The sequence below is a fragment of the Notechis scutatus genome, chromosome 1 (assembly GCF_049901735.1).
Source record: "Notechis scutatus isolate UNSWTSFEM ecotype Mainland chromosome 1, rNotScu1.2, whole genome shotgun sequence".
Taxonomy (NCBI): Eukaryota; Metazoa; Chordata; class Lepidosauria; order Squamata; family Elapidae; genus Notechis; species Notechis scutatus.
Genome location: NC_142009.1, coordinates 227,612,043 through 227,684,131, shown reverse-complemented (window position 1 = coordinate 227,684,131; position 72,089 = coordinate 227,612,043). Strand labels below are relative to the sequence as shown.

The following is a 72,089-nucleotide window of genomic DNA, read 5'->3' as shown; positions in this document are numbered from 1 at the left end:
AAATGTAAATCTACAAGCAGATAAAATACAAACATTAAATTTCACATGAAAGCATTGTGGTGTTACAATGTTTTTCTTCCATGGAAAGTGAGAAAGGCTATAACATCATAATGTACAGTAAGAGTGGTTTTAGAAGCCTTTTTATTTATCATCTTTGTGGCAATGAAATAGACATTTCATTTCTGTTTTTTAAATAATAATATGACAACCTCAAGCATTTGAAACAAATTCTCGGGAAAAATATTTCAGCAATAAATCAAGGATTGATTAAAAAAAACAAAAACAAAAATTAAGTCATAAAAGAACATTGACCACAAAAGATATAATAGGGGTATATCTATCATGATCTTGCCCAGTCACCCACTCAGTACTGGGGTCAGAACTGTACTGGATATACAGTATGCATAGTTAGACTGTGGAAAGCCAGTTGCTTCTGGATGACAACAAAAAAGCAATGCCTGATCCATGCTTGGAATCATCTGTCTGGAAGACTTGCTGAAGCCTGGTTCCAAATCGTGAGTCCACTTCTGATGTAAATAATAGCTTGATAGGTCACTTATATAGTCAGATTTATTCCTGATTTGCTCCACCTGCAAAATTAATCAGGAAATTAAGTGGTAAAATGGATCCTTTCCAAATATTTTGACTACAAGTTATTTCCCTGTACAATCAAGCTGTGTGATAAAATAATGACTTCATTTTCTGCACAATTTTCTCCAGAGAGATCTGGAAGTAATTTAAAGTCAGAACTCCTTCCTCGTCTTCCTTTTTGAGGAAAAAAAACAACCACCCTGCTTTCTGGTTCTAGTGGGTCACACACCCCAGATTATGCCTGGAAATCCTAAAGTTGCTTTCCATTTATTCATTTCTCTACTTGTTCCCATATTTCAGGATAAAATGTGATGCCTTACAAATTGGCAACCACAAGTCAACCCATGCTGATCTTCTAAATGAAAATTAAGATTTTTCAGCACTGAAAAAAGAATTTCAGCCACTGATTTCTTGTCTCATCAACAACTATCCTAAAATTTGCTTCCTGGGTAAGGAAGACCAACCAATTTCCTGGCTAGCAACCCACTTAGTTGCATGGCATGGTTATTTATCTTCCTCCATCCTGAGACTATGGCTATGCATAACTATACTGTTACAAAAGCTAGTTGAAAAACTACATTCTCTTGGTTGCCAAGGAACTCTACCAGTCAGACCAGTAATCATAGGTCAGAGAGAATATCAGGCATCACTGTAGAAAAAGCAAAGCATGGACTGAAATCCAGAAAGAGACTTCTCAAGCAGGCTTTGTGAGGAGGAGGAGGGGAGGAGGAGGAGGAGGAGGAGGAGGAGGAGGAGGAGGAGGAGGAGGAGGAGGAGGAGGAGGAGGAGGAGGAGGAGGAGGAGGAAGAAGAATAGAAGAAGGAATGGTCTTTTATGGCAGGTAGCCCGGGATGTTGGTGGCTGGGAGTTGAAGCCACACTTCTTAAAATTGCCAAGGTTGAGAAACACTGGGGTAGTGTGAGCATTGGTAGGCAGTTTTTTTCCATGTCATAAATAAAGGTAACACATAAAGGTGCCCTCAACTCAAGTTTGTCTCTTGAAGACTACCTACCCACATCCATGAGACTTGCTTGGTAGCAACATGAAAATGACTTGCTATTTCCTTCTTACATTTTTAAGTGTTTTATTTTCTGCTTTAGCTTATAGCCCTGTGGTTTCTTAGTAGTCACCTAAGTATTAGTACTTGCCTAGCTTTTTTTCAAGGTCAGCCAAGGTGAACTAGATGCTGTCACATCTGGTAGTGTGCAAAGCCAAATCTTTATGATTAGAAAAATAGCACACATTCAGAATTAAGCAGGCTCATCCTGTTCTTTTCTTTTTTGTATGACTAAACCTCAAGAGGAACTATTATTGCTGTTGATAACCTAGGAGCATATTTTAAATGTGAATGTTCCCACTATCCTCGGAAGTAACACAGTCCTAGCCTCTACAACTTAATTCTTCTGCATTTGTAGAGCAGACCTCTTTTTCCAGAAATCTGCTTTCTCTGGGTTTGTTTCCACTTGCTTTGTTCCTTGATAAACTGTAGCACTTGGACCATTGAAAAAATCTTACTCATTCTGTTTCCTGCAAACCAAGAGTGACAGATCACTTCTACAAAAAGGTATTAGTGAAGAGATTTCATCGTTAGAGCACAGCAATTCCCACTGCATGAAAAGAACCATGAAAACATTTTTTTAAAAACAGGAAGAATGTTCTTTTAAATGGATTAGGTTTCTATTTGGGTTAATGTGTTGATTTTTCAATTGCACAACTCTTCATGACACAATGTTCAATATCTATTGTTCCCAGGTAAGGGTGACCCTTTGGTTTTGTATGGATGGCTTCTTTTTCGGAGCATAGCGTCAACAACTGCCAGTCCAAGCTTGAAATTTCATTTTAAAACTCCAAAAATTAGTCAATATTACCATATTATTTGTAGGAAGTTAGCACCCACCCCTCTTCTGGAAAAATGAAATATCCTGGGAAATATTAAAAAGGCAGCATATTTCCCCTAAAAAGAGTAGAAACTCAGAAGCAGAAACTCACCTCAGAAGCAGAAGCTCACCCCCACCTTTGTTAATGGGTGGGCACTCTCAGCACCTCAGCCTTATTTTTCTTGATCTCTTCCTTCACCTTGAAGCATGTGATCATCCTTTGGAGCTCCAGGCCATGTGGTCCTGTCCACCATTAAACCTTCCAAACAGCCTCCATGTTTCCAGTGTCTTTTCCCCCCACTTGGAACTGAACCCACAAGGAGTTTTCTTCCAACATATTAATACAAACTTAATTATAAACAAAAACCTCTAAGCCCATAACAGGAAGAGTATCAATCCAGTAACAAGACAAATAGGGTAAATTTACTAGAGGCTGAAAAATCCTTTAAAAGCTTTATTTGGGTAGAGAAATTGGTCAAGAGAACTTTTTAAGGGATGTCAAAATCAGCATAAGAGGAATATTTTTGTTCACAGGATATCAGTCCTACTGCCTCTCACCACCAGATGTCACATTTACTCCCATGAAAACTAAGTGACTGGCTTTATTGAAGAAATTCTGAAAATTATAAAAGTTAGAAGTTAACCCTCATTTGTCTGCCTCAACATACTCATGGAAACAGTTCATAAAATCACTGCAAATTATTTATAATTGCTGCAGTTTAATAACTTCTTCTTGTTGGAGATAAAGAAATACAGACATACCAATGCTTTCATTGAAATAAGTCTTACTGAATTCTGTACTCTAAGTGGACGTAAGATTCAGAGGTGATATTCAGTAGCTTCTGACCAGTTCTGGAGAACCAGTAATAGAAATTTTGAGTAATTCAGAGAACCAGCAAATATCACCTCTGACTGGCCCCGCCCCCATCTATTCTCTGCCTCTTGAGTCCCAGCTGATTGGCTGGGTCTTCTTTTGTTGCCCTGCACAGGAGAACGGAGCTGGAAAGCAGGTTAGTGGGGTGGGGATTTTGCAGTAACCTTCCCCCAGGAGTGGAAAGGGAATTGAGATTTTACAGCATCCTTGCCACACCCACCAAACCATGCCCACCAAGCCACACCCACAGAACCGGCAGTAAAACTTTTTGAGTCCCACCACTGATAAGATTGTATTGATACCCTCATCTTTACAGTTTTTTTTCTTTGATTGATTGTTTGATTGACTGACTGAATTATTCATTATATATGCCACATGCAAAGCCATAGATTATAGTATTTTCATCTGAATGACTTCACTTATCTGCAATAGTTGCTGGGCTGGGTCCAAATAAAAACAGAAAGTAGAAGTGGGTGATGGTGACAAATAGTCAAAAGGAGGAAAGGCAACTCATGAAGTCATATTGTTAAGCTGCCCATAGTCACTGTAACAGTGAGATGGGTGGAATATAAATTAAATAAATAAATGAAGTCAGGTTTTGCAGTGCAAAGTTGTCCTGAGTATATATGAACCACGGGAAGTGTTTGGCTTGAATTGAAAGCAAGGAGGCATTTGCAAAAGACTCAGGCAGACAGCTTCTCATTTAAGTAAGGGCAGGGGGTTAGGGAGTGATGTAAAGACTTGCAAAATTCTGTTATTATAGCCAGAATTAATAACATTAGTTTTAACCATGTGGAGTTAATTTCTTGGTATGGTCTACATGGTGGGGCTGACTCACATGAAGCATAACCAGGGGTATTCCAGAAGAGGTGGTCAAAACCAGAAAGATGGCAAATGGGATATTACAAGGCCAGTCCTGCTTTTTTATATATAGTATGTGTTGGTGTTGCACAGATGTAGTTCTCAACTTATGATCACAACTGGGACTGGAACAAGGCAGTCAATAACTGAGTTGTACAACCTCTTTGCCACAGCTGCTAAGCAAATCACTGCAGTTGTTAAATAAATCACATGGTCGGTAAGCAAATCTAGCTTTTCCCATTGACTTTGCTTAGGAAGTCAACTGGGAAGGTCACGAATGGTGTGCACATGACCCTGGACACTCCAGCTGTTGAAAATACAGGGGTACTTGATGCTCTCTGACCTTGGTTGTTTTCTTGCAGACATTTCATTACCCAAACTAGGTAACATCATCAGTGTGAAAGTAAGGTGTGCTGTTTACTGTCAGTTTATATTCTGGTGACTTGCTGTCAGTGTTGTTGGGGCTGGTCTTAGAGATCCTCTGGTTGGGTTGTTTGCTGTTGCCTTCTTTGGCAGTTTCTTGATGGGGATATTGTTTATTATATTGTTGATCTGATGTTACCCTTGAAGTTAATCTATGCTTATCTGGGTACTGATTGCTGGGGGAGAAGTGCTTGGGTCTCTTTGTTCCTTTTTTGGCTTGTTGATTGTCTCTTTTCCATAGTCTATAGATATGTTTGTGTCAATGTGGCTATCGATTTGTCTCTCAGACATCTTTTGGTTGATTTCGGATTTAGAAGTCATAAAGTGCAGACCCTCTGTAAATAATTTTGTTACAAAAATTCAGAAAGCCACTAAGAAATGACTCCAAACTAGAAAATGTCAGCTCTTTTTGCAGTGAATACAAAATCCAGTCTTTGCATCTTTCTCCCATAGGCCCATATATTCAAGGTGTCCCACTTGTATGTGGGAAGAAAGATTTTGACCTCTTCCTTATTACTGAAGTGGTCCAGTCCAGTGGGACTGCTGACTTTTGACCTTGTCAGTTTTAATTCTCACACAATGTGCATATTTTTTAATCCTTTCAAGGACAGCGTAATATGATTTGAAGCAATAATCTATGAACTCATGCAACTTTAAAATGACAAATTTACTTGATTCCAGTTGGGATCATGACACTACAAGGATGTATGCCAAAGCTTCTCCCCAAACCATATTTCTGATTCTAGGGCAGGATGCACAATCTTTCCGGACCAAAGCGGTGGATGGATAATTCCAGGAGGACATAAACTACATTTTATTCATTCTTTTAAAAATGTAATTAAAATTAAATGCAATGATATGATTAACTTTCCAGGCATGTTTCTGGCACTTTACTCCTTCTGTGCCATCAAACACTGCAATTTGATGAGGCATTTTGGAATGCCTTGTTCAAGGTTATCAAGGGTCATGTGTACCTCCTCAGATTGTTCACCTTTATTCTAAGCCAAAGGGAAGGTGGGTGATTTCTCAGATCACACCATTTAATAAGATCAGACATTTTTCTTTTTCTTTAGGCTTCGAAAATGAAAGGTTGAGAGTGAAATGCAGAAATCTGAGAGATTCCCTTCCTACAGACGCGCTCATACAGAAAGTGTCTCATTAGATCTGCTGTGAAAATTTCCCTCTGAATGGCCATGGTTTGGCATTGCTGTGTGCCAGCCTGTGAACAATAAGAGGGCAGATGGCGGAGGATGAAGGGTGGTGATGAAACAATAATGGTTAATTCAAGGTTGTTTCCTGGCCTGCTTTATGCTCTCCTCCCATTCTTGGCCATGGCCCCATCCTAGGTCTTGTCCCCTGCTGGGAATCAGAACCAAGTCAGCTGGCTTCCAGGACAAGAGAGCCCATGAGACAAAGGCAGATGGCAGGAGGCGCCAGCCTCAGACCCTGCCGCAGACTGAACTTTGCGATCCGGAATCCAATGCAACATGAGTCACCAGCCCCTCATTCTCTTCCCCCCCACAACCCACAAAGAGCAAGCAGGGCTCAAGAGAAAGGAGCATGGAGCAAATTGGACAACATTCAATATATCTTCTGCATCCCAGCCTTACTGCCCTCTCAACCCCTATTTCACCCTCAGTTTCTCCCGTCTGCCCGTAACAGTGACTAATGTGTTTTATGAGACTGAGCTTCAGCCTTGTTTTATGGAGCAGCCGTGTGGGTCTGAGCCACTTTACTAAGCCAAGTCCACATCCTTAGCTCTTGACTCAGAAAAACAGAACTGCAATTACTGTTTCTAATATCTGTTCACATTCTTCAGTTTTTTGAACCAGTCCACTTCTTAGTCGAAGTCATGACTCTTCTAACAGGCAATTCATGTCCAAGAAAGAGGGCACAATAATTCCTTATTTATGGTCTCTTTGTACTGCTTGCCGTAATGTTTTAGGTCTATATTTCATATAGAAGAGCAGTTTCTGGCTTTAGCTGATAGAAATTAGCCTTCTTCTCTTGATAATAGTAGATGGACAAAGTTTGTATTACAGATCAATAACAGGATCACTTTAGATGAGAACCTCTTCTTCTTCTTCTTCCTCCTCCTCCTCCTTTCCCAATGACTCTGATTGATTCAAAATTAAAAAAACATTTAAAAATACAACATGATGATGATGATAGATATCAATATAGCAAAACTATCCAGGAGTAAAAACCAGCCCACACAACTTAAAAAGGGGTTTCACTCACCCTCACCTTGGGAAGAGCTAGGTCTTCGCTGCCATTCTAAACGATGACAGAATAGGAGCCATCAGGCACTCAGGGGAAACTTCTGGAGGGCGGATGCTGCTGCAGAGTATTCCAAGGACTCAATAGGTGGCATTGTTTAATTGAAGAAGCCCAGAGCCTCCATATTGAATCAACGGGGGCAGATGCTATGAGAGATAGATGGTCCCTCAAATAACCAGGGCCTACATCATGTAGAGCTTTATAGGTGATGACCAGTGCCTTGAATCTGGCAACCAGTGAATCTCATGAAGCAGAAATGTTTACATGGACATAGCAAACCAGGTCCATCACTACCCATGCCAGTGCATTTTTTACCAAGTGGAAGTTCCAGATGATTTTTAAGGGCGGCCTCATGAAGAGTGTGTTACAGTAGTCAAGCTGTGAGGAGATCAGAACACATGTGACTGTCTGAAGGGCCTAATGATTTAGCAAGGGGTACAACAGAATAATTTATATAAAGACATCCCTGGCCATACTTGCTACCTGCTTACTGAGCAGAAATAGTGAGTCCAGGGGAAAAAAAACCCAAATTATACATTTGAATGGGGAAATGTTATCCCATCCAAAATTAAAGATGAAATATCCCAGATCTAGGTGGCCCTAACAACCACAGCCATTTAATGTTGGTAGGATTAAATCAGAGACAATTCTTTACCATTCAAACCCATACAACTATGGTAAATGTGAACATCACTGATTTGCATGCATAGCTGTTTTTTTTTTTTTTTTTTTTGTTATCTGATTATAATATCTTCTCATTGATAAGGAAAAGTAAATTTGGGTTCCTTTTAAATCCCTTATTGCAGGGGTCTCCCACCTTGGCAACTTTAAGCCTGCGGACTTCAAAAAGCTGGCTGGGGAATTCTGGGAGTTGAAGTTTGCCAGGCTTAAAGTTGTCAAGGTTGGAGACCCCTGCTTTATTGCATACTAAACACCAGATCCCATGAGTCATTCCAACATGAGTAGTTCTGGAGGCCCTCGTGAGACGGTTGGTAATTGAAAACAAAGTGGAGCAAAACTCCCAGATTTGGGTGACAATTTGATAAATTCACACCACATTGGAGCAAATAAATAGAGCTCATCTTTTGATTACCAGAACAACTTATCCAATGTGATTTCATTTATCAATAGCACAGCTGATGAAAACTAGACAGGATCTCAACTAAGTCATTCCGAAAGTAGATTTAGTCATAAATAATTCCTGATTTGCGCTCTAGACCCAGGATACCAGGGATCAGTCATGATTCATAACTGGGAAAAGTAATAGTCTCTCTCTTCCCGAAGAAGGTGACTTTCAATTATCCCTATCATTTTTTTTTAGAACTTAAAACTGAGAATCTTCTCTAAAATAGCATTAGACCCAGCATGGTGGGTTTGTTTGTCAACATTCAGGCATAATTCTCTCTTACTATCTTCTCTGCAATGTTTTGCAAACATATTCTGAAATTCAACATCTCAGGTACAGTGAGGTACAGTGCCAGAGAGTTATTCAGCAGTGTTCTAACCAGTTCTGGAGAACCAGTATCAAAAACTTTGAGTACTTCGGAGAACCTTCCCCCAGGAGTGGGGAGGGAATGGAGATTTTGCAGTATCCTTCCCCTGCCACGCCCATCAAACCACACCCACCAAGCCACACCCATAGAACTGATAGTAAATTTTTTTGAATCCCACCACTGTACACTGCATTGGTTTTATTTAGAATTGTCTGTCTGTGGTTGCTGCTTTTCCTCCTTTCCACGCCCTCCCAATCCATATTTCTAATTTCCCTTTAAACATTTTTTTTTACATTTAAACATTTAGAAAGGAATTTTAATGATATACAATACAGGTAGTCCTCGACCTACAACAGTTCTTTTAGTGACCATTCAAAGTTGCAACGGCACTGAAAAAGGTGGTTTATAACCGTTTTTCACACTTAGGACCAGAGGTGGGCTGCACTTATATTACCAACCGGTTTGCCAGTTGTGAGAATGTGCACACCTTTGGGGCTGAAAGGGAGCTTCAAACATGCAGCTAATCTACTTTAGCAGCTCCGGTGAGTACAGCAGGGGCGGAACTCAGCTGGGCAGCATGGGTGGGGGGGAATGAGCCAGAAAGTTAGTTATATATGGAAAGGATAGCGCAGGGATGGGTGGGCAGGCGCAACCAGCGATCACAATTGCGGGTTCACCCGAACCCGTGCGACCAGGCAGCAGCGCCCCACTGCTTATCATCATTGAAGCAACACACACCCCCCCCATGATTATGTGATCAAAATTCAGATGTTTGGCAACTGGTTCATAGTTATGACCGTTGCTCTGTCCGAAGGTCATGTGACCCTCTTTTGTGATCTTCTGACAAGCCAAGTCAATGGGGAAGCCAGATTCACTTAACAACTGGGTTACTAACTTATCAGCTGCAGGGATCACTTAACAACTGTGGCAAGAAAGGTCACAAAAATGGAGCAAAATTCAATTTAAAATGTCTCACTTAACAGAAATTTTGGGCTCAATTGTAGTCATAAATCAAGGCCTACCTGTACTATATAACCACCTGCTGAGTGTCCAGAATGACATGAAGTTTGTTAAGTCTTGTTTCTGGGCCTTTGGGTTGCCAGAACTACAGGACCTTTCTTCCTAGTTTCCTTAGAGCTCAGCCAAAGGATGAAACATTTGGTAAAACCAGTGTATCCACACCTACCGCAGGCTACTATTGGGAGGCTTAATCTAATTGGCAGCCTATCCCAAATAGCCATTATCTTCTTGAAAGGGATCTGCCAACCAATTTCTAAATTATCCCCACTTCCAGTTTGTAAAAGAAGTCGTCTTCATTCTGAAATAAACTTCCAGAAATGTTACTTCTCTTCAGGAGTTGTCAAAATATAATTAACCCTCCCCCTCCACACACACACACACACACACACTTCTAGGTTTCCAATTATTTTTCTCCTTGCTGGCTTTTTAATTTTATTGATTATTTTTACATTTATAATTATTTTTAAAAACCACCTTTTTTTTTTTAATGACAGAAGCAGCCTAGAAAAGGTGATGATTTGCATTTCATCGAATAAAAATAAAGGGAAATAAATATGAATATTTTCATTCCATTTATCAGGAGAATCCCTAGTGTATCTAGCAGTAATTTCTCTTTAATGATGCTGTTACACCGAAATGCAACATTTTACTTTAACTTTATATTTCAAGATTTTCAACTTTTGGTAATGAATATCACATTCACGAAAAGGCAAAGATCAAGCGTTCAGGTATGGGACCTGTGAAATGTATCTTTGTTTCAGGATATGTCTATGTCATAATATTAAGGCAATTTCATACGAATATTCAGTATGGTTCTTAATATTAGGATTTATCAACCAATGAAACCTTGATTTTCTATGCAACAGGCTTGGCACGGACAAATGCACACAACTTTCTGCCTTTTAAAAAATGTCAATTACATTTCTGTAATTTAGCTAAAGAGGACTGGCACAATGGGCACATTTGCATAACCAACCATCCCTGTGACATACTTTCTAATTCAATGGCCATTGATTAATAATGGATCTCCCTCCCTCCCAATTAGTCTGTTGAAACAAGGTCTTAGTGTATAAGTGATTCATGATGTTTCCTTGAAAGAAGCAATAGAAATACTGTAGATTAGCTCTGAAAAAGCAGAAGGTTGTATATTTACTCTGTTGAATAATACTCCCATTAAAATAAAGGCATGTTCTCTCCTTTATTTGTCCTTCTTGAGGTTTTCATTGTCTGAAACTTGGGCAAATACACATTGTCCCAGCACAGAGCAGAAAAGGCATGATTAAAAAAATACATCTTCTTCCTCTTAATGCAGCATGTTCAGTAGAAAAAGGATTACACAGGAAAGCCCAAATCTTGTTTATAAGAACTGTCACTTCTTTACAGAACAAGTTAAATGAGGAGTTTTTGAAACTCCCCCACTTCTTTTCAAAATCTTAGGTTCCTATAGAATCCTGGAGGAAATGCAGACCATGTAACTTGATGCTGTATGGGTCAAGGACAAATGTCCTTAGAAATTATCTCTCCTATTACATGTTGCTGGAGAAGATGCACTTGAGGCTTAGAGAAATTTTCAATCTACAAATCGTGAAAAGTTTTATATGATTTATGTTGACATTTTAAAAAAAGAAAATAAAAAGTGATACAATTTACTACCGGTATAACCGTAAGAAAAAAAGAAAAAATTCAAAGAAAAAGCTAAAAGTGCAAGCAAGTGGGGGGGGGAGGGGGAAAAATAGAAAAAAGATCCAAAAATGTGTCTTCCGATATTCTTCACAGCATTTCTAAGTTACATTACTGAATTATAATTATATATTACAATTATATTTTAATCTCTGACTCTAAAATTACATAATAGTGCTCTTCTCTCTATTATCCTGTCCAATCATCAAAGCCATAACTGACAAGTTCAATGAAATATTAATATTTCATGAATGCTGTGATGACAACACTTGAAAAGTCCTTCTTAGTAGGAAACAATGAGACATTTGGAAATCCAGGCATAGTAAAAGAGAGTGAAATTGTTGGGCACAATGGGATTCTTACATCATAGAATCACATACTGTAATGCTTAACAGTTTTTTCCTACAAAGATAATCTGAGACTTGAACTTCCATATCCTTGGAAGTAAGAATTTTATTTAATTCAGCACTGATCAATTCCCATCTTGAGTAGTGTGCCTTAATTCTGCACCAACAGGAAGGATTCAGCCATGCTCAGCAGTGGTGGGATTCATTTTTTTTTACTACCGGTTCTGTGGGCATGGCTTGGTGGGCGTGGCAGGAGAAGGATACTGTAAAGTCTCCAGCCAGAGGTGGTATTTGCAGGTTCTCTGAACTACTCCAAATTTCTGCTACCGGTTCTCCAGAACTGGTCAGAACCTGCTGAATACCACCTCTGATGCTCAGAGAGGGATGACAAGCTTGATCAGGGAACCCAGAATGAAATCTCATGAAAACAGATTGAAGGAATTGAGAATACTTTGCCTTGAGAAGGAGAGTGGTGTGATCAGACTGTCCAAAACTTCCTAATGATAAGAGAAGTTTTGATTGTGGAACCAGTTACTAAGACAGCTGATGTTAAACTAAACTAAAGAGAGCTGATGGGCTCCCATTTGGAAGGGTGTGTTCAAGAAAGAGCTGGGAAGCCATCTCTCAAGGAAGCTTTAATTTGGATTCCTGTACTGAACAAGAGGTTGGATTTGGTGATCTAAAACAGGGGTCTCCAAACTTGGCAACTTTAAGACTTGTGGACTTCAACTTCCATAATTCCTCAGCCAGAAGTCCACAAGTCTTAAAAGTTGCCAAGTTTGGAGACCTCTGATATAAAATAACCTCTTCAAACCCTAATATTCCAATATTGATAATATATTCAGTATGATTAAAATATCATCCAGGCCAGAAGCTTGTGTCCTTATAGTCTCACTCAGTTCCTTGACAGCATATAAGGAAATTGGCAGCAATGTTTTAGCTGGGATTCCAATATATCCCTAATAGTTATAGTTTACTATATATAATATTGCAACATTTTGTATCCTGAATGTTTCTTTTATAATACATTAAGGGTTTTTGCCTTGAAAGAGAATTTTCAGATCATGAAGTTCCTTTAGATGTTATTAGTGATATTTAGAATGTTTCTAAATATTCTACACTGAAGCTATTAGTAATAAACCTTTTCAGTTTTCTTCCTTGGAATTCATCTAACTTATTTTAAAAAAATGGGTTTTTATCATCTGCATCTACATCTGATCATCATTCCCCTTAAGCTAGTGGCCTTGCAGAAAAGGCAATCTGCACAATAAAAATACCACTTATGGATGAACAAAAAGATGGTAGTGGAAAATTGAAACAGCACAACTGTCTTATCATACTTACCTATACTGTCTTACCATAGTGTACCTTGAGATAATATTTTGTTCCCCAGTGCAATTGTGCATATTCTTATTCATAAATATTAACAGTAGGGATTGGATATAAACATACAAAGGAAATGAACAAAAACAAGATTGTCCACAAACTAGCAAAGCTTAATTTAACATCTCAAGGAGCAGGTAGCCTCACTATGGCTAGGAGGGGTCTTTGCAGAAATTTACCATGTGTACTGTTGGGAATGTAAGTCACCTAACAGCTATTTGGGTTGGAAATATATAAACCAGGATAGACATTTTAATACTGTATCTTTAAGAAAATGCAAAACTGTAATTGGGTGTGGTTTCTCAAATGGCCATAAGATGGAGCCAGAAACCTGGGTTGTCTTCGTCTTAGTCTCAGAAGAGAGTGTGTCTCAGTGAGTCTCTTTTTTCCTTCTGTTGGAGAGTTTTGCTGTTCCTCCATTTTTCCTAATTGACTGATATTCATGGATTTGATGAAGTCTGATACTGAACTGTTTTTGACACTGGACTTTGTTATTGGATTATCCCTGGATTGAAAACTGACTGATTTTACCTGTGAATGACTTTGGACTGCTTGTTTTTGAACTTTGCTTAAACCTTTCTGGAAGTAAAAACCTACATTTACTGTACAGTGTATCTGTGTACTGTGTGTGTATTATTCAAACACTACTCTCAATACGTCTCCCTGTATGCGCTCATTCTCCTAACGGGGAATGTTACCAATTGCGCCATTTCTGGCTCAGGATGCCTTACTCACAGCAATCTATGCTGTAGTTACCTCCAGATTGGATTACTATAACACACACTACATGCCTTGAAGAACATGTGGAAGATGTGGCTTGTCCAGAATATGGTATTAAGGGCAGTTTGGGATAACCCACGACTGTGTAACCTTCGGTCTGCAAGCTGTACCACTTCCTACTAGGTTTCTAGATGCAATTTAAGGGCTATCACCTATATAATTCTACATGGCACAGGGCCAGGTATTTTTGCTCATCCTACCAGAACCAGCAAAGTTTGCATGCTTCAGATCCATCTTTTAAGACAATGCCATCTTGTGAGATCTAGGAGTTGTGTCACTGTGCCTGCTTTGTGAGACAACATTCCCTCTCAGATTTGGCATCAAACCTATTGGTCTTTCGTAAGCCATGAAAGACCTGGATGTTCTCACAAGCATTTTGGCTGGGTCAGTTGTTGTCTCAGTGACTGAAGTGAAACAATTTTTCTTTCAGCTCCAGGCATGTAGGATATTAAGATTTCTCTATATACAGTTTATACTTTGTTCTTTTGGTTTTAATTTTTTTGTAAGCCAACTAGAGTCACTGTGGTGAGAGATGGACAGCTATATAAATTGTTGAATGAAGGAATGAACATCACGGATACCAGATAATTAGATCAGAAGCTCATTACCACTGGATCCTCAGAAATAATTAAAAGAGATAACAAATATGGCTATGAAAGAAACCCCATTGGCACAATACACACAATTGTGGCAAAATTAACTACAAGCATCTGGAAGCATCTGGCTGTAATTCTAGCTTTAAATCAACTTTCTAGCACTCAATGAAACAAATGGTAAACTTGTACAAAAGAGCTAGCGTACAAATCTAACAAGGGTTTTGGAAAGTGCTGATGAGATGTCTCTGTAAAGGCCAGTTGTTCAGCCCTTCCTATAGTCCAACTCCAAATGGCCACAGAGGGACATTTGCAGTGACTGGAGGGAATGGGGTAAGCCCCAAGTGGTCTAAAATGGCTAATAGGAATTGGTCAGGGGCAGTCTCTGCCATGTCAGTCACCAAATGAAAACTCAAAGCTGTGGAAAAAAAGAAATTCTTTGCTGGGATTATTGGAAAGGGGATTGACAATGGTCAATGCTGTCATGCCTACATTAAAAAAAAATCTATGGTATGTCCACAACTGGACTACTGCATTCAGTTCTTATCATAACATTGGAGTAAAGATACAAGGCAAGGGCAACCAAGGAGATGGGGAAAGGGCTAAAGTGCTAGAACAGAAAAAAGGAGAGGGAGGGAGGGAGAGAGAGAGAGAGAACTGAGGTATAGCAAATAAGGCATTATATGGAGAAAATAGTCATGGGAACATTATTCTCCCTCTGTCAAAACCTTGGGAACATGGGTCATCTAATAAAGCTGAATGAAAAGAAGTTATAGACAAAACCAAGCACTTCTTCACACTGTTCATGAACTAAGGAATTCATTACTATAGAGTACGATGAGGGCTCTCAGCTTGGAGAACTTTAAAAAAGGAGTTGGAAAAAATCATGGCAGTCAGCTCTATCGACAGTGAGATTGAACTTGAGATTCTTGGCTATCTTCAGATTGGAGGCAGATTGCTTCAAGTACCAGTTACAGAAACCATGATAAGAAAGGGATGTAACAGAATAACAGAGTTGGAAGGGATTGCCCCCTGCAGTTGTGTGAGGAACAAAATGCTGGATTAAGGTGGAGCTTGGCCTGATTTATGCTGTTATGGGTTTTAATTCTAGAGTTACCGCTCTAAAATATTTTGAAAACATCAGGATGGATATGGCAGGTTTAGGATCTAGTTAATAAAAACTTAAATCATTATAAAAAAGATTGTAAGTCTAGTGCAAGAAAACAACATAATTACACCGTTTTCATGCAGCACCCACATACACAGAAATTATAGGTTTGAGCCTAAATGTGATAGCGACTAGAGTAGAGCATGCTGGGTTGAGAGAAAATAAAACCAATGTCGCTCCTGGAGAAAGCATTTTATTTATTAATACAAGAATATAAATTCTGCAATAAATACAATCTAATAAATAACATCTGAAAATAAATAAATATTAATATAAACAAACTTAGAATAACAACCTGACAGGAGGAGGGAGTGGTGGGCAAAGATGGAGAGAACGAATGGTGGACGGGTCCACACGTGGGAAATTTCTCCTTTGCTGGTGACAGTGTAAACCACAGAGCTTCACCCATCCTGTTTTATGAACGGTGTAGACAAGCGGTGGCCACTACAGCTGGCTTAAACAATTATCCTACTAAGGTTAGGTCTGCACATGTGATGAATGAATGAAGAACGATCATTTATTCATTCACTGCAACTGTGAATGAATGAATGATCTTACCTAACCAGGGAGGGGAAAGAAAGCTGAAAACCTATACGTGTTTGTGCTAAACCAAGTCTCTCATCTCTGGTTCGGTTTGGACCTATTTTACAACCTGACTGGAGAGATGCTTCCCATGTAAGTGCCCGATCACTGAATGTCCTTGGTAAGCTTCTAATTGGCACAGCCCCCTTAAACAGAATGGGGAGAATACAGAGAAATCCGGCTACGGGGAGAGTGAAGTTTAAGGCAACTGGAGCATCAGCAGTGGAGGCTGCAGCTATTGGCTGCCCTGCAGCCAGGGCTTAATTGTTCATCCTGGAGGTGGGAAGGGAAACGCTCTTCCTCTCCTTCTGGAAATTGAATGGCCCCTCTAGAAGAAGAGAGAAAGAGAGAGAAAGAGAAAGGGAGAAGGAGGAGGAGGAAATATTAATTTTACACAAGATGGAGAAGGAAGAGATGTGAAGAAACAGGCTGTATAGAGTGTATCTGCTCACCCAGAGGCACAGCTTAGTAGCAGAGAGCAGTGCAGCACCAAAAAAAAAAGCACGGGAGGAGGGAGAGGAGGAGGGCAATTTTGAGGAGGAACTGGGAGAAGGCAGTGGGTTTAGAGTCTTTCAGAAGTGCTAGTCCTTGAATGGCAGGTCTGAATGATGTCAGTGAATGAGGTGAAGGCAGGAATCAAAAGCCTCTGGTTTCCAGATGCAGCATAACAGCGGAAGGAGGCACCCTTTTGCGCAGTCGGTTGAAGTCTTTGGCTGAGCGCCACAGCCAGGTCTGTAGCTCTTTGAGCAGCCAGAAGTCATCCATCTTGCGCAGGAAGTGGCTGGGTGGGGTAATCTCTACAGGGGGCCCTGGAGTTGGGAGTGAATAACCCAGGGAAGCCATGATGCCTGCAATCGAGCCCAGCAGCCCTTGCAAGCTAGCCCGAAAGTGGGTGAGGCTGTGGCGCAGACTCGGCACTGCAGTTGGAGCTGTGCCATCCATGGTCCTCAGGTAGCAGAGCAGGTGGCTGTAGGCCTGGTAATTAGCCGCTAGCCGGGCATTGTCATTCAAGCTGTGCCATTCCTGAATGTCTACGGTGGCACTTGGCACAGCTTCTACCCCAATTATCCGGGGAGGGTCAAAGTCCGGCTCATTGAAAGGTGGCCCCAGGTAGTTGAGCTGAGGAGAAAAGACAAGAAAGTGTTAAACTCACTTGAACAGGAATACCTACTTTCCTAGTACTTTCCACCCACTGCCTCTTATGAATGCTTCCTCTCTCTCTTACAGGCAAGACAAGGAAATGTAAATCTATGGCAGTGGTCTTCAAACTTGACAGCTTTAAGACTTGTGGACTTCAACTCCCAGAATTCCTCCTCCAGTCATGTTAGCTCCAGAATTCTTGGGTTGAAGCCCACAAGTCTTAAACTTGCCAAGTCTGAAGACCCTTGGTCTATATGGGATCACAGGACATGTGTCCACTTGCACTTAACCATAAAACAAGCAATATCTTTTTTCTGTTGTGACCCACCCTCCTAATGTTGCTTCATTTGATCTCCAGTCCACTAGTGGGAAAGCTGCTATTTTTTAAGCTGTTCTCATGTCCTGCTTATTCTAACAGTCTCAAGCTGTGCAAAAGCTGTCACGCCTTCCATGAGCTGGAAGGAAAACAAGTGACTTGGTAGTGCCCAGGCATACAGATAAGAGAAACTGAATATAGATCAGTGGTGCGAGAAACTGGTAAGAGTTTCTGCTAATGGAAGGATGGATAAGACCTTAGCTTGGTTGTAGGAAAGAACATTTGCAGTACACGTAGTCCTGATAACTACAATCGGGACCAGAATTTCAGTGCCTAAGCCAGGCAATTGTTAAGTGAGTTATGCCCAGTTTTATAATCTTTTTGCTACAGTTTATGATCATAAGTCAAGGACTACCTGTACACAGTGCTACATGCAAGAGGACATATTTCTGTACACTGCTGTTGCCCAACTCTGCCTGCTGACCAACCCATCCCTGGGCATGGGCAAAGTGTCCCTGGATCCACTGATTTGCAAAGACCTCGCACTTCTTGCACTTCCATGCTGCCACTGCAGTTCATAAGTTTCTATCATTGAAGGATCCTTGCTTCCCGGCTGATCATCCTGCTACAAACACAGGCACATGCTGGCTTTATTCACACCTGCCTGCCTGTCCTGCTGGGCTGCGTTCCTGGGATTCCCCACCCCACCCCACCCCGCTGCCAACAGTGGTGTCCCGCAGGCAGCAGGATTGCCCAGGCAGTGGGGTAGATGAAGCACCAAGCGGAAGGGAGGTGTGTCAAACCCTGCGGGTGTGTGAAGAACCTGACAAGCTCAGGAGACAAATTAATTTCCTCTCCGTTGCCTGAGGGCAAGTAGAGGCTCCCCAAACAATTTTATAGCAGTAGCGGAGATCAGCTAACAGGCAGGCTGGGACGTGGCCATCACCATGAGACCAACAGGAGAAAAGGGGGAAAGGAGAAAGACGAATTCTGCTATACAGTATTTAAGAATAGGGGTTTCATAGAGGGAAAGAATAGGGAAGGGAACTTGGTGCACTTGGAAGGTTTTTGAAAGGTACAATGTTTAAGGAATGAAGTGATATGAGCCTGCATCTGTCAGGGGCTTTCCTTCTCCTAATAATTTCAGCTTTCACACATGGACAATGACCCAACTCTTATTAACCTCATTCACTGATCTCGGCTGTTGTCTCATTCCCTGCAAGATTGTGGGCTTAAGACAGAAGGAGTGTCTGATCAACAAAAATGCTGATTTAAAATGTGTATGAATCTTAAAACATTAAAATTCTGCTTTACATTTCATCATTTATTTGGGATTTATTTAATTGCCAGGATCAAAACGCTATCTAGAACACTACAGAAAACATTTTGTGCATAGATGCAATTAGGCCTAATTTTGTGTAGAAGGGATCTAGGTAGGTTTTGGAGGATCAGCCAATCAGTGGCCACTAGTTTTGATAGCTATTCAGGCAATCCTCATTTAGTGTTTAGTGTTTAGAGGGATGTTGCAAAGAGAACTGGCTAGACAACAGCTTTCTTCAGCATGTCTCAGGAAAAGGCAAGTACCTTTTAACACTTAATGAAGCCCTTGGTTACCACGGATTCCATTCCTTGCGTGTCCCACAAGCCCAGAAGACCAAGGAAAGGCCACGGTAGAGATCTGGTGCACTTAAACCTCACATTCACAGCCTCTAAAAGGCTTGTGTGGGAAGACCTTCTTGTGTTACCAGTCAATGTCCTTTCATTTCTCCTGGCTGCCTGAGCTGCTTTCTCTATCCATACCAGAGGTGGTGTATTCAGCAGGTTCTGACCAGTTCTGGAGAACCGGTAGCGGAAATGTTGAGTAGTTCGGAGAACCGGCAAATACCACCTCTGATTGGAGATTTTACAGTATCCTTCCCCTGCCACTCCCACCAAGCCACGCCCACAGAACCGGTAGTAAAAAAAATTGAATCCCACCACTGATCCATACCTTCTATGTCAGCCTTTGGAAGTAGTTTTGCTTCTACGGAAATCACTTAGAGAAAGGTTTCTAACATCCCTTCAAAAGCTGCCAGCAGGATGGCCTGCCCAATTGTTTTCCTTCCCTGACAGATTCAGAGCAAAGATCTGGTGACTATGGGGCACTTTGCCTAGCTATCTTTGTGTTGTTTTGCTTTGTTTTCCCCTTCTCTTTGGTTGCCAACCATAAAGCAGTTGTGAATGCTGACCTACTTAAGATAGCCTGTGGGCGGTTCCCCTGACCCTTCACCCCAAGGTATCAACCCAACTTCCTTGACCATTAGACTCATCTCTTTGCCACTCTCTGAATTCCTCGCTTGTATTAATCTCCTGAATTTGCTCTCTCAGTTAGTTGATTTCTTTCTTCCACAATGAGAGGAATGGTAGTACTAACACGAGTCAACTTCAGGTGATTTCAGTAGATGGGCTGCCATTTCCACAGGAAAGCGCGGGGAAAAATAGTGCTTGGTTTTTCTTGGCAGGTAAGACAATGAACGTATAGCCCTTCTATAGGATCTAATTTCCCAATTGCTGCACTTATTGGCCTCAGAAATCTCCTTCATATTGCTACAGTGCCGTTCCTTATCTTCATTTCATTTACCCTTACCTCTTCTGTTTCATTTTCAGATTGGTTTCTTATTAAGCATTCTTTCCCAACCTGATAGTCTCCAAATGGTTTGAATAGAAGTCCCATTAGACCCTAGCTGAGTTATGAGGGGATATTTATTTATTATTACGTTTATATTGCCACCAATTCACTAAAGAGTCTGATGCTTAGAATCACAGTCCCAAAGGTTTGGAAACTATTAGGTTGCAGGAAACAATTTTTACTTTGCTTTACTAAAATCTTAATCTGTTTGGCCTAGGTTATTTCTAAAGGCCTGGATCATGCTCTGATTTCTTGACAATTGCAATAGATGGAAGATAGTCTATTATGGTGTTGACCTTTAATGCTCTAATGGCATGAGACTGGCTTATTTGAGGGAACACCTTTCTCCAATTTACCAGTCCCACCAGATCTCATAAAATAAGCATGTTACAGGTTCTAAATGTCTTGAGACCTACATTTGGCAGGTTCTAGATCATGCATCATGTGCTGGCCATGCTCACGCCCTGCCTTTATATATCATTAATCAATTTAGCCCTTGCAGGTGTGATAGGCCCTTCCCACCGCCTTCCATCTGTAATTAACTCTGTTGTTTTTGCTTCCGTCATGTTGGTCAAAGGAGGCTTATCTCTTGTTTTTTTTTTTTCCTCCCTTGCCAGACCCAACCCGGAATGCTTATCTCTAGGAGGTGATGTTAAACTGCCAGCTATTGCAATTTGTTTTGTGGTCGGCCTGGCTTGTTCTTCATTATTCCTGCCTGTTATAACTTGAGGCAGCTCTGCTGGACTCCTCTGTATTTGGACAGGCCTGGCTGTGCCTTCATAGGATGAATCCACATGCCCAGGGATTGGTGGGGGTGCCATCGGTCCCTGCTCCCCAATGGGAAATGGTCTCTGCTTCTCCTGCAGGGTCTTTCCTGGTGTCTCAATGCTTGGTAGGTCGGTGGTAGTTCAATATGCCTATTGATGGAATTGCTGTTGGAAAATCAGGCTTCTTTTAGAAGGCATCCTCTTTTAATTATATCACGCATGCAAGGGCTAAATTGATTAATGATATATAAAGGCAGAGATCTCTGTAATGATAGCTTAATACTCTGACGATGTCAGCAGAGGCTGATGAACGCTTAGTAAGTACAATAAATGTAATTTTAAGTTCCGGAGATTGCAGGATGTCTGTTTCTTCTCATATGTACTGTATATATATATATTCCATATATATATATATGGAAACCAGCACAAGCCAAATATGTGCAAAGTGAGAGAATTGGCTTTAGATTAAATTTGTTTCTGTTGATCAGCTTCTTTCATCTTATTATTACTAAAATCTGTTTTATTTCAGGGACAGAAGTTCTCATCAAATGAGCACATCAAGTAAACTCAGTGAATGGACACTAGTTGCTGTATAATGGCACAATTCTTTAGTTTTCTAGACTGTGAAAATCTGACCTTCTTGATCCGCCTCCTTAAAAAAATATTTCTGGAATGTTGATATACTAGAAAACATTTGCTCCTGCATTTTCCATGGTCCAAACCAAGCAAATTCCTGATCGGATAGCTCAGTGATGCTCAGAGTCAGGGAAAGCTGCCAAGGGGTAGGGCCTGAAATGCCAGGTAGGCCAGAGAGCAGGGATGCCAGGCAAGCTGATGAGGGGCTACCCCCACTTTCTGCACAGTCGGGCGTTTCCCTGGCAAGTTCTGACAGACGAGGCCTCACCTCACCCCAGCGGGAGATCCACAACAGATTGTAAACAGGGAGACTCCACCGGTGCCTGAAGGCAGGGAGGAGATAAAGATGTCAGATATTTCTGCCAAGAGAGAGCCATAGCTGTGGAGAGAGAACACCATTTCAGCTATTCATGAGGTAGGAGGAAATTTTAGGTGGCGGCACAAAGTGTCGCAAGCACAAAATTTCCATATTCCTAAATCCCTTTTCAAATAATGTGAAGAATCAAGTCTGTTGCCTTTAAACATCCTTCCTTCTCTTGCAATGGGCTTTCAGGATTCAGTATCTGGTTGTATAATCTTTCCGTTCTTATGCACCGGCCCTATTCACAATTTTATGATGCTCCAAATGACACTGTTTTCTGTTTAGAGCACTTAACATCTTTCCCTACCACTTCTTGCATCGTTTTAATTTCCAGAATGGGGGGGGTGGGGAGGAACAACTGCCTGAGTCCTATGGAAAAGTGACAAGAGGAATCCTCCATGCAGAAGTGACCTGAGGTGCACTGAGCCCCCGTGCCAAGAATAGACATGGATGAAGCCTGGCCTTCCCTTGCTGCAAAGATACCCAAATGGAGAGAAAGAGGGAGGCAGAATTTTCCAAGGAAGCCAGTTGGGTGGGTGGGTGAGGAAATGGAGATGGTTCAAGGAAAGGGGGAAGGAAGCAAGAAAAGAATGTCTAAGCAGTTGCTCAGCTCAGCTGCTTCCATTCTCCCAAAGCATCTACACTCACATAAGTGGCCGCAAGCATGTGCAGCTGGTGTTCCAGATAGCGAGTAAGGTCGTACATCTGCTGGATGGACTGTCTGGTGGTCACTTGGTCCGTGCGGTTCAGGGCAGGCACCCCAGGCAGGTTCCAAAGCGTGGCACACAGGAAGGCAAGGATCCCCCACGAATCTCCTGCAGGGAGCACACTTGTAAGGAGCTGTGGGCAAAGGGAGCACTGTGACCGGGGGAGCAAAGCCTGCATTCCCCATCCCTCCTTCCACCACATCCCGCCACTCCCTAGAGAAATTATAGGAGAAAAGGACTTGCCTTGTTCACTCCCATGTATTTTCCCCAAACCCATTACACAAATCAAATCTACATGCGTGGCTCAGACCCTGGGAACAGATAGCTCTTTTAGCTTGGAGTGATTCAGGATATTTCAATGCTGGGGGGGGGGGGAGAGAGTTCACCAGAAAACCCTTTGTCAAGCAATCCTTATTCCCCATCAATCCTATTTCTTCCATCCTTCTTTCTTACAGGCAAAATGGCTGCATGGATTTTTGTACTAATCTGACATGTCAGCAGAATTTTTGTGTGTGTTTTTTTTTCCACAGGAAAGGTTTCCCGTAGCAACAGTTAAAAGCAATCAAGGCCAATTAAGACTTCCCCAGATGCAAATAGCAACTTTAGAGGATGTGTGCCTGCATGTGTAGGGCCAGGAGAAGAAAAATCCCTACTACTATTTGCATGAAACCAAGGTAGCTTTTTTCATTATAAAACATGTTACAGTACTTGGATTCACCTCAAATCCAATCCAGTGTAGCCTAAAGGTTACCAAGATTGTTCTAGGATGAAACGATTCTTACATAATGTCTTTTTTCCTTCTTCTCTTTGGGAAATTCCTATTCTTGTTTCCTGCCCATATAGTGCTAGTAGATTCTGAAGATTTCCAGGTCTCCCTGGAAATATGTATGTCAATTTTGATTCCTGGCAATTGCCAGGACTAGTCCCTGCAGTTTTCTTGGCAACATTTTTTGGAAATGATTTGCCATGGCCTCATTCCTAGGGTATACAGAGAGAGACTGGCCTAAGACCCCTTAGCTGGCTGCATGCCTAAAGTAGAATTAGAACTCATGCTCTCCCGGTCTCTAGCCTGGTGCCTTAGCCATTATACCAAACTGGCCCTCTTATTGTTAAGGGGAACACTGTCTCCTTAAGGATCCCATACGAATTCCCAGTGAATGTTGAAAGCTGAGGCAAAGGCTTATTTTCAGCAAGGCATAATTTTAAGTGATCGAATATTTGACAGAATACAACAGACTAGTCAGAGATTGCGTGTTAGTGATTTGAGTTCATTGATGTACATTAAACATTGTATGTTTTATAGACAATGAATGAATTTTTGAAATATGTCCGTCATATACCTTAAACCATGGGTCCCCAACCTCAACGCCAAGGTCCAGCACTGGTCCATGGCCCACTAGGAACCGGGCCGCACAAGCAATGCAAGTCCTTTCCACTCATACGCAGGATGCCTGCACTGTGTGAAACCATCTCTCTCTCTCTCTCTCTCTCTCTCTCTCTCTCTCACACACACACACACACACACACACACACACACACACACAACCTTCCACAAAAGAACCACTCTCCACGGAACCAGCTCCTAACTCCCAAAAGGTTGGGGACTGCTGCCTTAAGCTACAGCTTTTCTGTCAAATATTTAACTATTCGGCTGAAATAATGCTCTTAGCCCAAAAGAGAAACTCTATTTCCTAAGTTTATTAGCACACCATAAATGATGTAATTCTAAAAAAATAAAACTTAGCATTTTGAGAGTGAAATTTTGGATGCTAATACAAAAGATAAATACGGCCAAAAAGCTCTAAGTGATCTGAAACATTATATGGAAGAGTAAGGCACATTCCTGCATTGTTAAGAATTCCACAAAAATTATTCTTCGTTTAGTTTGCTTGGTGTTTGTGTTTTCCTCTGTCGGAGACAGAAATATCTAAAATATATATCTTTATTTCCAGATCAAGGATAGGAATATGGTTATGCCTGTAAAGCTGCCATAAAAATCTAGCGCATTACTCATGCCAATGCCTCCCACTTGGGTGAGTCACCTACAAAGCACGCAGCCCGCCCCGGCCACTCGCGCTTCATTAAAGACTATCCCGTGACATGTTTCAGGGTACGCCACACCCAAGCCTAGCCCAGCCTCACTGATTCCATCTTACCTCAGTGCTTCCGCTGTTCTTCTGCCCACCAGGGACAGCAGTGCCCACCCATTCTCCCTCCCACGCAACCCAGAGATTTCCTTGCCTTTTATATAAATTCTGTACGAATCTGTACCACTTTCCTTTTGTAAGTTTGAAGAGAGCAGGGGTGGTGTCTTAACAAAAGGAGCTTAAAGATATTTTTAGTCCCAAATGGATGTCAGGTATAGAGTAGCTCCTGCCTGATCTTGATCATTCTTTCTAAAGAGAATGGAGGAGGCTTTGGAAGCCCCTTGCTGTGGCATGAGAAATTCTGTTTCATTACCAATGACATTTGCCAAGGAAATATTCGATGTCCCACCCTTGTCCTCATTCCGGGAAGTTCCACTTAGCTGCTAGGCCCTCAGATATGTTGTCAAAACAATTGTCCTTATAGTGATTGTATTCATCACTACTGCCTAAGAAATGGCAGTGGCCAACAACCAGCAACCTGGCTCTATAAGGTAGGGGGAGAATAGTAATGGACTGGTGAGAGTTCCCAGATGGCTCACCCCCATATTTTATCAAGCACATGCACCAAGACAAATTCCTTGTGTGTCTAATCACACTTGGCCAATAAAGAATTCTGCCAGACTGTATAGCTATCAGACTTTTTCTTCAAAGAGTCAATACTTGTGGATGGGAAAAGAGTGGAATATGATGAAAAAAATGACAAGCCCCATCCTTTTGAAAAAGTTGCATTGAATAAGATGGATGGAAACGCTTAGATGCTTAAAAGAAGGTGCTAGATTTTCTGGGGGGAAACATCACTAGTCTCTATAAACATTGGTGACCTTCAATGTTTTTTGGAAAATGCTAGTCATGTAAAAGGAGAAGTGTCAAAATCAATATTTAATATTTATATGAATAAAGGGAAAATACAATATTTATCCTATAAACTATGATGGACATGTCTCATCTATATTTTTCTCCACAAAGCCAAAAAAAATTAAAAATATTTTATAATACTTGAATTCTGAAATATATCTGATTTGATGTTGAATCTATTTGTATCTTACAACAATGATTTCAATGTGCTTCTGACAGCACACAGAGATTGTTAACCATTGTAAAAAAAATCTTCACATTCACATTACTTTTTAATCTCCTGTTATATAAGCCAAACAGTTAAGTAAGATAAGAACAAAGTCTCCCTCAAATTGAGTTTGACATACCTAGGTTGTTTTCTTGTAATACTGAAGTCTGGTATTGCTTTTGGTCTCCCATCAAAATAATATGCAGGGTTTACAATGTTGTTGTGGTTTTTAGATTAGTGAAGGTAAAGTAGGTGCTATCACAAATAAATTATTTTACATCCCACTGTGTTCATTTGAAATCTCTCTCCACTCTGTCTTCTAAATTTTGCTTTTCTGGGATGGGATGTCTCAGAAAAGACAGCATTAAAAAAATGATCTTTACTAGCAGAAAAGAACAGTATTTCCTGCCAGATATCTCGGTTTGAATGTGACCACAAATCACATTAGCACTATGAGCCACAGCATCTTCCTGGAAGCTCACTGTGAAATAAAGTTGTACCTGGTCTAGTTTTCCTTTTAGGCATCTTGCTTTCCAGATTAAGTTTCCCCTGCATTTAAGAGATGGGTGAATAACCATTTCTTTGCATCTCTTGTAAAATCTGCCTTGCTGAAGGTTGTCAGCATAGTTTCCATCTTTTTGAGACTGGAAATAAATACTGCAGCATAACACGTAGCTAAAGTAAGTTTGGCACCATTCAAAAGAAAATAAATCTCACAACCCGCAAACAGGAAAAACTTTGTCCTGCCCGTTTGTACATGATGCACTGCTTTCCACCTCTTGCTTGATCATGTGGTTTTGCAAAGTGTTCAGCCTGGATACCAGTCACTAGAAGCTTGCTCATCCCTATTCTAAGGGCAGTTTCAACCGAAGGCGCCATCCATTCTGAATCAGAACATTTAGTACCTGTGAACTAAATTAGGGCTATCCTAATCACCATGCTGATTACCAGTGGACTACAGCAAACAAGAAACTGGCAGACACCCTATGGATGATTCATCTGCTTTATTCATATAGCTTTTCTGACAGCCTTTGATTGAGTGTGGTTATTCGGCCTCAGATTGTCTCTTACTCTTCCTTTTTAGACAAATGGGAGTCTTTTTTTTCTTCAAATGACCCTATGATATCAACTATTTCTACCACTACCTATGCATAAGACCAGCCACACAATTGATCAGTACTCTTTCTTCCTCACTCCTTACATTTCCCAAAATGCACATTTAGTGGAAGGCAACTTAGGTGTTCCAGATTTAGAACAGTTTTCTCCCTTCTTCTGGTCATGGATGCAATCTAGAACATTTCATCAGTGATGGGACCGACGACACGGCCTTGCTCAGATCTGCCCAGCTCCAACGGAGGCTTCGGTTTCTGCAGCCAGGTCCTTCCCCTCTGCTCAGGCGTCTCTTTCCGCCAGACCATTTTGGCTCGGAGTACAAGAGAGGCTGATCACCTGGTTTTCATAGAGACCTCTGTCCATATAGGGCTGACTAGCACCTGTCAAAATGTTTGCTGGGTCTTAATGTCAAGGTGCTTTTTAAAAAGAACACTAGACGTGTTTTTTTTTCTTGCTAAAAAAATAACTTCACTGCTCTTTTGAACGTATGATAGTCCTATGCTACGCAGGAAGTCAGTTTAAACCAAGAAAGCAAGCCTGGTTTTGCCAGATGTTTGCTCCTGATTCTGACATCAATAAGTGCATTAGAGGTTTTTTGTTTATTTTTGTGTATTTATTAGATTTTTATTGCACCTTATTTTTATAAAATACGTAAGCTGGCAAACATACATAATACTCCTTCCCGCTCCTGCTTTCCTCACAATAATCCTGTGAGGTGAGTTGGGTTGAGAGGGACTGACTGGTCTAAGGCACGAATGTCAAACTCGTGGCATCACATTGCCGTCACGTGACATATTGCAGCATTTTTTTCCCTTTGTGGAGCTGGGGTGGGCGTGGCCTGCATATGACGCATCTAGCCCATGGGCCACCAGTTTGACACCCCTGATCTAAGGTCACTGAGCTAGCTTTCATGCTTAGGATAGGACTGGAACTCACAGTCTCCTGGTTTCCAGGCCAGCATGCTAACCACCACCAAACTCCCTTTCTAAGGTTTACCACTGTATCTGCAGTTTCACATGACCATCCTTTTTTAAAAATTGTTTCTATTATTTGGGACAGGAATGTAGTCCCATTTTGCCTTTTCCCACCACCTTTTGCTGATCCACAGGCAGCTATTGTGGTGTTTCTGGCAATGGCCACTAATTGCCAGCATTGCCATTCCCTTGCAGCACTAACCAAGGATTCATTGTTTATCCAAGTCTCCTTCCCATTCCATTTACCTTCCCTCACATCTGCCCCACCACATCCTGGTAGATGATGCCTTAGTGAGTGAGAGGAAAAACAAAGACTTCACCAATTGATTTCCTTACGTAGTCCATTCTAAAATGATTAGGACAATGCTACTAGCAACCACTGAAGAACTGGAGGCCATGCGCTTCATGCTCGTGAGAAAGAGCCTTTAAGATAATAAAGGAACCAAGTACAGCCTTATGGGTTTCCCATGGCATAGCTCAAGATTATTGGTTTAATTGCTAATGTCTATAGGAAGCTGCAGTAAACACGTGATACTTGGGCTGACCTAATAAGACAACTGAATGTAGAACATTGTGAAATGGTATTTCTGCAATGCAATGTCACATAGTGAAACATTTCATATACATCATCAGATGCCATCTCCAAATTCTTAACGTAATGGAGAAACTATTTTTCCCAAACAGAATGCATTAGCAAGCTGACACTGTATCTCATTGTTTAAATAAAGATTATAGTAGCCTTTTCACAATAACACGTAATTGTACAATTTGCCATTGCAACAATAATCTCTTATAAGAAACAGGAATAAGACCACTAGCTCAAATCCAGCACTTTAAGTACTATGTGAACTTTAATCAACACAAAAACATACACACAGAATGTGAGAAAATGGAAACAAAATTCCATTCTCTCTCAAAATTCAATAGCAAGTTGTACAACATTTCAGGTTCATTTCCTAGAATAAGGTTAGAGATCTGGGACCTTCCAGATGTTTTGGATATAATTTCCCCAGTCCATTGATACTGATTGTGTTGACTAGGCCTGTTTTAAGTTCAAAATATCTGGAGGATACCATTTTGTCTATCCCTAGGTGAACTAATAGTCTGTTTCAATATACAAATGCCTCTTTTGTTCACAGTAAGGCTACAAAGTTTTTCAAACTAGAGTTCTGTGAGAATTTGGTGGCGTTTTGTGAGACTAAGTTTAAAAAAAAGTTTACTTGAATGCAGCCAATTTTCTATCATTAAGAGCTTTGCCTCTTAATTAGAGATTCTGGTTTTTTTAAAAAAGGTAATTAACAGTTTCCAAGGCCAGAAAAAAATTGAAAAATCCTGTCTTTCATTTAGGTGATATGTTTCTTCCTATTTCACGTCCTACGGGTATTGTCTTTATATTTCTCCTACTTTAGATCTTGACATCTTTTTAAACCCTGCAGTGACTGGATTCACACAATCAGTTTTGAGCATTTGTTGAAAAATGTAGATGATCATTAGAATTTACCTAAATCAATAGTTAACTCTTCCCCCCACCCCCCAAAAATGAACTGCGTGTATTTTTCATACCTTCAGTTCAGGAATAACTCAATAACTATTTTATTTAGTTTATATCCATTCTGACAGAAAGCACAAGTCCATTTTTTTCCTTATAAAATTAGTCTCTGAAAATAGACTATGAACTAGGACTTGATTTCTTTGGGGAAATTATATGGAATTTCTTTGAAGGAAATAGATACACGTTTGTGTCTGTGTGCACGCACGCACTTATGTATAGTAGAAAAGCAGATTCAAGGTTTTACAGAGAACAGCTACAAGGAAGAAAAATAGCTTGTGAAAAACAAGAGATTGGTTCTCCAGCACTCCTCAGCATCAGACATTCACTACTGTATCAAAATCTGCCTTAAGCAAAGGCAAACGTATTGGTGCATCACAAGGCTGTGAAAATGCCCTGGTGGGTTTTCAGTCCAAATATTCCTTTTCTGTTGAAGGATAACTTTGGGTGGGGTGGAAAGGGGGTGAACCCGAAACCAAAGTGTCTGATGTTGACTTGCTGCTACTGATGAGTCACTAGAAAACTTCCTGATACCTGGAACATTTTTGCAGCTTAAAAAAAAATTGTTGTCTCAAAAGATTATGATGTTCAATGCAAGAACATTCAGCAGGAGGAGGTGGGGAAAAATGAACAATAGTAGTAGTTTGGGTGTAATTCCAAGAGATGGTGAGCACCACTTGAGCACCATTAGCATTGACAAAATCAACATCAGTCAATTGCAAAAGTCCGTTTTACTTGGAACAGCTGATATCCTGCAACAATACCTTTAATACTGTTAAAACAACTATATCTGCCTATCCTAAGCTCTTGGAAAGGACTTGGTAAGTGGATAAAAATGCCAAATTTAGCCTAAACATCTGACTGATTGTGAGACTAACAATATTAATGTATCATCATCCTGAGATGAAATCTTTTAAATATTATTAAACACCTGCCTATCCCAGGTCCTTGGGAAGGATTCAATAGGTGGACAAAAATTCGATCTAAACATCTGGGTGATTGCGTGACCAGCCAGAATAATAATAATTGAGGAAGCAGCCACCTGAATCATACAGGGTGGAGCAACAATGATAGCTCAACCACTATTTGATTTACAAGCATGTATGAGCTCTTCCTCCTGGCCACCCACATTAAAGGGCTTTCCTCCAGGCCTGGGAGTGTCAAAAAAAGATGATGGTTGGCATGTACTGCAGGTCCTTATTGCTTAGCCCTGTTCTGCTTCAGTAACCAAACCAGGGAGGGGTGCTGCATTAGAGATTAATGCAGGACAAGCAAGGAAAGTAGCTGATTGATCCCCCCTCCCCCAGGTTTCCTCTCCCACCAAAGATCAATCCTAAACCAAAGCCATCACCAATTTCCTTTAATGTAGGATGTAGCTGGGGTTGAGGAGGAGGAAATGAGAGCCCATCTTTGGGCTGCCCCCAATTGCTGAGTTCAATTGCTTTCCACCTACCCTTTGACTGAAAAGTTTGAGAACTGGAATGGGCAAGTTGTCTAGTCCTGAGGTTGAAGTACAAGGAATCCCTATGCAGAATGTATACTTGGCAGTAGGAAGAAAACTGGATTCATGTAACTGCAGGTACAAAACCATGAAGTCTGGTTTTAGATACCGGTCATTAATTTCTGCAACTTACAAAAAATATTTTCAGTAGATATTTTTCCATGGAGGTCGTTTAAGAAGTACTTCATTTTTGTTCATAATACAAATTACATTGAACTTTCCTCCCATAAAAGTCCCATGATCTTGGAGTATAAGTAATCTTGCAACATAATCCTGCATTTAACTGACCGTTTCCATATTATTGTTACAGAATGCATAGATTTTTATAACCATATTTTTATAATATAAATAATTTATATGAACATTCAAGATCTTTTGCTTATCGTTTATCATAATGTACTATATCAAAACTTCTAAATTGGAGGTGCATTTGTTCTGTAATTTCCTTTTCTTTTTGCTAATAATACCTCAGTAAGAAATGGTTTTTTTTTTTTTACTAATGTTTAAATGTAAAATATCTGAATATTTTGAGTTGTAAAATATCTGAAATTTCCAAGTAAATTTTCCCAGATGCCTTATCTCGTTTTTAAATGTTGGAAAACTGCTTGTTTCAATATTTTAGTAACATGTGTGCTAATGGTATGAATTACTGAGCCATTGTTGTACGATAAGTGCAAAAAGTGTAACTGTTGCATTTAAATAACCTTAATTATTAAGTTTTTAGGAATCAACTTAATTTTTAGCCATCCAGATAAAACACATTTTAGAGCGCAGGAACATGTAATATACTAAAGTTTTCTCCCTTTCCCTGAGCTATAATGTGCCAAGAAATAGAGGTCAGGCTCCACACAGATGCTGTGATACATTTGGTGAACGTATGTGGTGTGCTACATTGCTACCTGTATTCATTAGCTAGCCCAGGTCTGTTTTAGATAAACAGATTCCAAAGTCAAATTTTAAAAAGGAGGAGGAGGTGGAAGAGACCTAGCCTATGAGGAGCAAAACAAAGGGTTAATAGAAAGCAGTTGAAAGTTAAATGAAATTAGTATAGAAATTGTTTTGTATAACCCACTCCCCACCCACCCTGTAAAATATGTTAAAACCTGCTTGATCTTTCCTTTTCCCTCACTTTAACATCTTCTTGGCTTTCACAAAACCTCCTGAGACTGAAGGTGGGAACAATTTAACAATAAAAATTGGAAGTCTTGATTCACAAGGCCCATAACTGTGGGACAGATGTTGAATTAACCTGAGCTGCAGATTTCCTACACTGGCAAAGGACAAATGCCAAAGACTATATTGCAACTCATGTTAGGTGTGTTTTGCAAGGGGGAAAAATGTGCACTTGATTTTTCTGGCATTTTTCTTTTCTTTTTGGGGTTGCTGAGAAATGATCCTTTCCATAGAGCTTTTAAGAAGCAACACACCCCTTTGCAAACATGTTGCAGAAGGAAAACTGTTTCCTCAAACATACCAATCCTCTGTGGGAAATGCTACACCCCTGAGAATGCCATTGCATCTGCAGTAAAGCAGGAAAGGTGTGTTTGGGTTTGCTTAGCAACCTGAGATCACAAACCATCAAACAACAGTAACTGTTTGCTATTATCAGTAAGATTTGCCAGAGAAGCCCACATTGAATCTCTGTCAATTTGGCAGTTCAGAGACTTACATGACTCTATCTGCTCACACTTTAATTAAAAGCTGTATCTACAGAGCTGGTATCAAAAGCAACATCTGCCGAGCTATGGGACTTAATGAGAAATAGAATGATTGCAATTTTTTTAAAAGAATTGGTAATATTTCTTGTCAAGAAGTAGACATGCAGCTTTATCTTTGAGAAGATGCCATAGCCAGGGAACCCATTTGGTTATATTTATACAGTATGATTATTTATATTTTTGTCAATTTGTAGTGCAGATTATATAATCCCATACCATTTTACCATCAGTCAAAACATGTGGACTATTTTTTTTCACTCCCCACAAATTTGTTTTCTCTGAATTATGTATGAAGATTACATAAAATGCACAACTGACTAAAAGCCCAAATTCATGTTAGCCGAACCAAATTAATGAATGCAGAAATATAGTATATATTTATATAGTATGTATGCACTGGTAAAATCCAGAATTTGTCATCTTGATTAAATTTGCCACTGTTTCCATCGTAGGATTAAACTTGGCTCCATCTTTCATTATTCTTGAGCCCCCAAAAAACAGTACTGTCTACCACTTCTACTTTTCCATAGTCAATTGTAAATTTACTAAGTATACTGGCTAGCACTACCTTATCTTCTTAAAATTAACCATTGGCCACAATTAGATTTCCTAATGAGATTTTTAAAAAATCTTCTACAGTATGAATTTAGCTAATCAGTAGTATTACTTCTAGTAGATAGTGGCAATAGCCAAATTTTGAACTGTGACTATAAAAACAAGGTATTTTCTAATAATGTTTTGAGTTTTTAAATGTATTATAGTTTCTATTACTTTACCTAAACTGCTTTATTTTCTATTCCTATTATTTTATTCCTATTTCCATCTAAATATCTCAACTGCTAGTGCTTCCACCCTCCTCACACCAGATTCCAGCTGTCATCTCTGCCAATATTGCCATTCATTAACATGTTTGTTGTTTCAATTAAACAGATATGGGCTCAATGTGCATCTTTATCTTGCTATCTTCTCTATTTTGAATTCCATTTCCTAAGATTCAGTTTTTACAATTGCTGCTTCTTCATTGTAAAGAATATTTACTATAAAAAATAATCAGGTATTTTGGTATGCCCAATTCACCTCAGTATGTTCCATATGTTCTAGATCTAAACAATCATGTGTTGCTGTAATCAATAAAGAAAAGATAAACTTCTTTCTTAACTTGCTTGCTCCAGTATCTATTGGATGTTAGTAACGGATAACCCATCTCTCTCTGAACTGCCTTTTCTGAAACTTGCCTGTTCATCTCTTTCCTTGTACACCTATGTAAGGTTTTAAGTAAAGTTTTGTTTGCAAGTAGAAGTCAGTGAAGTTGTTCAGTATTCTGCATGTTCTTGAATTGCTCTACTTCAGTATACACACAAACACATTTTTCAGTCATTCAGTCTTGTTTGATATTTGTTGACATAAAACTGTTAGCATTTTAATTGCTCCACCTTCTTCAGCTGTAAACTAGGTAAGAGGTACTTCATTCACGCCTGGAACTGTCTTATTTTATAGATGTGGGAGAATGACTCTGCATTCCTCATCCATGTGCCTCTGCATATAATGAAACTCTCTTTCTACTCTCTGGGCTTTTTAAGATGGTCCTCAAACATTTCTTTTGGAAGAACAGAAAGAGCTACATGGAAATCACTTGGAATTCTTCAATGGATGGTAGGAAGAAACTATTAGGGAAGAAGAAGCACAATAGCCTTAGATTAATTTTTACATGTACAAGGTAGTATTGGGAAATGTTAGGAATAGAAGTTTAAGGACATCTGGATGACCATAGATGTATTAGCTGCTGGTCCAGAAGAGTTCAATATATTAATTTTTACTAGAGCTGGGTATGTTTCAATGCTTCAGACACTGCACAGCATCTACCTGTTAATGGGCTTTTTCAGGTTTTTAATTACAAACCTGAAAATAAGACCCCACCACTTTAAGGAGACCACTGCTTTAAATTCAAGCTACTCTTAAAAAGTGCTTTTTTTCAGGCTCCTGAAAGAAGCTGAAAAAAGTCATCCTGCTTTAACAAATTGCAGAGGTGTTGTGCTCAAATAAGGTTGAACCCTTTATTTCAGATCATTTTCCCTACTTTTTATCATCTCGTGGTAAATGGAAGGAGGCTCCTTATCTGATCGTGCCTGTCTATAGCAGCCTTAGTGCTGGTATGGAAAGTGACTTCTGCATATGTGTTCATAAATTGAACATCTGGTATCCATCACAGTGGCAGCCATGATCAAACTCAATAACTCTAAAATTTAGCCCCCTGGCACTAAACTGCAGAAGAAATCACTTCTTAGTAGCGGGTGGGAATGAGAGATAAGTAATATACAGAGCAATAATCCCAGGTCTATAAACAACTACACTGCTATGTTCAGTGTTATGTAAATATGATTAAATACTCATCAAACCTAAAAAATAGTCCTATATTCCTTACGCTTAATTGTTCAGCAGGCTCTAAACATTTAGACTGCAATTTCTACTTTATTTTTTTTGTACCACTTCCATTCCCATCACCCTTTTGCGAGAGTGGGAAAGCAGAAACACTTAGAAAACCAACATGAAATTCCCAAAATCTTATTTACATAACCAGCACTAAGGTTATAATTCAGTATAACATTTGGAGATTTCTGAGATGCCACATTATGCTTTAGTTTCACTTTTCCTTAATTTATTTATTTTATATGTTAAATCATAATTGCACTACTGGTATTTTATAACAAGTATAATTTATAATTTATTTATTAGATTAACTTATGTGTCAAACAATTGGCAACTGGTGCAGAATTGCTTTGTTGTAAATAAAATTGCATATGCACCTCACAAGTAGGGTTTAATTTCTCACTGTCCAGAAGTGGCAATTCTTATAAAAACCAAGGGTTGGGAATCTTACATCTGAAACTTCTTGCCTTCAGGTTGTAATTGGTGAGGAATAACAGGATAAGCAAACAGGCATCTTTAACATGACTTTTATTGGTCATTATTTTTTTCCTGGGGGAAAACAGAAACTTGTTCCTTTGCCCCACTGTCTTTTGAAGTTAAACTGAAATCTTTGCACTTTTTATAGTCTATCTTAATTAGGCCCTATTTAACATTCAAACTATACTGCACCAGCAACTTACAGTATTTCCCCTCCCTTTTTTCTTGCTTTGTTCAAGATTCAGTCTGTAAGAAAGTCCCAGTGAACACAATGTTTGGTCATGACAGATCTAATCAAGATAATGCTCTATGGCAGATCTGGGCATTTTATAGCCTGCCTGGCCCTTCGGCTGTTCTGTCCAACCTGCGGTGGTGGCCTTGGCAGAGCAGCCCTCCACAACAGTCTTGGTTTCTCATGTGGCCCCTTGGGAAAAATAATTGCCAACCCCTGCTCTATTGTTACATCAAGAGGATCTTTCCCTTAATGATTTAACATGAATAACTGCCACTTCCATCCGAACCTTTACTGTGCTCTCTTATTTTGGGAACTAATGGTCAGTAAACTACCAATTTAAGGATACTGGAAAGAGATTGCAAAGAGATTTATTGCACAATATATTGCAAAGCTGACTGGCCCATCATATGTACAAATTTTACATTTTTTTGTTGTTACCACTAACCATATGCATGGCCATTTACACAGAATCAAAGCATATGTCACTGCAAAAATCACAATGAAATATATTTGCACCAACTTTTTATACTTCCCCCACCAAGTACCTCACTGCAAGGTGCCAGATAGATCAAAAAGAAGTCTTCTAAATCAAAGGAAATAGTTCTTCCTCTGTATTCTGCAATGGTCAGATTCCATTCTGGGCACTGAACTTTAAAGAAGCATTTAGATAAAACTGAACTAGTACAAAGAATGGCAAAGAAGGTGATCAGAAACAGAAGACTACCCTGTGGAGAGAAACTACAAGAAAGGGACAAATTTTGTCTTCAGTAAAGAAACCGAAAGGGAAATATGATTGTCAAGGATGTTACACAAAAGGTGGTTGCGACCTCTATCACTCCATGGTGTGGGGCACAGGATAATGGTCTGAGTTATAGAAAGGCAAAATTTGGTTGGGTGTTAGGAAAAATTCCTAATAGTAAGAACATTTTAACAGTGAAACTATTTTCCTGCTGTGTTACTCAGCTGCCCTTTGCCAGATGGCTGCAATAGAGCTATCTATCAGGGTTGCACTAATTTGGATTGCTAAACTGAACAGGGTGTTGGACTTGACATCAAAATGGAACCTTCCAACCCTAATATTCTATTAAAATGTGCTTACGTAGAGGAAGCATTTTAGCTCCATACAAAATAATTACACGTATCTTTCCTGACAAAATATTTCATTTTTCAACATGATTTTGGCATAAAGAAATTTGACAGGAATAACTATTTCTCTGCTCCTTCCCCATCGTTTATATTTCTTCCAGGAAAGACTTCACCTCTTCATTTGGCTGTCTAAAAAACATAGGAGACCTTGCTGTTGTGGTTTTGCTGTTGTGATTTAAGGATGAGTAACTACCCCAATCCAATCTGGCCGTCACAGGTAAGTACAAAGTACTATTTATGCCAGGATAGATTGGCATAAGATCCTAATAGGATAAATTTTCATCCCAGGAACTGAAAACACCACTAAGGCATAGTCATGGCTATGGCAGAATAAAGCCTGCCTATATTTGTAACACAGCACAGCAGTGGTGAATGACATTAAGAGACTTAAAGGGAGCCCTCTACTTACAACTGTCATTTAGCCCAGAACAATGGTCATAAATTGTGCTGGTTAAGTGGTCACATGATCGTTTTTACTACCTTTTTGTGGCGTTGTTAAGCAAACAGGGCTGTCATTAAGCAAACACCATGGTTATTAAGCAAATGCAGTGGTTAAGTAAATCCATTATCCGTAACGGACAGTTTTGCAAGAAAGCAGAATACCAGTTTCCACCAAAAAGTCATAAACTGTGGTCACATCCTTCAAATAGCCGCAAATGCCAGTCAGTTGCCAAGTGCCCCAAGTGCAATCCTGACTGCGGGGAGGTGGGGGAGCTGTCATAACTTTGAATCTGAGTTTGGGAGATCCCCATTGCTAACTTTGAATGGTTGCTAAATAACCAGTCAACAGTTGAGGACTACCTATATAAATCCCTGCTATAGTATATGCAATACTTCCTGTCAAAGCTTTGGTCTAGCTATTCTATGCCTGCAAGTATTGTGCAACCTGACTCTTAATGGGCTAAGGAGGACCCTGGTATTAGACAAGCCAGTCAGTGAGGATGTGCCCATAGGCCTGTGCAACATTCAATAAAACCTTTGGGGCCTACATCTAACCAAGGCACTATCACTCCCTGGCAGTATTCCTCTTCTGTTGTGTCCCTAGGAAGTTGCCTTAATCTCATTCCCAACTAGTATTTCCTTCCTTATTTCACTGCTACTCAAAAGTGTGCAGACCCTGCTAAGCTTCCTCACACCTTACCTTGAAGGGAAATCAGGTGCTTGACATTGACTGGAAAGAGAAGCATCAGAGGCAGCCATAGCTTCTTGCAGACTCCAGAATGGCCGACAAGCACTTCCCTTCAGCTGTGGAGAAAGGCTTGTGGGTTGCCCTTGCTGTAAAGATATGTTTATGTAGGAGTAGCTTTGAACGCAGTAGGGTACCCCCCCCCCTCTCCAAGTACACCCACACACTGGGTTTCACAAGAATACGTGCAGATTTCCTTGTTAGGCAGCTAAGTTCGCTGGAACAATCTTGATTGAGGTTTTAGGATGCGCAGCATTATCTATACTAATCTTCCCTCTGGCTTTCTTTCTTGGGTTTCCAACAGAGCGGCAGCTTGTGCCAATTTCTGCCAGGCAGGCAAGCAGGCAGGACGACCCCCACCCCCACAAAAAACCACGGCAACGTTGAGAGCCGTAACTGGCTCAGAAAGCGCGGAGGTCACCAACCCTGGGCCTTAAATAGGGGATCTGGAAGGGTGGAATGGCCGGACGGGGTTGTATCAGTTCCGCGAGCGGCAGGAGGGAAAATAGTTCGCCTTTCTTCTCTTCGCAGCGGAGCTCAGCTCGCCCTGCCAGCTGCCGCCTCAGGAAGCGAGCACGTCCAGCTGCTGGGGCTGGGTCGGAAGCAGGCGAGGGACAAGGATCAGGGCGGCGGGGTTTGCTTTGTCTCCTTCTTCTCGCCATTAAATCATTTCCCGGCGCTCTTCTTCTCCTATCCGGCCATCTTCCTCTACTTCCCCGCCGCAGCTCCACTGGCCTGCTCCCGCCCCACGCGCCGAGCCTGCGGCTGACCCCCTTCCTGCCGGGCTTGGCTGGGGCCCGGAGTGAAGCTGGACCTGGTTCAGCGGAGGAAACCGGCAACCCATTAAAGCAGGTGTCACATGTTTCTTCACCTGGGTCACTTGGCATGTGCAGACTGCAGTTTCCCTTTAAGAGCCTAACTCGGAGAGGCCAAGGAGAGTAGTGAGTTAGTGAGTTGTGGTTCCATCGCATTTCTGGATTTCCATTCCCCCCCCCCCTCCACATACATACACACAAACACACACACACACAAAACTGAGGGGCCCAAGCAAGTCTAGCATGTGGGAAATTTTTCTATTCCCACCCACTTTTTTTCCACTGTATAGCAACTCGTGCAGGCACTTGTGGGTTTTTTTCTTTCAACCCCCTCTCCCCCTATTACACACACACATTATAATCATCTACAAGTATTGTTCCCCAGCCATACAGCTTCTGACCTGAAGATCAAACCTGCAAAACTGAAAGGGCTGCAGATGCCAAACCAACAAGAAAGACATGAGTCATTGGAATGAGCAATTCAAATCCCCAGCCAAAATGGGCTGCATCGGATGGATCCCTATACAGAATAATTGTTGAAGTCATGGCAATTCCCACATGCTGGGTCACAAGGTGTTCGGGGGTGGAACATTTTTAGGAAGTCATCAGCCTGCCAGGACTTACACTATAGCACAAGAAGTTGGAATCAATGTGAAAGTTATGAACAAATTCAATTTGGAAGGGGGGGGCTCCTCCCTTAACATTTTCAAAGCAGCAGGATGCCTAATTTCACCTCCACCAAATTGGCAAACCAAAAGCTGCAAATTCTCAAAACACTGGCAAGGGTACATGTCCCATTATGAACATTAAAACACACTACAAGCTGACAATTAGCACATAAAAAGCATCAATAAAACTACAAGTGAATCATACAACAGCCCAGATACTAAAAGGAACAACAGTGCAGCCAAAATGAATATGCCATATCAGAGTTGGCTAGTATGAACATTCCTAAAAATGCTTGTATGCCATTACCAATATCTAGCACTGGAAGATTCCAAAAAGGAAGAATTAATGTTACTTATAAAAATACTCTAAAATCATGGAGATGTTTCACCTGGTAGCCTGTAGAAATATCCAGGATGGGACTCTTTAGCAATTCTGTATGGTTGCAGAAAAAGCCCCTAGTTTTGCGTGGCTACTTTCAAACTCCCCAAAAATATCTTCTTAAGACAAAAAAAAGGCAGAATGAAGATGTCTCAACACTATCCTTACGCTTCCTGCTAATTTTAGAAAATATTTTCCTTGGAAAAATGAAGGGAAACCATGGCGGCTTCCCATCTATTTTGCCCTATAAGAAATTACTCTAGGGGGAATTAGAAGTTTTTTTAAAAAATATTGCTGCTATTGTAATCATCACTTTCTTTCCCAGACTACAAAACTACTACAGAAATAAAGAGACTGCAGTAATTTGATGGATATTTGTAACCTTTTAGAATTACCTTTCCTGAAATAAAAGGGCCAAGACATTGTAAAATATTACTATGAAAGGAACATGCCATAGGAGACAACAGAGCACAAAATTCAAGCTGGGATTGTAAACATCAAAGCTATTTTCTTCCACCACCCCATTAATATGTTTTTTTTTTCTGAGCAGAAGATAACACTGGATCCCATTTCCAAACTCAATTCAAAATGCCAATTTTGATTTTTAAAACTTGGACACCAAAGAAAATAAGGCATCTAAAGAATCTATTGTCTCAATATGCTCTGTCCTGAATATGAACATTTTCAGCTAAGCACTGTAACCAGTATATTGTACATGGACTTCTCTCTGATGGGGATTCAGTGTTTAGGAAGACATATATCTACTCTAGTCATTCATTTCTTGCTTTGGTCCCAAAGGGGAAAAGCAGAGGTGGCATTCAGCAGGTTCTGACCAGGTCTGGAGAACCGGTAGCGGAAATTTTGAGTAGTTCGGATAACAGTAAATACCACCTCTGACTGGAGATTTTACAGTATCCTTCCCTTACCATGCCCACCAAGTCACGTGCACAGAACCAGTAGTAAAAAAATTTGAATTCCACCACTGGAGAAAAGGTTTATTTGATTTGTTTTATCTTGGCAGAGTTTCTATTTTCTTATGCTGTTTTTATTAGTTTTGGTATATATTGATTTTACAGTAGTGTGTAGTATATAACACACCTATGGAGTGTTTGGTGCTCTCTATGCGTGATTGTTTTGCTTGCTGATGTTTCATTACCCAACTAGGTAACATCAACAGTGTGAATTAAAGTGGGATTTGCTGCCTGTTTATACAAGGAGGAAACTACACCTCCACCCAAACTGACAAGGCAAGCAATGGCATATAAACAGCCAGCAAACCCTACACTTACTTGCAGTGAAGATGTTACCTAATTTGATAATGAAATATCTGCAAACAAGCTCAGAGGGTATCAGAATCTCATAGTTCAACCCTGAGCTACGGATAATCTCTTCTATTGGAACATAAACGCTTGTGATTCTGGTTGACGTTAGCTACTGGGCAGGTATGGGATTTAAAAGGATGAATGAAAGATAGCATGGGGCAATTTCAGATGAACAGCAAGAATCAGAAGACATTATGCAGCAATTCTTTCCATCAAAATAATTTTGGAAGAAGCAGTGGAAAAAGAGCTACAAATGAAAGACTTCCATAAAATTATGAGAATAAGGCAGGAAAATGGGATGTTCAAGTTGTCTGGAAACACTCACTGTCTGCAAATTCCCTATTATGTTATAAACTTACTGGGAGGTCACTGAAAAGGATTAAGAATGAAGATCCCCTGCACAGTGAACTATTAAAACAGAGGGGGGACGAACAGCAGTAAAGATTAAGAGAAGAAAGCCTAACTGAAGGGATAGAAAACAGAGATTCTCTGTTACTTCTGCTGCAGCACTATGCTGTTTCTTCCTCTGCTTCCATTTCAAACCCAGCTCAGGTAATATGTTCAATACATAAATCTCAATATGGGAGAAGCAATGAACAATTCTTTCCCTGTGTCAGATATGCAGTGATCAGTGGTAGGATTCAAATTTTTTTTACTACCAGTTCTCTGGGCGTGGCTTGTGGGCATGGCAGGGGAAGGATACTGTAAAATCTCAATTCCCTTTCCACTCCTGGGGGAAGGTTACTGCATAATCTCATTCCCTCCCCACCCCACTAACCTGCTTTCCAGCTCCGTTCTCCTGTGCAGGGCAACAAAAGAAGACCCAGCCAATAAGCTGGGACTCGGGAGGCAGAAAATAGATGGGAGCGGGGCCAGTCAGAGGTGGTATTTGCCGGTTCTCCGAACTACTCAAAATTTCCACTACCAGTTCTCCAGAACTGGTCAGAACCTGCTGAATACCCACCTCTAGCAGACATGTCTAACACTTGATCATCTCTATGGCAACACAGTGGTTTCCATCTCGGAGCCTCTGTGTCCATACCCAAATCTTCCATGTGACTGGCACCTCCTATCATGAGGGCTCCAGCTCATGGAGAGAAAAAACCTAGTGTACCCCAAAACTCCTGGCTGAAAGCAATTGTATTCTCAGAGGAAGATGATTCAGTGACAGAAATAGCAGGAATTAGAGAGTGGCAGAACCCCTCACTATTTCTCTCAGGCTGAGGATTACACACAGAGGTATTGCTTAATCAGACTCCAGACATTCCAAGTACTATGAATTTTAAAACTCGATATGCTTTTGTCCTCTTCCCTCATATTTCTTTTTAGTATCTTCCTGTTTAGATCCTATCAACAGTAAAGGAAGTAACAGTCCAGAAATACACCACTGGATAAAATAGTTGGTAGAATAGCAATAAAAGCCTTGGAAAAAATATTTAAAATCTCATAATATGTTTATAACTACTAAGATCAGAATCATGCAAGCAATGGTTTTCCCTGTGATCCTCTATTGAAGTAAAACAGATTTTGAAGAAGCAGGATAGAAACAGGATTGACCCTTTTAAACTTTGAGGGTGGACAAGACTTGACAAAAACTACGGATAGCTAAGAAAACAAGCCAAGGATCATCAATCCAGAATTTTCATTCAAGGCACAAATGATTAGGCTCAGATTACCATATTTTGAGCACATTATGTAAATACCTAGATAGCTCTCTGGAGAAATCTATCATGCTGAGAAAGATAGATAGAAAGAAAGCTAGAAAGAAAGAAAGAAAAGAAAGAAAGAAAGAAAGATAGATAGATAAAGATAGATAGATAGATAGATAGAAGATAGAAGAAAGAAAGATGAAGAAGAAGAAGAAAGAAAGAAGAAGAAGAAAAAAGAAAGAAAGAAAGAAAGAAAGAAAGAAAGAAGAAAGAAAGAAAGAAAGAAAAAGAAAGAAAAAAGAAAGAAAGAAAGAAAGAAAGAAAGAAAGAAAGAAAGAAAGAAAGAAAGAAAGAAAGAAAGAAAGAAAGAAAGAAAGAAAGAAAGAAAGAAAGAAAGAAAGAAAGAAAGAAAGAAAGAAAGAAAGAAAGAAAGAAAGAAAGACAAGAAGGGGATGATCAGCAGCAAAGAGAATAAACTCAATAACAATGGAAATGATGCATCACTGAAAGTTCTGAAGAACCTGGCTGGGGGGGACACATCATCCTGGAGAAGGCTTATCTTGAGATCATAATCAGGTCTGGTTAAGATAGCAAATTTAAGAGTAGACAATAGAAACATATACACATTAAAGCTTAGTCCTTGACTTTAAAAGGTTCCCATTTTGCTGCATGCGGATGATTTTGCTCCACACATGGGCAATGTTTTATAACCTAAACAAAAGGCCTTCAGGCCTTGGAATGCGAAATGAAGTCAGTAAGGCATGTGGCATAAGAACTTTCTAAGAAAACAATGCTGGATAAAGCCAAGATTTCTATCAGTAAAATGTTTCCTTTGGTCTCCCCAAAAAATAACTTATGTATCCGATAGATCCACTTTATTCCTGAATTTTAATGTGATTGGGAGAAATCTGTAGATTCTACCTCTAAGCCTGAACATCTGAAACTGCATTGAGCACATCTTTCTTTTGAGCCCCCAATGTTCACAATTTTCTTGGGTCTCTGGGACCTCACACTCAGAGCTGCGATGGCACATTCCCCAGCCTGGGCTTGGTTTCCCCAGCACAGCAGGCATTGTGACTTCATCCTGCTGGGCAGTGTCAAGCTCAGTCTAAAACATCTCTTCTTTGCTCTGTAGCAAGTTGGGAAACTATGTGGTCTGCAATTTGCTGTCTTATTGGGCAGTATAGGGTTAATGTCTGCTTTAAGTGATCGCCCAATAATGTTGTTCTGTAACAAAGAAATTGGACTGCCTTTAGCATTGCGAAAGGCTTCTGTCCTCTGCCACCTTCCTGTAAACCAGCCTCACCCCAATTTGCTGACCTTTTCCAGTTCAGGGCTCCCCATAAAAATAGTTCTGACTCCATTCTGTGATTCCACCCTCATCCTGCTATTCTAATCCTCAGCCCTCTGTAAATAGCTCTGCTTATGCCCATGATTCCTGCAAACCTGTCCCTGGGATTACAGATGCAAATAACTCAGCTTCACCCCCTGTTTCTCATGTATAGGCCGGCAACCAACAATGCCAGTTCTAATATCCCAGAACAGCACTGCCCACAGCTCCAGTATTTTAACAACAGCAAACCTGCTCTTTCTAGATTCTAGAATTCTGCCAATATTTTCCATGACATGTTCCACTGCTTTCCATTTTCTGTTTGGTTTTAAGTACTGTGAACAAGCAAGATTCACGTAATTGAAAAATTTGCAACCTGGCCTTGGAGATGTCAGTGCTTTATTATTTCAAAAATGAAATGTGTCAGACAGAATTGCTTTCTTCTTTCTCGAAGAAATCCTGTTTATGAATCTCACTTTGTTAATGCATATGTTGTCCAGTTCCCAGGAATAAAAGGAAGGTATTGAAATATGACTCTGTGTGTTTTCAGATCTGCTTTTCCCACTCTGCTAGTCCACCACAGACTGACTACAAAACAAAGGTAGGCATTCCATGCCACAACATGGATCACTCCTACTGACTTGATAGTAGCACCTGCTCTTTTTCTAAGTATCTAAAACACATTTATTAATGTCTATTTGTTTTTAAAAATTAGAATCTGAAGGAGAGATGTGAGATAGTAAAGAAGGGGCCAGGGATTGGTGATATCTGAGTGTAAACATCTGCTGTCTTTGATTGCAGGAAATTACATAGTTTGTCATTATAAAGCAAGAAAAGTGATATCTTTTTCTGCCAATGGAGGAGTTTGCAAGAATTGAGATATACAGAATGTGCCATTAGCACAATGGAAAGGTATATCTATGCCAAAACGTTCTGCAGCCAGCATTTTAACAAGGGGGAGAGAGAAAGCATGGCTCATTCACTCAAGGGCTTTGATTTCTCATTACTGCATCATGAGTCACTGGTTTGCATAACAAGAATCTACTGATGCAACTTCTCCAATTGTTGGAAGGTGTGCTCGGGCAACCTGGAAACGAAGGAAAATAACTTGTACCCCAAGTGGGTGAAGCCCACCCCCCTTTCTTGCAACTTCTTGGGCGAGCCTCTGCATAAACAGGAATAGCAGGAAGAGGAGGGGGAGTAGGGGAAGCAACAGAGATTGTGCCTGGTTAAGCCCTGGGATAGATTGACCCTGACAGATGTTTACAGTGGTGCTGAAGAAGGAGGGTTATTACAGAGCTGCAGACTAAACATCTTCATGCAGGGAGGGAGCAATAACCCCCCCACACGGCCCCCCAGTTCTACCAAACCTACATCTGAAAAGAGAAGAGGGAGATGACAATTCCAGAATGTGGCCCCCAGGTTCCATGACAGGGCCAGAGCCACCTGGTGAAATTGGGAGGCATGTGGGAAAAGATGCCCACAGTTGCCCCAGGATTGTGTTCCAGAATGTTTCCAAGTTCAACTCGCTCTTGAGGAGTGGGCAAAATTTTAAGTGTTGAGCTTGGGAGTAAGAGATGTCCTGAGGAATGGGCAGAAGGCAGCATGATTCAAATGAGAGGCTGGCTGGAGGCAATTCCTTGTGGGAAAGAGAGGAAGCCAGGCAGAAATAATGGTCTATTTGGACTCAAAAAATCTATGGATGCTCCTGATGTCAAAACCTTTATGAAACATAGGGAAAGGTCATGTCTGGTGGCAGAACATTCTGATTTGGCAGACATATTTCTTGGAAAGGTTTGGCCTCTGCATGCATGTGAATGAGGTGGGATAGAATGGGATGGTGAAGGAATTCCCATCATTTCCCAGAGCTAAGATTTCCCAGGATTCTGGTTCCTGCCAGCAACCGTCTGTCATCCTAATTCACTAATCCAGATCCATGGAAGCATTTCAATCCTCAGTTCAAGGTCAGGATGTAGTTTTGGACCACCAGTGTGTTAACATTCCTCTACATATACAAAGCCTAGAAGCAAACAAAGTTAATTTGCTCACGTCCATTTTTGCAAAATTGCATTTGAAGATTTGGAAGGAAAGAAAACATTCCCTCGCTTTATTTGCATTCACTTTTATATTTATACACTATCCATTTTGGCTCTGTTCAACCCTCCAGAGTAGGCTTGTCAGCAGTTTGCCTTTAAAGCATCCCCTGCTCCAAATCGGTTGCCAATCTTGAATGTAGTCTCTAACTGCTGGTTGCTGAAATCAACAACTAGGTTCACATGTACAGCCATGGTTTATCAAGGTGTTTTTTTTTTAATATTCCACAATTAGCTGGATGTACACAACCCACTAAGCTGTAGTCTACAACTTACTGCACACAATGACTAAATCAAATCAGTAATGTTATGTGAACTAGACCACAGTTCGACAGAGGCACTGGGACCTTTGGACTTTTCAAAAATGTAAACTTGACTATATAGATCTTTTGTACAATACAGCAGGGCCATTCCTGAAAATGAAATTTTGTTCACTTCTATGTGATGGCCGTTCATGTATTCTGTGTATTATTGTGCCCTTCCTTCATCTTATCTTCTTTGGGTTAAGCATATTTGGTTCCTTGAATATTTCCTCATAGGACTTGTACATATTTCTAACCATCATCATCAACTCCCTGTTTGTCAATATCCATTCTTAGAAACTCCTTCACATTAATAAGCAAAAAGTCAAGTTTGATTTTTAAATGGACACCTCCTAGCTGAGCACTCTTCTGTGAAAAGAGATGGGGAAGAGAAGGAAATTGCAGCTTAGCATAGCCTTGGAGTGGGTAAGACAGGTTTGCCTAGTTTAAATGAATTCAAGACTCCTTGGCCAGATGGATTACATCCCAGGGTACCAAAGGAACTGGCAGAAGTATTGTGGAACCACTCTCAGTATTATTTTTAGAATTCCTAACATCCTAGTAAGGTCCCCATTAAAGTGAGCAAACATCTGCATCTTCAAGAAGGGGAAGGAGGAGGACTTGGGAAAGTACAGACTTGAAAGCTACACTCTATTGAGCAAAGTATCCTCAAAAAAATTTTTTTTAATAGTACTGCATGTTCATGAATATTTGGATAAGCATGCTACAATTAACAGGAGTCAGCAAGGTCTGTCACTAACAAATTATGCTAGATTACGCCTCTTTGAAAGAGCTTTATAGCTTCTGCTGCCTTAAGAAAGTTCAAAACGTTCTCAAAGATCCATCTCATTCTGGGAACCCTTTTTTTTTTTGAAGTATTACCATCTGGCAGACGGTACAGAATAATAAAAACAAGGACAAATAGGCTGAAAAACAGCTTCTATCCCAGGGCAGTAGCTCTTTTGAATTCTGCTGTATTGTGCAGTGTTGGTGTAGTGTCGGGGGTTTCTGGTTCAATGTGTGAAGGGTGAAGGATGTACGTTTGTGTTTATTTTCATGCTCATGGTCATGATGTGCACTGAAGATGGTGTTTGATTTCGTTGTATGAGGTGCGATGACAATAAACTAAACCAAACTAAACTAAATTAACCATATCTATATATATTTTTGACAGAGTTACCAATTTAATAGATCGAGGGAATGCTATACACAGAGCCAATTCCACAAGGATACACAGGAAGGTTTTCCCTTTAAGCAGAAGCTGGAAAGTCTTCTACTGATGCTAGAGCAACTAATCATGAAGATGCTCTAGTTTGAGAACGGGGTTGCATTAAATAGCCTTCATCATTATTCTGTAGTTCCGCACCATGATTATCCTAAAGGAAGTGTATCTTTTTTGCTTGGCTTGGTCCCAAGTGAGTGAAAAATAGTTATAAATTTCCATTCTCAAATAAAACCATTTGGAGCTGAAAGAGAAAGGCAGACTGGACGAACAGGTACTGGGAACTAATTAAATTTGGAATTAGATAATAATGTTGGATTAAGGTCTAACAATACCTTTTTTTCTCACTCCCCACCTGCAGTGATTACTGAGAATTTCAGGGTGCTCTGTGGATAAATCATGGCAGACTTATCTGGCAGACTTATAAGTTCAGGGCAGAAACTGACTCTGGGGACTTGATGGGATTTGGTTTCCATTTGCTTCAGTGTAAGGGATAGCTGATCTCATATAGAGAAAAGGCAAGGCAAAGTTTAGGAAGAATTGTCCTTCCTTTTTAGTGAGAATTTAACAAAAGGAATCCTAAGTACTCCCAAGAAAGTCAAATAAGGGTTTAATGCACACAATAGCAATTAGCAATCTTTGAAACCACATAGCATTTTATAAATTCTAAGCCTTACATTCCAATCTAATCCCACTCCAATATATGCATAATCTTACCCATTTTAGAGCAGAGCTGGGTGGGGAGAAAGTTTGAAGAGGATTACATTCTGTGTGGTTGCCTCTTCCTGTTGGCAGTGTGCTTTTCATATGGCATATACAGTTGCCACTTAAAGGAGCTTAATACTGAATAAGAACACTCCTGTTATACAGGTAGGCCTCATTTATGATCACAATGGAGCCCAACATTTTCAGTTGCTAAGCAAGACGGTTGTTTAGTGAGCTTGCTCTATTTCTTGCCACAGTTTTCAAGTGAATCCCTGCAGTTGTTAAGTTAGCAATACGGTTGTGAAGTGAATCTGGCTTCCCCATTGACTTTGCTTGTCAGAATGTGGCAAAAGGTGATCGCATGACCCCAGGATATGGCAACCATCATAAATATGAGCCAGTTGCCAAGTGTCCGAATTTTGATCACGTGACCATGAGGATGCCTGCAATGGTCGTAAATGTGAAAAATGGCCATAAATTGGGGGTTTTTTTCCAGTGCCGTTGTAACTCTGAACTGTTACTAAACAAGCTGTTGTAAGGATGAGGACTACCTGTATCTGGACAATATGCCAGAATAGCTGTGAAAACATCTTTGAGGCATTACAGTAGATAATCTGCCAAAAGTGTTTTTCCCCTTTTGAACTCTTGGCTTAAACCAGGATGCACCTCCACTCCAGAGCTTTTTCCTGAGTCTATTTGTGTTTCTTGCCTACACTAAGGCTTGCCCATTAACAGATTATTAGCCACCTGTGCAAGAATTGTGAGTAACTAGCAAAGATAGCCTGCCTGTAGACTCCCCCCTTTCCTGAAAAGCAAACAGGCAGGACTGGCTGATACAATTCTAAAGTGGCTGATGAATTGTCCTTTGAAAGAAGGTTCCTTTGTTTTCTTACAGACGTTTCATTACCCAAAGTAGGCAACATCATCAGTGCTAGTAGTAAGGAGTGCAGTTTGTTCTCAGTTTTTGTTCTAGTGGCTTGCCCTATCAGGGAATGGTCTTAGAAGTTCTTGGGTTGGGCTGTCTACTGTTAGCTTGTTTGGCAGCTATTTGTAATTGTCTTTTTGAACATCACCTACATTACTGACAATAAGAGACAATGGATTCGGGCATGAAATCTATGAGACTGAGAAACAACCCGTTTTCATTTCTGGTTATGGCTTTCTACAGAACTGATAATACCAGCAATGCTATCAGATCTCAAAAAAAATTAAAGCAGGATTGGGCCAAGTTAATCCCTGGATTGAAGGCCATTAGGAAATCTCAAGTTTAGACTTAGAAAATCCCTTGGCCTTTCAATGACTAAGCAGTAGAAAGCCACTTCTATTTTGCTGCCAAGAATATCTACTGAAATTACTGGCGGTTGACTCTATTTTTTTTTTTTACTTTTGCTTCACATTACTTGTAAAACCCTCTGCATTATTTTGCTGAGATAAGCTATGTTTCAAAAAGCATCTCCTTCTTGAATGAAAACCGAACGTCTTCTTCCAAAAGATTTTAAAATAATAAACTCCATGAGAAAAGAAACAAACAACTCGAGCAGGATGAAAACAACACATCGCTTGGAATAACCCATCAAGTCTCTTCTCTAAAATCTAAGACCAATCTTCTACATGTTTACTGTGAAGCAATTCCAGCAGAATTCAAACACATTTACTATCAACTGAGAGCAATTGTCAACGTCATGCCTGCCCACAACATTCGTTTAATCAAGTATGAGAGTACATATTGTTGCTGTCTGTTCCAGCCTAGCAAAAGCGAAGGAATTGCAGCATGATTCAGTTTGGGTGATTCTTCCTGCTGATTTTCCTAACCTTATGTCACTATGTTATGCCTCTTTGCCATAAATACAGGATCCTAGCCTGCATGACAGTTATGATGTAAGACGCTTCATGGATAGGATTTCAGCCTAAGTAATTATACACCGGACAGTGCTGCCTCTCAAACTCTTTGTCTGCATATGCGGATCCTGCTAATGTTGGCTGGAAGGCAAAGGGGAATTATCTTTAAACAAACGTGCATGTTTTTAGTTTGTGTGGGTTGCCCATGGATATATGAAACAGAAAAATTATTCTACAATGTAACTCGATGCATGGATAGTTAGAAGAAAATTTGTATTTTCTTTTGTAAGTTGTTTTCCCTTTTTCGGATGGGAGGCTAACAGCTTAATCTTACGTATTGGCAGACTAAAGGTGCAGCTGGATCTGAAAGCTTTACCATAGATGAGCAGCATTTCTGACTCTTGCACAATTTCAATCCCAAAATCCCTTCCCTTGAAATAAAGCAAGCTTGGGGAAACTGGGAATGGATATATATAGACAGAAGCACCAGGAGCTCTATGGAGTTCATTTAATCCCTTTTATTCAATGTTTTTTGCACCTGGCTCCATTTGGTGGCTCTAGTTAAAAAGAAAAAGAAAGAAAGAGCGAGTGGATCTACATGTGTGTAATCTTAGCCACTTCGACTCTACATGTTCCGACAGAAGTGTTGTTAAGGTTGGAGAGAGCACTCACAGTCGTGCATTGATATAGGTTTATGTTTTTACCCTCATCCTACAGAGAAGAGAACCCTCCCCCCCAGCCTTCCATAGCAGGATGAAAAATAATTTTGCATCTGCACAAAGTGTTTGTCAAACAAGAACCCAAGGGAAAATGAGACACAGGACTGGATTGTTCTCCTACACCAGCCAGCCAAGCCTTGCTGGTTAGAACTGTAGTTGGTAAAGAGTGACATAACTGGAAAAATATATCAGGTTTGGGAAAGTTGGCCTAGGCTGTGAAAATTCTGCCTGAACCAGTGGTGGGATTCAAAAAAAATTATTACCAGTTCTGTGGGCGTGGCTTGGTGGGCATGGCTTGGTGGGTGTGGCAGGGGAAGGATACTGTAAAATCCCCATTCCCTCCCCATTCCTGGGGGAAAGTTACTGCAAAATCCCATTCCCTCCCCACCCCACTAACCTGCTTTCCAGCTCCGTTCTCCTGTGCAGGGCAACAAAAGAAGACCCAGCCAATCAGCTGGGACTCGGGAGGCAGAGAATAGATGGGGGTGGGGCCAGTCAGAGGTGGTATTTGCTGGTTCTCTGAACTACTCAAAATTTCCACTACTGGTTCTACAGAACTGGTCAGAACCTGCTGAATACTACCTCTGGCCTGAACTGTGACAAGAGTTCAGTGGGCAACTGCGACACTGGTACCCTGTAGTACCATTTAATGCTACCTGTAGTAGCATTTAAGCACTTTTTCATTCAGTAGAGATGGTCTTAATTAATCTAATACAAATTATGCAGAGGGCACAAAATATGAGAGTAAGAGGTAGAACTAGGATTCACATATTGTCGTCTGGTCCTTGCTCCTCAAATCAATGAAGTGTAACTTGCTTGAACTTGACCAAGGCTAAAGCTGATAGTCACCCAGTTTTACCCAAGGTCTTTTGTAAAAAGCAGGTACATTCAATATGTTGGAAACATAAAACCACAGTTATTGAAAACTATGTTATATAAAGTGCATTAGAATATATAATGAAGTTATATAAAATATAAAGTTATATGGAAGTTATATAATCCAAAAACAGAACTTTTTTTTCCTATAAAGGAGAAGGGACATGTCATGCCTTCAAAATGTTTAGCCCTCCATTTCTGTTCCATAAGTGGGGTACATGTTTATCGGAGAATAACCAGAGTAATCAGAAGGCTGTTTCAGTGTGCACATAGATAGTTGGAAAGGAAAAGGCAAAAGTTAAAATGGGGTCAATCACGAATTCATGCAGGTAGACCTTGACTTTGTACCATATTTGAGATCAGCATTAAGAAGGCTTCCCTGGGGCTCAGAAAGGAAAAAAAAAACCAGGAGCCGCTGCTGCCTTTGGGGCCTCCTGGGCGAAACTCCCAGGGGCGTTTTGCTCCCAGAAGGCTTCTCTTGGGCTCAGGAAGGCAAAAAATGGCGCATGGGGGGGCACACAGAACCCCCTTGCGCACCATTTTGGGGCCTCCTGGGCCTCAGGGAAGCCTCCTGGGGGGTGTTTTGCTCCCAGGAAGCTTTCCTGGGGCCCAGGAAGGTAAAAATTGGAGGGGGCAGGGACAGCTGCACCCCCCTCCATCTTTTGCCTTCCTGGGCCTCAGGGAAGCCTCCTGGGCAAAGCAATAAGACAGCAAGGGGAATCCCGACACAGCTGATCATAGGAACAGCTGATCATTGGGAGGGGGAGAAAAAAGAAATATCTTAAGGAGTGACTGGGTGGGGAAGAACGCAACCAGCGATGTCAGGCATGCACGCAATGTTGTGACTGGGCGGGGAGGGCTGCGCAGAGAGGGGCAGGGCCAGCCAGGGGCACGATTTGCCGGTTCTCTGAACTGTGCAGAATCATAACAACCAGGTCTATAGAACCGGTCTGAACCAGTAGAATTCCATCCCTGGTTGTAAGTAATTATGGTTGTAAATCAGGGCACCCATGTGACGAGAAGTAATTTCTGGCCTTTTTCACAGTGGTCAAAGCAAACCCATTCATTTGAATGAGTATTTTTGTCATAAACCAGCAAAAATGTTCAGAAACCAGAAAAAACAGTTGCGAGTCACAATCAGATTACTGTGGAATACTGCTGCGATGGGTCATAAAGTTGACCTTCCCAATATTTGGTCATATGACCACAGAGGGGATGCCACGACCATTTATGATGGATGGCTTTACAGACTGTCAAGCACCCGTCCTGCAGGTGTCGTAACTTTGAACTGCAACCAGTCATTAAATGAGGACTGAGTATACATGAGATAGAGACATAACAAGAACTGAACTTTTAGAAGGAAACTGTACTTCTTTAAACAAATTCTACTGATACAAGACAAATTACTAGCACTCCTTAATCTTCACTGAACAAAATCATTACAACATGCTAAAAGTTTTCTTTCTAATCGTATTTTCTGTAGCATTGTGCGTTGAAGGCCTGATGTCTTAATAAAGAAGGCTTCTAATTTAGAACATAGTACATCCTTTCCCAGACTGAAGCTTTCCAAATAGGTCAAAGATTATTTTGGAAATTTTAGGATGCACTAAAAACGTGGCACACTGAAAGAAAGGTTATCACTTTTCAGTTTCCAGGATAATGTTAGGTGAGAAAAAAATTTCATTTACAAAGGGCTAGCAGTAAAAAGCATAGTTCATTAATGTCGTTTATCCTTATCCTTCTCTGCTTGATTTAAAGTGTGTTTTTAATATATACTGGTTGCAAGAAACCTCAGAAATATGCTTGTTTGTATAGAGTATAATTCAGGGATTTCTCCAAGAGCCAAAAGGAGCCAAGCAATGTAAAATGTCCAATGTCCCTTTTCCAATTGCGGAACACTGGTAGTTCTGTCTTGCATATCTTACATTCAAATGCCAGTTCTGCAAACTTTTTGGTGCTACTTTAAAAAAGCTCATGAAGATGGAATAAACATCAATATACCATCGAGGATCATTATAATATATGTAACAAAATAATCTTTTATTTATCAAATGTAGACACTGCACATCTCATTATCCAAGCAATTCAGATACAGGCGATAAAACCATATAAAAGAAATAAACTTAAAAGCAGAATTAAATCAGAATGAAGAATGAAATAGGAGCCAAGTTAAAAGACAAGTTAAAAATTTTTTAAAAAAATTCAGAGGGAACGCTCTTAAGCCACCAACCAGCCCCAGGGTTGTGTATTCTTCAAACCCCATGCCACTTGGCAGAGATAGTCTTAATTCTCTGGTTTTAACGCTTACAAGGCCAAAAGAGTGGGGGGCCAAACTCATATCTGGAGATATGATATTCCATAGGGTAGGGCAACAATAGAGAAGCCTCTTTTCCTAGATACTACCAGGTGAAATACTATAACTGATGCTGTCTGTAACATATCCTCCCTGCCTGATTGGGTTGGATGGGTTGATATAATTAAGACAAGATGGTTCTTCTGGTTCCATGCCATGAAGGGCTTTAAAGGTGATAACCAAGATCTTACATTGGTCCCACAAACAAAACATCATCCAATGCAGCGCATGCAGCAGAGGTGTTACATGCACAGTCCTCGGAGTGGCCAATTTTTTAATCAATGAGCCATGTTCATAAATAGATAGATAGATAGATAGATAGATAGATAGATAGATAGATAGATGATAGATAGATAGATAGATAGATAGATAAGATTATGATGGATTTTTATGAATCTTTGAGGGGGTCCCCTATCAGATCTGACTATGGCACACTACAAATGATATGGCATCTGTTTTTAGCATCTGGACCCTTACAGGGAATCAGTAGCATTGGCCAAATGCTTTTATTACGTTTCACTTTCAAAACCAACCAACTGTGGTCTATATTTCACTGTGGTCTAATTTATTTTCATTTTGCAGCCCCTAGACTGAGAAAATACTTGTCCACTCATTTGGTGAATTTTTGGCCAAAAAAAAGGGAGCTATTAGGCTGGAATGAGATGGTTTGTCGTTAGATGCATATTGTCCTTACATCTATTTTGTTCCCCCAAAGTTGTTGCAGGCTGAGCAATGAGGGGTTTGCAGATGATACTGGGGAGCCTCAAGCAGCCAACAGGCTTGTTTGCATCAGTGACAGAGTCAAGGCTATGCAAAGAAAAGAAAAGAAAACAGTGAAATTAACCAGATGGAGGCTGTGATTTGTAAGGATTTTTTCCATTCTGAGGTAAGCTGTTTGCTCCAGGAGAGGTGGATAACGTGGATAGTGACAAGGAACAGAAAAAGTGTGAAACTGAATGAGGTATCCGGAAATTCCTAGATGAAGAGAATATTTCTGTAGATTAATATGGTCTACTGGGGTATTTCCAACTGTTTATGTAACAACAACACATTGAAGATATGCCAGGATGCTGCTAGGAATAAGAAAGCCTTTATTAGATCTTCCAGCAGATGTTAAACTTCTATGTCCAACTTAGAATTTCCTAGTCACATATGAGATGAAGGGTCATTGATTCCAGGTTAACTTGCTACCTGGTAAATATGACTAGGGTTGCAACCTTAGTGAATATATTATATTTACAGCCAATGGACAAATGGAGGACCATCAATAACCACTCACATATCAGCAGCTGCAGAGAAGGGGAAATGTGCCCAGAATAGAGAAATGTTGCAAGGGAGGTGAAAACAAACAAGGTCAGAAAAAAGAAGGGGTGGGCAACTATGACCCTTTACAATCTATGAACTTCAACTCCCAGAATTCCCAAGCCAGCCATTCTTAAGAATAAAGGGTGCTGAAAAGATTGCAAGCTAAGGCAGCCTTTCTCAACTTTGACAACTTGAAGTAAATTATTTAGCTACATGCTTAGCGTCACTAATTTACTTGCACAGCAATATGCAAAAGACAATGTCAGAAAAGAATAGGGAAGCAAGATGCACTAAAGCTATACAAGTGTGCTCTATTGTGCCATGCCAAAAAATATGGGGATACTACAGTATAGTTCCTTGACAAGTGAAAAACAAGTTACTTGAGACAAGTTTGTGAAGCGATCCTTTTGGACTAGACTCATATTTGCAAGTGAAAGCAAAGAAACTAAACATTTCTTAGCTCCACACTTATGAAGCAGGACCGCCAAGTGTGTCCAGTACCCCTGGATTACAGTTGACAAGATCATGTCTAGACTATATAGGAGTTGTGGTGGCGCAGTGATTACAATGCAGTATTGCAGGCTAATTCTGCCAACTGCCAGTTCAATCCTGACTGGCTCAAAGTTGACTCAGCCTTCCATCCTTCCGACGTGGGTAAAATGAGGATCCAGATTGTTGGGAGCAATAGGCTGACTCTGTAAACCACTTAAGAGAGGGCTGTGAAGCACTGTGAAGCGGTATAGAAGTCTAAATGCTATTTGCTATTGCTATATAATACAAATATAATTTTAGATATGGATGCAGGTCAGGAAGATTGGCAGTTCCAGTTCTACACAAAAAAAGAGAAAATGCCGAACACCTTTCCCCCTCCCTCTGCACCTTCCAGATCAATGCTGAAAGGATGCTTCAGATACTAAATGCTGAGGCTATAAGAACATCACGGAAGGCCTGCAGAACATGAAAGCATGAGCATTCTGCACATGGTCCAAACACTGGGCGTGAAGTCGTAGGCTATTCCTCTTGTGTACTTACTCAGTGGTAAATTATGCTACCTTCGGTGGAACGTATCTTGCAAGGCTTGGCATTTTATTGAGTGTTAGTCTCCCCGTAGGGACTTAAATCTGGGAAGAATGAGCCTAGGGTTGCAGCCCTACTTCTACACCGTGTGCTTAGCATCGCATTCTGTGTATAACAAGAGGCTTCCTGCAGTGTGACATATGATGGATTTCCATTGAAGGAAAGCAACTGTTCTGGATGAAAGACCTCAAGCATGCAGAGAACAAGCCATGTGTTGAAATGCTGCAAGGAAACACTTTATTTCAATTGCTGCATGTGGTGAAGGGTTACCAGATTTTGGCACCAGATTTTATAGCAAGGCATTCTTAGGAATGAAGTATTGATTGGAAGCACGGACTGATAACAAAGGACAGAGAGCAGTTCAGGGATTGGGAAGCAATTGAGAGTACAGTGGTGTTTCTTTGAAGCCTTCTCCGATGGCTGCTTTTGCTTTATATAAAACTCATTCCCGTGCTTGCTTGGAGGTAAGCTTTCTTGATCTCAGTGGGATTTACTTTGCGTAAACTCAGAGTAGAAGAGGCCTGCACAGCCTCAAAACCGTCCTCGGCCCCAGCAACAAATTGAGGCCCTGTTTAGTTGACTGCAGAGGCTTTCTTGCAGGGAGGCTCCATAAGTGCCTTTATAGTTTAACGCAGAAGCCAGCGGAGCTGAAGTAAACACTGAGCTGAGCTCTGCTGAAACTAAATCTGACCAGCTTAGTCTAAAACCACAGGGTGATGTGAGCTTCCAAGAGTATCAAGGCTAGAAGGCGGGGCAAGAGGAAAATCCAAATTTCTCAAAGCCAGGAGGAGGGGAAGGACAGAAGCCACACTGAGGAGAAACCCCTTTGTACAATATGATTTGGTACAAAACCATGTATTAATCCTAAGCAAAAGAGAAATTACTAAGCTTAAATTCTAGTGCCCGCTTGGTTACTTGAGACATGTGTAAACAAGAGCCAGTAATGGCCTCTCTTAGATCAAGCCCAGATAAACTTAAGTCAGTTGAAATATCTGCCTATGAAGCAGGCAGTCAATACAAAGAGCTGAAGGCATCTCTGGATGTTTTCCTTTTGCAGTGCAGCAGATTCTTTGATATGGAAGCATCAGTGGTGCTTTCTGGATTTTTCTGACCGAAAACTCTCCCAAGAATTGGAAGATTAAGGCAAATTGATTCCCTTTCATCTTGTGGACCGTTCTCTTGGGAGAAACTGAGCTGTTGGCAGGAGCACATGAGAAGCCACTTCCCATGGAATTTCAAAGTACTTGTGAAAACAATTGCAGGATAATTTGTGATCACCTTACTCAAAGAATGCTGGGGAGAAATCTTCATTAGTGATCTTTCTATCTAGCATAGTGCATTCACAGAAAATCTAGTGTTCTAAGTGCCTTTACAGTTGGATTTGCAGATTAACTCTGAAGATCTGTAGAAGGGATTACAGACAGAAGGAAAAGCCAACAGGCATAACCCTCTCTTGATCTAACCAGTTGTATGCCGGAGCACAAGAATGCACAAAGTATGCTTACAATAAATAGAGCCTCCCATTATTACAAGCTAAATGAGAAATTGCTAGCCTTTTCATGATCTGTCTATATCAGTGCTTCCCAGCCTTAGCAACTTTAGGATGTGGACTTCAACTCCCAGAATTCCCCAGTGAGCCATGGTGGCTGAGGAATTCTGGGAGTCAAAGACTACACATTTTAAAGTTCCCAAGGATGAGAAATGCTGGTTTATATCAAGAATAAAACCAACACTGAGATTAGACATTAGACTGGGGGAGGGGGGGTATCTTGTTTCTAGTTTCTATAGAAAACAAACTATCTTTCCAGATGGGATGAAGAGGCTATGGATCAGGGCTGTCAAACTCTTGACCCATGGGCTGGATGTGTCACACATTGACCGTGCCCATGCCTGGTTTAGCGAAGGGAGGGGAAGTCGTGATACAGCACCTGATGACGCTGTGACAACATGAGTTTGACACCCTGCTATAGATTGAGGGAGGTGGTTTTTTTCTTTTTAAAGTGAGGAGGTAACCTTGAATTAAGGATACTATCTCATTCTGCTTTGCTTTTAAAAATCTGTGGGCTTCTTAATAAGTGCAACAAGCCAATGGTGGCTTCACACACTTATTTTACCGCATTTTAAAAAGCAGGAAATTGCCTTGCCATAAGTTGGGAGTACAGTTAGTCCTCAACTTACAACCACAACTGAGTCCAAAATTTATGTTGTTAAGTGAGTTTTGCTCCATTTTATGACTTTTCTCACCATATTTATTAAGTGAATCACAGCAGTTGTTAAATTAATAACATGGTTGTTAAGTGAATCTGGTTTCCCCATTGACTTTGCTTGTCAGAAGATCACAAAAGGTGACTGATTACATGACTCCTGGACACTGCAATTGTCACAAACATGAGTCCATTGTCAAGCATCCAAATGTAAATCACGTAACCATGGGGATGCTACAAGTATGAAAATCGGGGGTGCTACAAGTGTGAAAAACGGTCACTTTTTTCAATGATATTGTAACTTTGAATGGTCACTAAGTGAACTTTTGTAAGTCGAGGACTACCTGTACAGAGTTGAGTAAACTTCCACAAGAAAATGAATTTTTTTTAATGCCCTTGCTGTTCTAGAGTAGATCCCAACAGGTGATAGCACTTAGCTAACCATCACCAATCTCAGAAAAGCTAACCAAAATCAATCCGGTTAATTCTTCAATGGGAGACCACTAGGAAATCTCAAGGCGGTAGCCTAGCCTGGGGGAAAAAAAACCTTATGGAAAGAAAACAATGGCCGCCCTCATTGTATTGCAACCTACAAAACAATATGGTCTATGTAGTCACTAGGCCTAAAGCAAGAGAGCCTTTACCTTCTACCATTGTGTTGATTCCTCCTCGGCAGCCCAGACTCATTTAACCATTTACGCCTCATTTCTTTTCTTTTTTTTTCTGCAGATGTCCTGCAGAAGTTCAGGCCCCTTTCCAGAGTATTCCTCCAAAGAGCTAATAGTACCCCTTCAATCCCCTCTTTTGCGATCAAACTCACTAGCGACTCCCTGCCTTCTTCTCTCTTGGGTCCCCCATTGATCTCCTTTTTATGGCAATCTCCTCTCTCCTGGGGCTCCTCTCTCCTGTCTGTTCTCCTGTGTCACTATTACTACATTCAGACAACTGTGTGTCCTCCCCCCCAACCCCTGCCCGCACCTTTGTGTTCTGTTCTCTTGGCTTCTCCTCAAGGCCTCGTGAGACTGTCCTCCTCGGTTGCCTGCAATTCAATGCGGTCAAAAAAGAGCTTGATTTTCCCATATATAGTCAGGGTAAGCACCATGTTGCCTTTTGTTCAAGACCTCAGACATCTCTCTCTGACTAAGTTCCAGTGACTAATTGTTCCACATCTTCTGGGCTAACATCCAAGCAGCCTCTTGCCCATGACCTAGCTTAATACAGGCTTGCTGTTCCTACCTGTGATATAGGCTCTGTCTCTGCCAACCAACCTTGCCTACTTAGGCGATGCCTATTGTTTGGACCCCCTTGCTTTGCTTTGCCAGATCTGCCGGTCTGCCTCTCTGCACTTTAAAAGCTTTCCAGTGTTAACAATGTTGTCATCCTGAGGCTGTTTGTCTTCCTGACATCCATCTCCCCTTGATGACACCTTAGGGATCACATTTCACCTACAAAAATGGATCACAGGTGGCCTAACATGTTGCGATTGACATCTGTCCAAGAATGAACAAACTATTCTTATCTTTCAGGAACCAAGGAATATCTTCATGTGAGAAACTGGCTTTTTATAATCCTGGCTTCTTCTGGCTATCATTAAGGCTATTATGTCAGTTTTTGACAGAGAGCTTGATAGAAACAGTTATACTGGTCATCCGGATTTTTATACTGGACCTTTGCTCCCAGATTTAGCAAATGCCTGGGGTATATGGGGAGGCTTCAGCAAAAGTGAAGCTTTAACCTGATCTTGGTTGTAAGAAGCTAAAATAATTGTGACCACAGAATTATTGTGTAGACATGTTACACTTCTTGTGGTCTTGGAAGGGGAACTGAGTTTTTCCTAGATTGGTTTTACAAATTGGATTTTGTCAAGAATGTCTTCAGAACCCTTGCATACACCAGAAAATACGAGTATAAAGAGAACATCTGGATGTCTCTAAATTTGAAGACTAGGTGAGCTGCTTTAGCTGTGTAAATGCCATGGCATCATTCCTGTTCATGCTAGTCACTCCATTGATGGAATTAATAAAAAGCACAGGAGGTACTTCATAGAAAAAGCATTGGCTTCTTCCCAGAGCGTGCCTAATTATGTGTCAGACCTGGCCCATGAAACAGTTTATTAAGTTTTGGCAGTCTCATCTGTTTTAGCCATGTGGTATACATTTTGCTCCAATTTTTATATCTAAGCAAAGGAAATTTGTTTTCAAAGGTTGGGAGATACAAAAGTATAGACACTTTTAGAACATTTGTTTGCAATTCATTGTGATGCCCTGGTGATGGGTATGCAGAGATTCTGTTCTTAACCCTGGCCACCTAGGTTATGGATCAGACTGTATTTATGGTTTCTCCACCGCTGCGTGAATAAGAGATTTTCTATTTATTATAAAATTGATATACACCCATCTCACTATCCAAAGCAATTCTGGATTACTTACAACACAATGAAAGCAGAAATATGAAACATTAAAAACATTGAAATTGAGCTTAGTACTTGATCGGGAAGCTGCTGAGGATATGCCCCCTTAAAACTGAAGTCTCATTCGAAATGTCTTGACAGAGCCTCCGTTGTTTTGTTTTCCTTGCTCAACTGCACAATAACGCAAAACTGTCAAGACAGTTTGTACAACTTTTCTTCTCTTTGATTTACTGACTGAGGGTTCAGGATCAGAAAACTTAGATCAGCAAGTAGTGAAGAACACCTTAGGAAAAAAGTGTGTATATAAAAAGTGTGTACCTCTGTGCGTATGCGTGTGCACCAATGTGTGCATGCAAAAATATGAGTGTGTAGGAGAGGTTGATCTACTTCTCAAATCTAAACAGCTGCTTTCAATACAACTGTTTGTGAGATGGAAGGCAGCAAGAAAAGGGGACAGGGAATTTACTTATACAATTTTGCTCTGAACCTTCCTCCAAAATCAAGATTTAACTCCTAATAGGTAAGAGGCATTAATGAATGTTTAACGGTGCATTAGCATACCAGGTTTGATATTCTGGGTTGAAGTTGGCTTTCTGGTGCCATAACACCTGTTATCAAGTTAGAAAAAGAATTCCTCAAATGCATGCAGGAATACCTTCTCCACAGAGCTAAATCTAGAATTTCCAGACAGTCGAGTCCTGGCAGCCTTCATTTGGGGATATGAAGCAATATCTGTGTCAGGGTATTGGAAGAACTGTACAGAGATCCCTGTATAGGACAGACTGTATGAATTAGTCTGCTTCCTGTCGTGTATCTGATTGTCCTGACACTGATAGTTTACATTCTGTCTCTTTGCTAATTTTAAATAGCCATGTGGAGACTCAGATAGGCTGGGTGAGAGAGATGCCTATGAGATGAACAAGGTCTGATATTATGCAGATTCCTGCAGTTCTCATGCATTTTTGATGTTTCCCCCACTTTGGTTTGGAGCAGGGCCTGGTGCTACCATTCCCATTCCTTATACATATGACATTCATGTTCATTTTGAAATCCAGATATGCCAATATCTCTCCAAACAATTGGTCAATAGCATCAAATGTGTTTTACACGGAAACAGCTCTTCAACTGTACACTTGCTCTCTATACTTCAAATCCATTCAAAGGGTTAATATATCTTCAGTTTGCCAAATGGATGATGGTCACCATCAAAGCTGACACCAGCCAGAACATAGAAAAACTCAAAGAAATAGTGCAAGGTCAAAAGATGTGGACAGACCTGATCCATAGAATTGCCAAGAGTCAGTGTCAGACCTCCTCAGCTTGAACCTCTAAGTAAGAAGCTGGCAGCTGACAGTCAGACAAGACTGAATGGATATCATCATCATCTTCATCATCATCATCATCATCATCAAACTAAACCAATGATGGGAACCTCCTTGCCCTGTCATCTCTAAGCAGCAAGATAAATACTGCATAGAAAGGAGATGCTGATGTGGTATATACATGTTTGGAGCATGTATATGTGCCTTCTTGATGAGGATGTTCATATATATAAAGCTGAGTATTTGGCTAGATAGTTAGGCTTTTAGCTTAGGTATTTGCTTCTTAGATAATTTCGTATTCCTGCCTGTATCACAGAATTGGCTTCCTGTTAGGACACTGGATTTCTAACCATAGTATTTCTCTGTGGAGAAACTTCTTGGGTTTAGATGGAACTACAAGTTCTCTCTCTGGACAAAGGGCTCCTACCTTTTCTTCCACATGCTATACAGGTCCCTGTAATTCAGAGAAGGCCACGTGACTCAACAGTTTGTGTTTGGCTACGTTATGGCGCTAACGCACAGGGTGGAAAACTACTTGCCAAAAACTGAAGACTTCAGCAATAAGAGGTGTCTTTTTGTCTGACTGGCCATAGCTGCATGCAAACTTGAATAATCTTACGCATATGTGTGCACGCAGGTAAAGAGAAAGTATTGTTTATGAAAAATTATGCCCTTTCTTAGGACCTTTCACCTATATCCTCCATGAAACTTTCCCTGTAGTAGCTTCTACAGCGTACAGTATGATCCACTCACTCTTTGTTCTGCTACTCCATTACTATCAAGTTGGTCTAAAGCTGGGTTAAAGCTTAGGTAGCTCAGAGGCTAGCCATGCCGGCATGTTGTCGAGGAACATTGCCCCCTAATTTTGTCTATCCTACGAGGTGGGGGGGGGGAAACAACAAGAAAGCTGGTCCCAGGTTGCTTTCTGCAGCTGCCGGATGGGACTGTTAGAGCCGTAAATAAACGTTTATCAGTTGGGCGTCTCTTCTTCTCTCCTTCTTTAATTTTGCTATCTATCTCAGCCAAGGATCAGAACCTTCTGGCTGAAGAGAGTCCCAAGAGGCAATGGGCAGCATCGCTTTCCACTATACCTAAGAGTTGGGTCTCTCACTCATTACATACTGGGTTTGCCTGACTGCTCCTGGAGGAATGAATCAAAGCTGGCCTCCCTGGCCTCACGTTTTCCGGCATTTTCCTTTTCAGTTTCTTTCCTCAGCCTTTTCCAACATCCAAAACGGAAAAATAATCCCAAATATTTTTGTTTTGTGTCCTTTAAAAAAAAACAACCCCAAAGCTTTGTTTGCTCTTTCTTTTCAAATAACTAATTATTGTAGGAGCAAAAGGGTCGCCTATTGCTAAATGGCATGATTTGATTGTCAAAAAAGCCAACTGGGGAAACAAACCACTTTTGACCTTTTAAGGTTTCTTTTTACATTTCTATTTTATTTAAACACAAGCCCTCTCCCAGAAAGCCTGGGGTGTTGTCTGCAAAACACAAAAAACCTACTGCTTATAAAAATTACACCCTGCCGGAAAAAGTACTCTCCTTCTAAGTAATCTCCCCCCCCCCTCCAGCTTTTCAACCTTCTCAAAGTAACAGTGAGAAAAGTTTTGCTAACCGGGCTAAAATGTTAAAACTTTACCAAGCAACAAAAACAACACTCCAAACCACTCACAAAAAAGCACTCAGAAAGATTCAGGCACTTCCTAAAGTTGCGATCTCTCCCCCCCCCCCCTCTCCATTTCTATCCCCTCCCAGAAAAGGACATTTCCTCGTTTTTGGGGGGGGGGGGGGAGAAAGTGTTTTGGGGTGGCTTTTCTTCCCCTTGTCCCGTTCTTTGTTTAAAAATAAACGAACAAACTATCTTTTAATTTTAATAACCAAACATACTTTCTTTCTGTTTTGGGAAAGCAGTTAACTCAAGCCATTGGGGAGTGGGGGGGGAGAGAGAACGCTTTTTAGCTGTTTTCTAAAATGTTGGTGACTTTGATTTTCCTCTGTCAGTTTGGGATGATATTCCCTTGCTAAACTGCCTTCTCCTCTCTAAACGCGCCCCCCCCTTCGGTAATCACAAACACACATGAAAAAAAGGGAAGGGGGGTAGAGGGAAAGTCTTAAATCAGTCTCAAAGCCAGACAGACGTTTTAATCAAATCAAATTAGAATCAGCAGCGTTTGGGGGAAAAAAGACAAGGCGCACAGCAAGACCCCCCCACCCCACCCCACCCCCCTTCTCAAAACGGAGCGAGATGCGAGCCCTTACCTGAACCCTCCCCAGCAACACATAGCATAGTAGACTCAGAGTGTGGGCTGGGGGCGACACGGCGGGTTAGCAGACCAACGGTTGTGCTCCGAATGATCGCTGCAGATCCCAGCGCGGAGTGAAAATTTCCCTTTCTCTCTGGCTGGCTCTGCCCCGGGTTCCGTTCCTTCCTTCCTTCCTTCCTTTTTTCCCCCCCTTCCCTATTTGTTTTGGTTTTTGTTTGCTGGGTGTTAGGTGGGAATAGCTGTCTGTACTTTGTTTTGTATGTATGCAGTTTTCACCACGCAGTCTCTCTCTCTCTCTCTCTCTCTCACTCACTCTCTCTCTCTTTCTCTCGATCTCCTCTTCCACCTCCTGTGATTTGTTCTTTGATTGGTGTCCAGGAATGTAGGAGAAAGAAAGAGAAGGAAGGAAGGAAGGAAGGAAGGAAGGAAGAAAGAAAGAAAGAAAGAAAGAAAGAAAGAAAGAAAGAAAGAAAGAAGGAAGGAGGAGGGAGAGAAAGAAAGAAAGAAAGAAAGAAGAAAGGAAGGAGGAGGGAGAGAAAAAGAAAGAAAGAAAAGAAAAGAAAGAAAGAAGAAAGGAAGGAGGAGGGAGAGAAAGAAAGAAAGAAAGAAAGAAAGGAAGGAAGGAAGGAGGAGGGAGAGAAAGAAAGAAAGAAAGAAAGAAAGAAAGAAAGAAAGAAAGAAAGAAAGAAAGAAAGAAAAAGAAAGAGAAAGGCATAATATTCTTAAAGTAGCTGCCTTTTTAAAAACTTAAAAGTGTTAAACAGAACCAGGTTGCTTTCAAGAATGTATTTGGTACCATTGTTGACAAGCACCCATTCATTTTCTTCCCCCTCCTGCTTGCTGTTCAGCCTGAGGTGCTCCACTTCAAACTTTGGAGTGGGGAGGGGTACAGGAGGAAGGTAAAAGTCCTACTAACAATAGGACTCTTCTGAAAGGAAAGAAGGAAGGGACTTTTCTTGGGCTGTTTGTCTAAAAACTACCCAGAGGAAATGCCAGCCCACCATACTCCTCCCCACCCTATTCTCTAGATCTCTGGATGCTGCCAAGTTTTCCTAGTGGCATTTTTAAAAATCAATTAAAATAACAAAAATAAAGGTGTAGGGGGGATTTCCAGCAAATATTGGAAAATCCAACCTATTGCAAGGTCTTCCTTTAGCTTCTGAGTGAGGAGAGAGTGGGTTGCCAGTTGCCCTCTGGATGGGGGTTGAAGAAAGGGACCCCAGGCTCTCCTACCTGCTCTCCACGCCATCTGGTTAAAGCCCCAGTCCGGTGCAGCCCTTGAAGGTAGGTGTGTGACTGGATGCTTCCTTTCGCCGAAGGGTCTGCATGGAATCTGCTGCCTCCTTTATTCTGGGCCAGGATTAATAATCCCATTTGCCAATCCCACTCACTGGGATTTTGGTTGCGGGGTGGATGCGTGCGTGTGTGTAAGCATGTGTATGTTTTAATTTGGGGGAAGATAACTTGTGCAACCTTTCTTCTAAACCTGCCCCCCTCCTTTCTGACGTGTAAAGCTTTAACCACAAAGCTAAGCCCAGTCCCTGAGGGGGGGGATGTATGTGGGGGGCATAGGGGGAGGAGAGGTCCTGCAGATTGCCTCCCCTCCCCTACAAAGAGACAAGGCGAAGTGAGTGTGTGAACCCACCCTGTCTCAAGCTGAAATGCCAGATTTGGAAAGGGGGGGTGGGTGGAAGGAGGAAAGGGGTGGGGATAGAGCAAAGAAACTGACCCATTCTTGTTCTCCATTTCTTTTGCCTCCCTACCGTGCACTTCCCAGTCTCTGCCCTAGAGTTGCCTGTCCACAGCTCCCTTGGACCAGACCTTTGGCCTCGACTATGAAAGGCTCTTCCCTCACATGCCAGTCTGAGTGCCAAGCACTGGGCTTCCTCCTGATGCCCCAAACTGCCCTTGTGTAGGAAACAAAGCACAATCGCTTGTTGGTGGGTTGCCTTCAAGGGCTTACCCCATTCCCGTAAACTGAGTGGCCTTTAGTCATTGGCAGGTGACTAAACTCACTCCCCCATCCTGTGGAAAGGAGGGTGTGCCTCTGCTTTCTGACTGCGGGAATATTGGGAGCAAAAGGTGACCTCCCCTCCCTCCGGGCAGAACAAAACAAAATAACAACACACACACAGAGAGAGAGTATTTTGTACCCACTTCTCTCTCTGTTCAAACCCATGGTTGTTCTTCCCATCCACTCATTCTATGTCTCATATCTGTGGGATCCAACACTAATTCATTACTCAGCAAAAGTTTCTCCAGTCCTCTTTCACCATGGGTGACTCAGCTCTTCGACATTGGGGGTGACCTCCCTGACTGGATGGGTTTCTTGGAAAGGGGTGCAAGGTGGAAACTGGGGAGGTTGCCTAAAAGTTTGGGTGACTATCGGAAGGGGAAAAGGCGGAGGGGAGGGAACCCCAGATGGATGGATGGATGCTAAAGAAGGACTCCTTCAAAAACCCTTACCTTGCAAGTATAACCTGTACAAAAGAGAAAACACTCTCTGCTGAGGTGATAAACAGCGCTTCCCTATATTCTCAAAAATGTGCACTATATGGGCATGATCCTTTTAGCAAAAGGTAGCCCTGCTGATTTCAACAGGATTTGTATACTGTCAACTGAGTGGAAACTATCAAATTTTGGAGAGTCCCCAGTTCTGCAGTTCTTGCACACACAGCATCTCCATTAGCAAATTAGCAGCATAGGTGGTTGGGATCCATCAAGCTTTTGCTGCATTGTTTTCTTCCTTCCCTACTGCTCTCCAAGTAAAATATCTTGAAGTGTTGACCTTTGAGATTTTAGGAGAATTCCCTTTTTGCAAAGATTTTGAGCAGCATTGAAATGGTTTGTTTGTTTTCTTTAATTATGTCTAAAAAGTTATTTGACCCAAGGAAAAAAAGCCCACTCTAACCCTTTCTCTGAATTTCAATAGTCAAGCAATTGTTTGTTTTCAATTACCCTCCTTTGATTAGAACCGACTTTGCTGATGGGAAGCTTTCTAACTAGATGAGGGCTTTAGAAGTAAACTTTATATTTAAAATAAACTGTCACATGTTATTAAAGCTGGCATGCCAGGTATATGGCAAAAGTGGAAAAATACCAAAACTCTGTTTATTCTCATTACTAAATATTTACATATTTACCAAGCCCAAAAAAAAGTTTAAAAGTTTTGTGTTGTTTGAGGAAATCCAATCACTTCAACCCGAATTAATTGCATTTGTGAATATATACGTTTTTTCATTGTTAAAACCTGTCTCGCTATTTACATGGAAAAACTATTATGAGGCTTTGAACTTTAAGGAGGAGGGGGATGGAAACCTATTCTTTTTTTCTCCTTGCAGGCTTTTGCGTAATGCTTTGTGTAAAAACAAAGGAACTCACAGACACAACTAATTGTAATGCTTTTTTTTTCTTTTTTCTTTTTCTTTCCCAAAAAGTGTTTTGTGCCTCCAAAAGGTAAAATTCAGAACGAATCTCAAATACAGTCTGTGCTTCAAGTCCTCAGGTTTTTAAAAGTTTTGTGCCCCAAATTCACCGTAGTCTGGTTTTTATTTGAAATAACAGTTCCATCATCGCATGAAGATTTATGTATCTCTGATTTGGCTGATGTAAGCAGCCATAAAAATATATTTATGGTAAGCAGTGGTTGCTCAATGTATATACTTAAGGGAGTACCACACAAAGCTTGTTGCTTATTTAATTATTTGTTTGTTCATGAAACAATGCTATGTGTTTATAAATATATAGAGATTTTAGAACAACACACTTGCTACTCCTTTGTTTTTCAGCCCATTAAACCAAAAATATAAAATAAACTAAAATTGATTATTATGGGGCAATAGGGATCAATCTAAAACCTAAATTGTGAACTTTTAGTCTTTACCTAAAGAAAGGATACTTTTATTTGTAAATGTCCCAAGTTTGCTTTCCTAGGAGGAAAACACCAAAGACAGAGCTGGAGTTTTTAAAATATATCATTTACATGAAAAATGTGTAATGTATATTTTGTCCTGGAGGACTGTGAAATTGTAAAGCAAGAAACTGTCTTTGAAATAAAGAATATCTGCAAAAATACATATGGGTGACAAACAGCAAGAACTGATTTTGTATGGTGTGTATGTATCAGCTATCAGGAAAATTAACAGTTTTAACAAAAGTAACAGTACTATTCACAATAGTATGCTTATTTTGTACTACATACAGAAATTATATATTCCTTTAGAGCACAGATTGTTGGCAATCCTTGATAAACTAGAGGCTTGGATCTAGATCCCAATTCATAGTTTCTTACTCTTGAAAAGATATGATATGATATGAGGGCATTTCTATGCTTTAGGAACTACAGTATGAAGTGAAAGAACATAATTATTTCAAGCAAACTACTTGTCACGTGCATCCTGATCCAATATGTATCAAGATATCTAGGACAGAGAAAATGCTGAAGGAGTTTAAATTCTATTGGATAACTTGGCCTCTTTGGTAACTGCAACAAATGTGTTCTCCCCCTCCTCCCCAAAGGCCCTGTTATCTTGCCCTAAAACAGGGGTTTCCAAACTTGGCAAAGTTAAGACTTCCCTATGCTGGCTGGGGAATTCTGGGAGCTGAAGTCCACAAGTCTTAAAGTTGTAAAGTTTGGAGACCCCTGCCATAAAATGACTTGACTCATTTCCTTTAGGCCATGAGTGAGGAACCTCTAGAAGTTGCTGAACTATAATTCCCCACAATCCCAGTCAGTATAGCCAGTGATGACAGATTTTTGGAACTGTAGTTCAGTAACTTATTGACGTGGGGTTTTTTTTTTTAGGTTTCTAGCTTTAGTTTTAAGTCAACTTCTTGCAGAGATGGGCTCCACAACTAACAGACAGCCAAGATTATATTTGTGACACAAACAGCAATCTTTTGCCATCTAAGATGATAATCTTCCATCATTTGAAATTGGACATATTTTGTACATTACTATGTACCTGAACAGTCTTTTTCCTGTTGTGTAAGTCGTGGGACCATCAAATTTTTGTAATTATAATGCATAAAAAATTACTGCTAGGATATTTCATATCTTCTTCTGTCCTATCCGGAAGCTCAGTGTAAAGCAGTAATTTTTAATGTGTTTTTTGCTGAAAGAAAATATGCTACCAAATGTGAGTTGCGACTGGAACTTGCAGGTCTTGAGATGGCCTGCAAACTATAAAATAGTTAGAAAACTCATCTTCCAAAAAGTAGACACCAAATATACTTCTAACCATGATCACTCTTACTACATAAAAGGTGGTGGGGTACCTCCCTCAAGCCCTATAAAATGGCTTCTGTTCTCTCTACTTCATTTGAAAGAAGCAGAGCAGCAAGAGGAAAATTCATTCCTATTTAACATCAGCAATAAGACTATAATAATACAATTTTCCCCCCAAATCTGTGAGTAAAACCCATCATGTGCTAATGTATAAAGCAGCAGAGTTTCATGCATCTTGTGTGATAATATTCAAGAGTTTACCCTTTTGTGGGAGAAGAAGGAAACAATGTACATCCTTTTCTGCTCTATCACAGGACAGTAATAATCATGATTAAGAGTAAATAGAATTTTCTATGAGTTCACAGACTGATTCATGATTCTATGGCAGGCTTGTGCCTCAGATGACATAAGCAAGCGTTCAAGGAACTGTACATTTTAGAAACACTTCAGCTGAAGTTATCATGCAAATTGTGTCCTCATAGTACACGTTTTATATATTTTATTCTGATATTTGAAATATAGGACATCTGGGATAATAATAGTCAACAGCACTGTGAGATTGGATAAGATACACAGAATGAATTTGTAGTCTCTCCCTCTCTCTCTCTCTCCCCCCCCCCCCCCCCACACAAAGGCTTTAGAATTTTGAGGGACATAGGCTGCTAGGTTTTAGATGTTTTTAAATGGGGGAAAGAGAGAGAGAGAGAAATACAAGCTATGCATCTGAAATTCAGCTTTTATATCTCACTACATAATTAGATGTAAACAAGAGTAGGTATTTTTGTGTTTAAAATTTCTGGTCAATATAAAGAAGCACAACAAAGATGTATATGTTGTGGATATCAACAGTGGAAATTGTTTGTGTTGAGTAAATTATTCTATGTCTGAACAAAAAGCACCACTTGGACAACGCTGTTCAGTTCATTGATTTGGAGTAAATTTTCCATCAGTTTTCTATTATTCTCTGTGATTTTCTGTTTCAGAAAATGGATTGAGCGTATTTACTAGATCATATAGGATAAAAACCCACAACCAATTGGAAGCCATGATTCAGTAAAGGCATGTTTTAAAATATAATATATCTTAATCAAACAGTTTTATGAAGGTCTATAAGTCTCCTATAACTTTTGAATCTGATAGTTTTTTCCCCTTCTTGGAGTTCATTTCTATTGGGCAGGATTTCATCTTTTTTTTTTTGTGAGACCATGTTCATATAGATAATTCAGCTTATTAAGCAAGGATAATGCACTTAACAGCCTTTAACTTTATACTATCCATGCATGAAGCAGGCATAACGTGAAAATGATACAATTTCTGTTCCATATGTTTGTACACAAAAAGATCATACATCCATGGCATAGCTGGCTGGAGAATTCTGGGAGTTGAAGTCCACAAGTCTTAAAGTTGCCAAGTTTGGAGACCTCTGGTCTATGGAGATTCTCAGTCATCCAGGTCATAGTTGCCTCAAAGGTATTTTTTCAAAAGGCAGATGGACTGATGAAGCTTCTTGGATGAGAAGCAAAACATCTTCTTCGTCTTCTTCAAAAAATAGTCCAGCTGCCTATGAAAAGGCACCTTTGAGATAGAGATCATACATTTCTCTCCTCAAGTGTTTCTTTGACCATAACTCTGTTGTACTTTAGGAAGCAGAGCTAGGAAGAATCCTGGAATTTTTCATGTAAGATCACCAAACTGTATTCCTTAGAGCATTAGGTACAAGTAGTTTTTGACTTACAACAGTTCATTTAGTGACAGTTCAAAGTTACAACAGCACTGAAAAAGTTGACATGATTTTTTTCACACTTACGACCATTGCATTATGCCCATGATTACATGATCAAAATTCAGACACTTGGTAATTGACTCATATTTATGACAACTACCATGTCTCAGGATCATGTGATCACTTTTTACAACCTTC

At 40.5% G+C, this 72,089-nt stretch overlaps 1 protein-coding gene across 2 annotated transcripts; it reads right to left on the bottom strand.

The window, feature by feature from the left end:
• Positions 1–15,946: 15,946 nt before the first annotated feature.
• On the bottom strand, positions 15,947–65,202 carry CLCF1 (cardiotrophin like cytokine factor 1). 2 transcript variants are annotated; one of them, XM_087950474.1, is made up of 3 exons: positions 64,937–65,202; positions 22,489–22,655; positions 15,947–17,071 (listed from the first exon to the last, which is right to left on the bottom strand). In XM_087950474.1, the coding sequence occupies exons 1-3, from the start codon at positions 64,962–64,964 to the stop codon at positions 16,589–16,591; spliced, it is 678 nt and encodes a 225-aa protein (XP_087806600.1). In that variant the 5' UTR covers positions 64,965–65,202; the 3' UTR covers positions 15,947–16,588. The 2 variants fall into 2 exon arrangements, with proteins under 2 accessions (XP_087806600.1, XP_087806598.1); XM_087950472.1 differs by lacking the exon at positions 64,937–65,202 and adding an exon at positions 38,039–38,936.
• Between the last annotated feature and the right edge of the window lie 6,887 nt (positions 65,203–72,089).

Bases quoted from the DNA above. Each gene is read 5' to 3' on its own strand.
- CLCF1 (XM_087950472.1), bottom strand. From the start codon at position 38,084: ATGCTTCTCTTTCCAGTCAATGTCAAGCACCTGATTTCCCTTCAAG. The intron at 22,656-38,038 runs GTAAGGTGTGAG...TGCTCCCTGCAG, and splicing joins GCACCTGATTTCCCTTCAAG to GAGATTCGTGGGGGATCCTT. The intron at 17,072-22,488 runs GTGAGTGTAGAT...TTTTCTCCTCAG, and splicing joins ACATGCTTGCGGCCACTTAT to CTCAACTACCTGGGGCCACC.